The 72,089-nt window shown below is 42.6% G+C and overlaps 1 protein-coding gene and 1 long non-coding RNA gene across 2 annotated transcripts; both read left to right on the top strand.

Annotated features, from left to right (window-relative positions):
* The first annotated feature begins 16,194 nt into the window (after nucleotides 1–16,194).
* Nucleotides 16,195–71,612, top strand: MMP2 (matrix metallopeptidase 2). The gene is made up of 13 exons (XM_006273017.4): nucleotides 16,195–16,529; nucleotides 20,706–20,932; nucleotides 27,491–27,639; nucleotides 29,908–30,036; nucleotides 31,863–32,036; nucleotides 39,760–39,933; nucleotides 49,312–49,485; nucleotides 51,312–51,467; nucleotides 53,880–54,027; nucleotides 61,573–61,709; nucleotides 65,220–65,379; nucleotides 69,280–69,389; nucleotides 70,775–71,612. The coding sequence occupies exons 1-13, from the start codon at nucleotides 16,377–16,379 to the stop codon at nucleotides 70,876–70,878; spliced, it is 1,995 nt and encodes a 664-aa protein (XP_006273079.2). The 5' UTR covers nucleotides 16,195–16,376; the 3' UTR covers nucleotides 70,879–71,612.
* LOC132243590 (uncharacterized) lies at nucleotides 39,940–47,572 on the top strand. Its single transcript, XR_009455248.1, has 2 exons — nucleotides 39,940–44,729; nucleotides 44,876–47,572. It is a non-coding gene; the product is annotated as an uncharacterized LOC132243590 (long non-coding RNA).
* Nucleotides 71,613–72,089: the final 477 nt, after the last annotated feature.

The raw sequence follows: 72,089 nt of genomic DNA, 5'->3' as shown, positions 1-72,089 counted from the left end.
CTGAAGTGCAGTAATTACCATGTTTCAGAAGACTCAATTAAGTCTCCCTGCACATGTATAGGCTCCCATAAAACATAAAATTTCAGACCTGATGCATATTGTTGAATGTGCTGAAAGGAAACTGTAAACTAATTTTCCCTTATAGAAGTCTGAGACTTTAAAGAACACAAGAAGCCCTTCTTGTTGCTCATTGGTGCAACTGGCTAGTCACAGAATGAATTCTGTGGGGCAACATATTTCTGGTTTGTGGGAAAGGTATTTTTTTTCAGTATGGTTACCATCTGGATGAGACCAAAACTGTTTTTAAAAAATTTCCCACCAACTGGACATTCAATAAAATACCTTATTTCTGAAACACTGACACATTTTCTGGTACTAAATATCATCCCAGGCCCTACAGCTCTTCAATGAAATTGAAGCAGTAAAACTGCCAGGAATTAGTTACACTGAGCAGCTCCTTGCGATTGGAAGGTCCCTAACAGCCATAGTTCTCAATGCTCTGTCCACAGCAGAAAACCAAAGTGCTCTGGCATGGCTCTCTGTCCTGATGCACAGGATCCTCTAAACCCTTAGAAGCTTAGCCCATCTGTCTGACAGATCTGTTCCAGCAAAATATGGGACCCTGGGAAGGCTGGGCTCTGGGCCCTGAGGCAGCTCTCCAAGAATCCAAGCAGAGCCCTTTTAGAAATCTGGATTGGCTCCAGTGAAAGTTTCTTGCCCCAAGAAGTTTTAAATGAATTCTATCAGACTCAATACATTTCCAACCAGTTCTACTCTACATTTGTGCAGAGCCACACTGAGTCAATGAGACTGAGGCATGAGGCAATCTCCATTGATCAGATTGCTAAACTGGGGACAAAGATTAACAGAAAGCTCATGGTTTAGTCCCTAGAAGTGGCAATAGATAAAGGGTGGGAAGAAGTGGATGGACAAGAAAGGGTGATAACTCTTCTCTCAGATACAGCCATCCTGCCGCATCCTGTTACAGTCAGATTTCCTTTTGCTGCATGGATATTTTCTATGAGCAAAGCCTTAGCTGCTTATCATGTATTTATTTATTTACTCACATCTCATCCATTTTTTTTTTTTTTTTATGAGAAGCCTTACACAATTGTAAATGATCCCATTCACCATTGAACAAACTCAGCCACTTAACACCAGGCTTCATGCATTTCTCTGCTAAAACTAACAAAACATCAGGCAGTTAAAATAATTTCAGTACCTATGGGCATTTGCAGATGACACAAGGGTTTAATTCTCCCTAAATTGAAGCTGTGTATTTTTTAAAACACGGCTTTTCAATTTAGGGTGAAGTAAACCCCCATGCTGTGTACACCTGTGTCAAAGCCTGATCCTTACCTGCCTCACCAGAGTAAGGGAGGGGACAGCGAGCTGCTGGCAGGCAGAGTGGCCCCTAAGCTGCAAGGGGGGGCTGATGCTTCCCTCCGTGGCAGCAGTGTCCCCCCCCCAGCAGCACCTCCCTGCAGGCACCCGGCATGGGCAGTCCCAGGGGGTACCACAGCCATGGAGGGAAGCACTGGGCCGCCACACAGCTCAACCAGGCAGGCAAGCAGGCTCCGGGGAGGAAAAAAAAGATCAGGCTCATGATCATGGCTTTTTTTCCCCCATCTGTGGATCCTGCCTTCCTGGGCTGCTGCCGGGCTGCCTGCACAGCCCCTGAGCTGCACAGAGCCTGATGCTTCCCTCCATGGCTGTAGGGTAGGAAACTAAAACTCCTTAGAGATGTTTTACTTTGCAGTGCCCCAAAGTCATCTGCTGCATTCCAAAGTTATTTAAGGCACCACTAAATGTGCTACAGCAGCTGTAATGAATGTGCAATATGCCACCAAATGTGCAAACAGCAATGCCATTAAAGTGGTGCAAAGGCATTTAACCTGCTTTAAACCCACTAAAAAGTGTCGTCTACAAACAGCCTATGGTAGGAAGACAGGCATGAATTGCTCTGATGAGGATTAATTTGTCACCAAATTAGGCAGCAAAACACCTTCCAAAATGAGCAGAAAGTAACATTTGGGAACTTCTCCTTGTATCTCTGCTGCCTAGTTCCAAGATCAGAGGAAATTGGAAGTCTATAGGTAAATCACTGAAAATAGGAAATGCTTTGTTAAAAATACCATGTTATTACAAACTCATGTGGCACCCCTGCCACAGTTTATATAGACCATGGTTCAATAATAAAAGAAGATAAAAATGACAATTTCTTTAGGAAATGATTGATTAGCAATCTACAGCCCGCAGGCCAGATCCAACCCAACGAGCTATTGGATCCAGCCTGTGGAGCTGCATTTGTCATCAGGAAGCCTTAGCAACATTCAGTGTGGGGGGAGGGCTTCATCCCATGCTGCACCACAGGTGGGTGGCAAACAGATGCAGCCATGAGGAGAGGTGGGCAGTCCTGGTGTTGACCTACCCGAGCTGGGCCATATAGCCCGCCCCCAGAAAACATGGTTGACTGCTGCAATGTGTTCCCAAGAGAGGTATTTCTCAGCTTAGAACGTTGGGATTTAGCCATAAAACTCCTATTAACACATGAAAGCACTTCAATATAGTGAAAATCATGGTATATTAAGCATCTGTAGCAGGACACTAAGGTGCCTGCTACTCAGAGCAGAGGTAGGAACCCAGGTGCTGGTTGCTGGGACAACCGGTTAAGGAGGGAATTGGCCATGCCTGCACCTGGTCAGTTGACCAGAAGGGGCAGGACCTGGCTCCCACATAAGTCCCAGGCCTAAGGCCATGAGGGTAGTACTCTGCCAGCAGCCAAGGGGAAAGGAGCTCACCCAGAGCAAGCAAAGGGGAGAAGCCTGACTGCAGGTACAGCCTCTGACACTGGTGAGGGGTGGAACACCCCTGGGGTGGCTTGAATGATGTTGTTATAGCCAGGCAGCTCAAGTTTATGTTTTAGCCCAGGGGCTTGTGTTTTGTGCTTGCTGTTTAAGACTGGTGGTTTGGGTGATGCTATTAGGGGATGGAGGAGGCCTCATTTTTGGGACCCACTGTGGAGTGGGGACCCCGGCACCAGTGAGGGCGTAGTCTTGGGGGGCACAGACCCTGGCACCAGAGGGGCTGCAGCATTTTGGGGTGCACCAACCCTGGTGCCAGTGAGGGCGCAGTACAAGACAGGGCTGCGGAGAGCCCAAGCACCAGTGAGGGCACAGTATGAAACAGGGCTGTGGAAAGCCCGAGCACCACTGAGGGCGCAGTGTGAGACAGGGCTGCAGAGAACCTGGGCATCAGTGAGGGCATGGTGCAAGACAGGGCTGTGGAAAGTCCAGAGAGGACAAAGGGGGACCAAATTACAATAAGGCCCAGATCAAAACCACATCAGTATCATCTGCGAGGCTTGGGCTGCAGTGTACGGGAGGAAAAGGAGCCACAGATAGCGCCCCCTGGCATCAGGGCAATAAATTGGCAGCTTCCCGCTAATTACTATCTACAAAATAAGTTAACAACAAGGCATGGCAAGAGAGAAGGCAGGTGGTTGGCCCATAAGAGGAGGGCGGGGTCACCGATAGACGGACCCCACAAGAGGCACACCTGTTACAATGGTGCATTAGCCAAGAAAGTTTTATACGGCAGTATGCATCATAGGACGCTGGTTTGCCCGTATGAGGCAAGGAACCCTTGGGTCCATGGAGAGAGAGAAATGAGAACAGATGCTAATCCCGGACTCAGAGTCATGGCAGCAAGTTTTGGATCAGCTACATCAAACAGTACAAGGCCTACAGGATCAAGCCGCAAGACAACAGGCACCCTTAGCCAACGTGATCAGAAGCATCCACCCCCAACCAACAATCTGGGTAGGAATGTGTGGCCATGGAGCCAGAGTTGACTCTGAGGTGGGAGGCGAGCCACCCGCATCTTTGGTGAAAGTGACAATGGAGGAAAAAAGGGTATTGGCTATGCTGGACTCGAGCTCATTGCAGACTATGGTGCGGAGCAACATGTTACCAGCAAAAGAGAGGGAAATAGCGGATCGCGTGATGGTGCACTGTTTGTGCGGGGGCTCCCTTGAAATTGACAGGGTGAGGGTCACCCTACAAGCAGGCAATAAGACCTGTCAAATGCTAGTTGGGGTCGTGGAGCATTTACCATACCCAGTAGTACTGGGCTGTGACTGGCCCAAGTTGTTGAAAGAGATAGCCAGTGTGGGGAAGAGGAGACAGCTGAGGGATTCACGGGTGAAACCGAACAATCTCCTCCCAAAGAAGAGGTTGAACAAAGGGTGGATGTCGCACATTTGTGGGAAGACAAACATTTCCAGTTGGAGCAGAGTTGGGAGGCAGATTTTCAGTATGTGCTGCAGGAACATTTGGCCCAACAAAGCGGCGAGGTATTATGACTGGAGCTGATGAAGACAACCCCAAGATTCAAGGTAAGAAATGACCTCCTATACGAAATCAAGCAAGGGAAGCCTGAAGGAGGGAAGGTTGTACAGTTGCTGGTACCTCGGCAATATCGATGGGCCTTGTTGAAGGTGGCTCATGAACTCCCTATGGGTGGACATTTGGGCCAGGACAAAACTGAAGCCCTCATTCGGGCAAGGTTTTTTTGGCCAGGACGGTTGCAGGAAGTGGTGAGGTATTGCGCTTCATGTCCCATGTGCCAAAAAGTTAACCCAAGGCACGCCCCCAAAGGCTTCTTTAATTCTTAAGCCTCTGGTAGAGGTTCCCTTTGAGAGGGTGGCGGTGGACATCGTGGGGCCACTTCCCCGAAGTAGCACTGGAAACCAGTATATACTAGATTATGCAACCAGGTACGCGGAGGCTGTACCAATGCAGACAGTGTCCACGCCAAAGGTGACGAACGAACTTTTGAAGATATTCTCCCGAGTAGGACTCCCTAGAGAACTATGACCAATCAGGGAATGAATTTTACATCATGCATGTTTGAAGGAGTGAATAAAGCTTTGGGGATTAAACACCTGAAGACAGCCGTGTATCATCCCCAAATGGACGGGCTCATAGAACGTTTTAATCAGACACTGAAACAGATGCTAAAGAAGTTTGTGGTCGAGAGTCCTCAGAATTGGGATAAAATGGTACCACCTTTGTTTGCTGTCATAGAGCACCCCAGGCCTCAACTGGGTTTTCACTCTTTGAATTATTATATGGCTGGCAACCAAGGGGAATCCTGGATCTGATTAAAGAGAGTGGGGAAGAACAGCATAATAAAGATCAGAACGTGATCCAATACATGATCCAACTGCAGGAACACCTTGAAGCAGCTCAGAACGAGGTTTTGGGAAATCTCAGAGAGGCCCAGCAATGACAAGTGAGACATTATAACAGAGGCACCCAGGAAAGGAAGTTTGACATGGGGGACCGTGTGTTGGTTCCCTTGCCGGACAGTGAGAGTAAGTTACTTGCCTGGTGGCAGGGACCCTATGAAGTCACACGCCAAGCAGGGCCCATAGACTACGAGGTGTATCAGACAGGTAAGCAGAAAAAGAAGCAGGTATATCATGTTAATATGTTTAAGTGGGAAGACCGGGAGTATTTGTACTTAGCCCCTCATCCCGAGGAATTAGAATTTGGACCCTCTTTGCCAAAGGGAAGTGGACCGGGTGATGTAGAACTGGTCCCGTGACTGTTGGAAGAGCAGAGAAGACAGGCTGCCGAGCTAGTCAGGGAGTATAGAGATGTGTTCCAGGGAACTCCTGGGGAAGCTCGGGGTGTGGTACACTGGATAAAGACTCCTCCAGGCCAGGTGATCTGTGAGAACTGGAGACGGATTCCCCAGTGGCTTCAAAGCCAGATAAAAACAGAGATTGCAATGATGTTGAAGAAAGGTATTATATGTGAGTCCCACAGCGACTGGTGGAGCCCCATCATAGCAGTACCTAAGCCCAATGGAAAAATTCGTCTCTGTATCGATTTCCGGAAGGTGAACGCAGTAGCTAAGTTTGATGCCTATCCGATGCCGAGAGTGGATGAACTGGTGGAAAAAGCTGGGCAAGCTCGCTACATTTCCACTTTAGACCCGACAAAAGGTTACTGGCAAGTCCCAGTAGTGCCCGAAGATCAAGAAAAGACAGCATTCGCCACCCTGTGGGGTCTATTCCAGTTCCGACGCATGCTGTTCGGGTTACGTTTCAGTGTTTAATGGACGGAGTTTTGGCTCCCCATGGGGGTTATAACACCATGGGGTGTTCATAGACGATATTATTATATACACTGAGAACTGAGCTGAACACCTCACCACACTGAGAGCAGTAGTGCAAGACTTGAGAAGGGCTGGGCTGACAGCCAATCTGAAGAAATGTACAATAGGAAAAAGCCTGACTGCAGGTACAGCCTCTGACACTGGTGAGTAATGGAACACCCCTGGGGTGGCTTGAATGATGTTGTTATAGCCGGGCGGCTTGAATTTATGTTATAGCCCAGGGGCTTGTGTTTTGTGTTTGCTGTTTAAGACCAGTGGTTTGGGTGAGGCTATTAGGGGACGGAGGAGGCCTCATTTTTGGGACCCACTATGGAGTGGGGACCCTGGCACCAGTGAGGGCGCAGTCTTGTGGGGCACAGACCCCGGCACCAGAGGAGGCGCAACATTTTGGGGTGCACCAACCCTGGTGCCAGTGAGGGCACAGTGCAAGACAGGGCTGTGGAGAGCCCGAGCGCCAGTGAGGGCGCAGTGTGAAGCAGGGCTGTGGAAAGCCCAAGGAGGACAAGCGGGGGGGGGGGGGGGGGGAATATAACAAGGCCCAAATCAAACCACATCAGTATCATCTGTGAGGCTTGGGCTGCGGTGTAGCGGAGGAAAAGGAGCCACAGATAGCGCCCCCTGGCATCGGGGCAATAAATGCGCAGCTTCGTGCTAATTACCATCTACACATTAATTTAACAACAAGGCATGGCAGATGAGAAGGCAGGCAGTTGGCCCATAACAGGAGAGCGGGGTCACTGATAGATGGACCCCAGAAGAGGCACACCTGTTACAGCATCACTCTAAGAATTCAAAGAGCCGAGGTATGGTCCAGGTGTAAGCATTGGAAAACCAAGTTATGGTGAAGCAGATTTGATCAAGATCACTAGGAATCAATACCCCTGTTTCCTGACTTTGCTGTGGAATCTTAAAAATATTCTACAGGTATTAATTTACATCAAGGCAGGATAAAATCACTTTGACTATTATTGTGTCCACTTTCCACAAGTAGCAACTACTTAAATAGCATGGTCCCATGGATTGAATCCTAAACCAGACAAAAGAGATTTGGGTTCTAATTTCAATTCTGTCACAAAATTGCTGCATGAACTTTAACAAGTCAGTTCCTTTTCCATTTTTTCATTGTTGAGTACGGCAGAACATCCAAATAAAGCTGTAACGCTTTATTTGCACTCAGATGTTGGTTGCCTGAAACAACCAATCAGAGTGCTCTAAGAGCATTCCAGACAGGAGGCAGTAGAGGTGCAGCAGAACACTGCCATGATGGTGGGGACGGAGTGGCTGGAGCCAGTCCTGCTCCATGCAGGTGGCAGTGGCATAGGGTGCTCGCCAAGGGGGACAGAGGGGACGGTAGTGTGAGGTTCCCCTCTTCCCCTCCCTCCACTCCTGGGAGATGGTGGCAGTGTGGGGTGGTGGGTGGCAGCACTCCATCCCCACTCACCCCTGTCCCCCATCATTCCTGATGGGCAATTGGCTAGTGTTTATATAATGATGATCCTTGTCTAAGTAATCCTAGAGAAATGTTTAGTTAAGCTATACTTAAAAACTTCCATTGACAAATTCCTCAACCTCTCTAGGAAATCTGTTTCAGTGCTTAATTTCTGTCATAAGTAGGCATCTCTTCCTAATCTCTTAACCTAAAATCATTCTTGTTTCCTAGGCCTTCAGTCATTTTCTGTTGTTCCCCTCTAGACTCTTTCCAGTTTTCCCAAACTTCCTTGAAAGGTGGTATCTCAATCTAGAAACAATGCTCCAGATCTGATCCCACCAGTGCAGAATCAAGTGAAAGAATCATTTCCACCACTATACAACACTCCTTTGAAGTGAACTGAGGAAAATGTATGGCAGAATTTAATAGTAAAAAATGGTAGGAGTTGTTGTGGGCCAGTAGGGGGTGCTCCTGCACTGAAAAACCCACCTTATTGTGCCTGACCAACTACCCAATTCCAAGTGCCTCCCCAAAGCACCTCACATCTGGCAGACCCCCTTCCTGGAGCACACCTGCGAGCTTGGGGGTACTGCTGCCACCACCCAGGGGATCTGGTCTGTCTTCAGCCATGTGTCCCCTGGAGTACACACACCTAGTAGACGTAGAGGGGGCTTAACCCTCTGTGAAAACTTGGGCTCCTTCCTTTAGCCTGAAGCACCAAAAAGTAGCCTCACTTAGTCAGCTGAACCAAGGGGGCACCAAGGCATAACTCAGTCCCCCTCCCAGCTGGTCCACCATGCTATGAACAGTGGAGAACTTTATTGGTTAAAGAGAGAAGGCTTGGAGAAGGGTACAGGTTAGAGAAAAATTAAAGAACAACCACAGAGCAAACAGTGTGGCTAAGTAGCCATTAAGCACTCATCTGTATCACATTAAACTATATATCTAGGTAAGTTTCAAGTATCATCCAGAGGCTGATTGGGCTTTCCTCTGGAGGCAGGCAGTTCATGGAGCCAGTGAGTTTCCAGAGAGATCCCCATCTCTCTGCCTGGTTAGTTACTCACATGTTCCACAAAAATGGCTCCTTCCCTCCTCCAGGATGAAGGTGCTCTTAAATAAACTTTCCTGACCACACCCTCCAGGTCCAATCAGGGCCGGTGTTGTTTAAGGCTAACCAACCAATTTAAAAAGCATCACTGGTCTACTCAGAGATTGACATCTCTGGCGCCACTACATTTCTGCCATGAGGCCAGGTCATGTAGGCAGAGCTGGTTGCTTAGCAACTGGAGTGATAGACAGGTAATAAGCCTGGTAGCAGAGTTTGGGGAGATACTGTGATGGCATTATGTCACAAGAGTAAGGGTATAGCAGGGTGATAGAGGGAAAAGGAGAAGTAATCCCACTCACACCCTTTTCCCCTTTACTTTAACTGTGTCACAGCCCCTGGTGAGTGTTAGGGCTGTGAGAAGCTTTGGGTGGTGATTTGATTCAGAGGAGATTCGGCCTGATTCAGTGGCCAAATCTGCAAATCTGAATCAAATCAGAGGACCAATTAAAAGGTCCGAATCAATTCAAAGCTCTCCAAATCTCCAGAAAAGATTCGGAGAGCTTTGATGATTTGGGCAGTCCCCAGTGGCTGCAGCAGGGAGCTGCAGCCAGACTTGGAGTTGGTAAGTAAGGGGGCAGGAGGCCTGGGGGAGGAAGGAGGAGACCATGGAGGGACCCCTGCCAAGCCCCATCCCCTCCCTGCTCCCCCAGCCCCCCCCCCCCATAGCTGCTCCATCCACCCCAGCTCCCGGCCCTTTCAAGAAAAGCCCCAGTGCTCACTGGGTGCTGCTGGGTGGGAGATGATCCCTGCTCCCCCCCCCCCACTGCCCCATGCTGCATAGGGGGTTCTGCTCAAGCCCCCTGACACCTCCCACACCGCCAGCCCCCCCACGGCAGCTCTACCCGCTGCAGCTCTGGCCCTTTAAGAAAAAAAAGAAGAAAAGCCTCAGGACTCTCTGCTTCTGAAGTGGCCTCAGGGCTTCAGAAGGTTCATGCAGAGCCCCACATGTGGCATGGGGCATCAGGGGGCAGCGGGGATTGGCCCCCGCCAGCAGGAATGGTGAGTCAGGGCTTTTTTTTTAAAAAAGGGCCGGGAGCTGGGGCAGTCAAGGCAGCTATTGCCGGGCTGGGGGGGATGGGCCTGGCTGATTCAGAGATTCAGCAGCAACTGAATCTCCTAATCAGATTTGGCCCAATTGATTTGGGACAGTGATTCAAATCACCAAATTGAATCTCTGTCCCCCAAATTGGCCAAATCCGAATCTGAAGCAAATACTAGCTGCTTCTCACAGGCATGGGAAGTGTTCCAGAGACCACTGTCAGCCTCCCAGAGAAGCGGGAACCCTGAACTCCTGCAACACTGGGAGTTTACATGCCACAATCAAATAAGACTCACCAAAATGAGGCAAAGCCATCACATGCATCATTGGAGCCACTGCCTATTGGCTAAGGTCCCAAAAAACTGAAACAAAAAGGAAAAGGAATTAAGAGGATGAGCGACAATGGTGGTCAGTCACCTCAGCAGCGAGAAGCTGATGCTGAGGAGTGGTAAGTGGGCAGAAATCCTGCCTTGATTTTCTTTCTGCATTACTTTAGTTTCTACCTTTTCGTTTCATGAATTTTCTGAGGGAGGACTGTGCGGTAAGCCCAGAACCCTGTAATTTTGTGAGGACACTTTACAGCATTAATTTAAGTGAATTGTGTCCAGAGTGGCTTCTTGAGAGGAATCTCTTGGAGTTTTTTATGTTATGAGCACAGAATTAGAATCTCAAACTGGAGGTTAGTGGTGGGGGTGTAGTGGTGGAGAAGCTCCCAACAGACCATGCTCACCCAGAGATTGGGGTCAGTGGAGGGTCCAGTGCTACAAAACAATACTCTCAGAATCAAGACAGAGCTGCCAAAGAGCCCTAGGTTTTGACTCATGGAATATCAAGATAATTGATAATAAAAGGATGGCCAATCTTTTGGACAGGGCTTTAAACTAAGATTTCTGGAGGACAGGGATATAGAAATTCAGGGACCAACATATGAATAAGCCCAGTAGATAGGGACACTGGGAGAACTGCTCTTGTGGGAGCTGAGGGAATAGTTCTCCATCAGCAGGACAGGAAGACAAGGGTCTCGGTAGGAGGACTCAGGTGCCTATTACTAATGCCAGGAGCATGGGGAACAAGCAGGAGGAACTAGCCCTCCTACTCTCCACTGTGCATTATGATCTAGTAGGGATTAAGGGGAGCTTGTGGGACTCCTCACACGACTGGAGTGTAGCTATAGAGGACTACACCCTGCATAGAAGGGACCAGGTAGGGAAAAAAGGTAGAGGCATTGCTTTCTATGTGAAAGAGCAGTACACCTCCTTGGAGGCTGACATTGGCTCAAAAAATGGACAGCTTGAAACCCTCTGAGTCAAGTTGCGAGGGGAGGGGCATGTGGCGAAAGAGACCTAACTGTAGGTGTATACTACAGCCCACCAAACCAGGGGAAGGAACTCTATCATGGGTGATTTTAATTATCCAGACATCTCCTGGGAGGAACACTCAACCAAGTTGTAACAGTTGCAATCCTTCCTGACCTGTGTTGAGGAGTTCTTCTTGACTCAGGAGGTGTATGGGCCAACCAGAAGTAACACTTTGCTAGATATGGTCCTGGCCAAAAGAGACAACCTGGTGACTGATTTAAATACAGAGGGATGTCTGGGTGACAGTGACCATGAAACCATCGTGTTCACTGTCCGACATAAGACAGACAAATCAGACAGCAGGATTGAAGTATTGGACTTCAAAAATGCTAATTTCAACAAGCTTAGGTCACTAGTAGGGCAAGTGCTGCAGGACCAGGGACTGAAGGCAAAAGGTGTGCATTAAGAGTCATTGTTCCTTAAGGACACAGTCCTTGAAGCACAAAGGAAGTCCATTCCCATGTGGAGAGAAAGTAACAGAATGACTGGGAAGCACTCTTGGCTAAACAGAGAAATCACAGTCTTCTTAAGAAAGAGGCTTATAAACAATGGAAGCTTAGAGTGGGCCCCAAAGAGGACTATTCCACAAGGGCCCACATTTACAGGCCAGGATAAGAAAGGCTAAAGCAGCAACAAACTTAGATTAGCAAACAGGAATCAAGGACAACAAGAAGTCCTTCTTTAGGTACATAGGGAACAGCGGAAAAACAAATGGGCAAGTGAGGCCATTGCTCAATAACTCAGAAGAGCTGGTTACCGGTAACGAGGAGAAAGATGAGCTCCTGACTGACTACTGTGCCTTGGTCTTTCACCAGACCAAGAGGAAAACCAGACCAGGTAGAGTACAGGAAGAACACAGTAGGAATAATCACCTTCCTACTATTGCCATAGAATTGGCGTATGACCAATTAATAAAATTAGACGTATACAAGACAGCAGAACTGGATGATCTTCAAATGAGAGTACTGAAGGAGCTGGCCGAAGTCATTGCAAAACCCCTGGCGAAACTCTTCCACAACTCATGGTGCTCTGCAGAAGTCCCTGAGGACTGGAAGAGGTCCGATGTTGTGCCCAGCCATAAGAAGGGCAGGAAGGAGGACCTGGGTAACTATAGGCCAATCAGCCTAACTTCCATCCTAGGGAAAATCCTAGAAAAGTTCAACAAGGAGTCTATCTGCGATAAGCTTGTAGAAGGTAAGATTCTGAATGACAGCCAGCATGGCTTCATCATGGGCAGGTCTTAGCTTACCAACCTCATCTCCTTCTATGACCAAGTAACTTGCCACCTGGACTTGAGCAAGCAGGTTGACATTGTATACCTTGACTTCCAAAAGGCCTTTGATCTAGTATCCTACAATGTCCTCATGAGAAAACTGGAGGATTGTGGGCTTAACTCTGAGACAGTCAGGTAGGTGAGAAACTGGCTGCAGGATAGGACCCAGAGAGTCGTAGTGAATGGAGCTGTGTCATCCTGGCGAGAAGTGGGTAGAGGTGTCCTGCAGGGATCGGTGCTTGGTCCAGTACTTTTCAACATCTTTATTAACGATTTGGATGTGGGGGTAAAGAGCTCACTGACCAAGTTTGCGGACAACACCAAATTATGGGGGAGCACGGTCATGCTTTAAGATAGGTCTGCCTGTAACTGTAGCCTAGACAGGCTAGCAAGCTTGGTGGATTGGAACCTGATAAGTTCAATGTTGAGAAATGTAAAGTGTTCCAACTTGGGATGAGCAACCCCCAACACACCTACAGGCTTGGTGGCACCAAACTGACTAGCACAACGAATGAAAGGGACCTGGGGGTAATAATAGGCCACAGTATGAATATGAGCCGGCAGTGCGATGCTATAGCCAGTACGAAAAATAGTACTTTGGCATGCATCAATCGATGCATCTCTAGCAAAGCCAAGGAGGTGATTCTTCCACTCTACTTAGCACTGGTGAGACCGCAGCTAGAGTACTGTGTCCAGTTCTGGGCACCATACTTTAACAAGGTTGTGGACAAGCTAGAGAGAGTCCAAAGAAGAGCCACCCATATGATCAGAGCCTTAAAAGGTAAGCCATATGAGGAAAGGCTGAGGAATCTGGGACTCTTCAGCCTGAGGAAAAGAAGGCTTAGAGGGCACCTGGTAGCAGCTTTCCTCCTTACTAGGGGAGTACATCAAGGGCTCAGTGAGCAACTGCTCACCAGGGCCCAGGAGTAATGGCCACCAACTCCTGGAAGATCAATCCAGGCTCAACTTCAGGAAAAACTTCACAGTCAGGGTGTCTAGACTGTGGAATAAGCTCCTCCCTCCAGAGGTGATGCAATCACCTACCTTGGAAATCTTTAAGAGGAGACTGGACAGTCACCTTGCTGCAGTTACCTGACCCCCAGTTATCTTTCCTGCTTGGTGCAGGGGCTTGGACCCAATGATATTCTGAGGTCCCTTCTGGCCTTATGAATCTATGAAGATAGACTCAGCTGATTGAAAAGAGAGCCTTCATATTTTGACCAAGTGGATACTGTGAACAATAATATAGAAAGAGACAATCTGGTCAAGGCAGTAGACCCCTTTTGAGGTCTACTATATAACAAAAATCTACTATATAACAACAAGTCATGGTGGGTGAAGCTTAAAGAGGGGAAAACTCCCTGTCCAATAAGGGCAATGGGCGAGCCAGTATATCAAAAGAACCCACACCCATTACAGAGGGATAATCAGATCCTATGCAAATTGAAAGGGAATCTACCCTTTTCAAAAACTGTTATAGGATTTTCAATAAAAAAGGCTTGTCTTATTTTAGAGACAATACTTCCTTTAGCATAGCAGAGCCTTTAATGCCATTCTGGATCATTAGTCATTTCATACTAATCTAGAAGGAAAGGAAAGCCGTTTGCTGAATTATCAGTACAACATTCATGTATCTGATGATCTTTTATTATTATAATACTTAATTCTCCCTTTTTATTATTATAGTACTTCATTCAGGGCTTTTACGTATGAACTTCATACGTGATAAGTGCAGAAGGGACTGTCATTCAAGAATTAGGTTGTATAGCCACACTCACATATGATTAATGATGTGATGCCTCACTCAGAGCAAATTTATTGTCTCACACACAGATGCCTGTACATAATTCAGTCTAAGCAGCTAAACAACTTATTGGCTGAAGTAATGGCATTTACCTGCTCAACTGAGATCAACTGTTTTAGAGTAAGTCTGTGACATTACTAGTGCCATGTTAATTTGTGGAAAGATTGATTATATAAAGAAATCATTTCAAGGCAAACAATAGCTAACCCTCATTGCTGATGCTGGGAAGTCGAAAATGCAGGAATTGTGAATCTGCAAGGATCTGGAAAAACTCTCTCAAGTTTTCTCATCCATTTCTAATGCTGTTTATTAAACCACACTGAGAAAGCTGGAGTATTCATTATATGTCATAAAGGGCTATGAGTGAAAAAATGTGCCAGGACACATTCAGTTTTAAATGAGTGGCACTGAAGTGCCCTAAATAAAGAAATGTAAGGTAATGTTAAGGTTCTCATGAAAGCATGATATTTCATATGCATAAAAGACTAATATAAACCCTCAGCTCCAATACAGCTACATTAAGCCTCTTTAATTAAATAGGAACAATGGAAATAATAGGGAAATTCAACATTGGTTTTATTTCTTGGCTCTTATTCTTTAATAATTGAATTTGGCTGGATACTAACAGAAGCTGTCATGACAGAATAAGAATGCTGTTCTCCCCTTTTTGGTGTTGTGGAAATACTGGGTCATATTTCCATTGTTCATGTTTATATAAGGTACAGAGACATAGTCTGCATAAACATGAAGTGTTTTCAAAGGAATAGTTAAAGTAGAAGGTGCAATTCCTTACTAGATCTTGGGGGAAGCCATTCATTGTAACATCCAGGTAGCAGTAACTAGTTACTCTAGTTACTTATTTTCAATAAAAAACTGCAATTTCAGCTAAACATGTCATTCCAGGCAGTGGTGCTTTAAGAAAATAATGAAATATCATGCCTTGAGATAACATCACGAGACCTGGCAATACTATGCATGAGGTAATAAAGAGTGCCCGTGATTTGGCCATGTCTATAATAGAAGTTTGCACTGAGACAGCTACACAAAAGAGTAAAATCCCCAGTGTACACAAGACCTGAATTTCTTATGACTGTTAGGAGTTTTAGAAAGCAACTTATTTTTGTGAAATTGGCCTCATTCTCTACCATGCAATGTACAGAGTCAGGCAAGTACGTATCTGTCTGTCTTGCAAGACAACAGAATTATGCCAAGTGAGACAGCTCATTAAAGGTAATCCTTGCTTGAAAGATAAAGCGAAGCTGGAGTGACATCTCCAGGGTGCAAAATCCTGGCAGTGTATACAGAGACACTGAGTTGTCCATACACCAGTATCCCTCTCTCAGCCTAATGTACACAGAGGAGACAACTCTGTGTACTGCTGAATGGTGACAAAACCCCACGTGAGTTAAATAGGTAATCTCAAATGATTGTTGATAGTAGTTTTATAACAAGACTCATAATATATTCTGTGTGTCAGGGAGGGGAGAAAATGAATATGCATTTCCAATTAATCCTGCATTTATGTATCAGTGGTCTGAGTAGCCCAAGCAAAAATATAAAGGAGCATGCTTTGTCTTGTGGACTGGTACGTAGACTACTGCAAAATGTAGCCCCAAATGCTCATTAAAATGCAGTGTAGTATAATGGGATCATGTATGACCAAACAGGTTTTCAAAATTGTGGCACCCCCTCCCCCCCCCAACCTAAAAAATCCCTTAATGCAAATACCTAACCCATAGAAAAATCTGTACATTTGTTTGTTTTTATTTCACTTAATGTACATATAAGATCTTGTCATTAATCTTAGGTGACATTTTGCCCTGAGCCACACTTGTGAAAACAATCTAGAGTTTCCATGCATGAAAAGCAGACAGAATTTGGCCTCTTCCCTATTTCAGCTGCAGTGAATATCTATCTGTGGCTACCTTAAAATCACAGCAAGTAACATCTGGTAACTGCCCTTTTTCTCATGTTTCCACTGGTTTTCAGACCTCCTGGTAGCTGAGACTGCGCATCTGGATGTTTTAAACATACAAAGGAATTGCTAGAGCAGGCAAAAGAGAAAACGGTGCAGAGAGTTAAGATGTGCAGATAAGTAACTGGTGGACTGTGCAGCTAAAATAACTGGCAACCAGTGAGGGAAAAACTTTTTAAAGAGGGTAGTGCAAGCTAAGGCAGAATGAAGACTCATGTTATCTTTACCCCTTTTGGCTTCATTTTTAAAGTACTCTTGATCCAACAGCATATTTTTTACCAAACTTTAGCTGCACCGTCACCAATCATTAAGTTTCCTGGAGACAGCCCTCCTAAAACAGACAAAGAACTAGCAGTGGTAAGTGTTGGTTTTGTCTTTGCTTCAGATTTATATTGTTGTTCACCATAAGCAGATGTTTCTTTCTTGTTTCAGCTGAGGCTAGGAAATGACTGTAGTTTTCTCTCTCTAGAGTCTCTGGAAGGGAGAGCTAGCTAGCAAGGGTATCAGTTTTCAGATATAAAAGCTAGAGCCAAATAATGTTTCCCCTTTTAAAAAAATTTAAGCCAGCATGGAGAGGGCTTTTCTTTTCTCTTTGAACATACAAGAAAAGAATAATTTCATTAAACAGTTCTGACTTTTGTTGAAAGGTTTTAGTAGTAGTATTTAAAGCAAATAAAATGGAATAGAAAAATATGGAAAACACACAATTCTGAGATTCTTTTATAGTCTAAGCTCACACCACTTTTCAAAATGTTGTTTTCCGTGTTGTTTACCATGCATTGCATAAGCACGGCTTTGAGGGACAATTATATCTTAAAGCTGGATAGAGTTTCAGGAAACATAATGACTGGTTCTAACTTTGAAAGACCTTATCAAAGGTTTGATGAAAGATATTTTTCCTAACCCACATTCATTCTGGAACAAAAAAGTGACATTAGCAACTTATGGATGTATAGGATTTTATTCTAACCTTACTTTAGCCCTGTGTACGTTCATAAAAATGACATAATGAGAAAGTCGATTTTAGGGAAGATTGAGATGGATTATTCTTATTTTAGCATGCAAATTATAGACATTTCTCTTCTTCATCACTAACTCCATTTTAAGGAAGATTGAGATAAATTATCCTTGTTTTAACATGTAAATGATCAAAAAAATGGTCACTTCTTTTTTAGGAGATAGTATGCACACCAGGAAAATTTGCTAGGTTTAAGGGAGGGGTGGAGAGTTTCCAAAAGGAGGTGGAGATGTTGGCAAATGCAGGCAAACTGACCCAAAGGAGCAATTTCCACTTTCAAACCTTACCAAACAAACCACCAAAGGTTTTACTGACCTTGGCAACATGACAAGGGGGTCATATATTTCTAACGGTAGTTCAACTGTTCTTAAAATAATCTCTCCATTTTGTTAGATACACAATGAAGTTTTTATTCAATAACGGTAAACCACATCTACTCTTCTCATCTATATTTCATTCAATGAGCCTATTCATTGTTGTGTATATTCCAATGGAAAATCATGTACTACTTCAACATTTCAGTTCTTTGTCTCTCTTGTACTACTCCTGAGTAATGCTAGACTGCTCAGTCTCTTATGCACCCTGGGCCTGAGCAATGCCAAGGTTTAGAAGCAGAACTTAGACCAGCATTTTGCTGCTGGACTCCTTTCAGTCACAGGCTACATCAAAATTGCAGCTTCCCACAATTTTCCACAGAATCTGACAGATCTTTCAGAGCTTGGACCAAGATGTTGTTTGGAGAGATACAAAAACTCTCCTTCAGAACTCTGAAGATATAATAACTGTGTTCATCTCTGTTCTTCACAATGTGTCTCTATTTTAGAAAGTTTCAGATGCATTATTTTGATTTTATATTTTAGCAAATAAATATCTTACTGTGCCTCAGTTCTTATCCCTCAGCTGTGCACCATAGTCCCAAGACTGGAATACATGGCAGCAGATATAACCTGCCAGTTTAGATTTCAAGTAAGCTTTTACTTCCATACAACTCTAGTTATTAAGCCATGACACATATCTGGGAGATAAGGACAGAGGCAAAATTAAGATAGTCATATGTCAAAGGAAAAATCAGGATGATAATGTATTCTGGGCATTGGTATGCATAGAACATATTCTGAGACCATTTCACATAAAGCCAACAGCTCATAACCTGTCACTGATACAATGAACCTTACAGCAGGAAAGTAATATGAAGTTGCCGGGTAAAATAAATACAGTGATCTCTGCCGCCAAAAGCTACCTCAAACCAGGTTGATATTAAACTTCAGAAACTAAACAAAATTTAGTCTTGATAAGGGGAACATCTTCCAGGACTCCAAGATCTTGTTCAAAATCGTGCTTCAGAGGTGTGTATCTGCTTTGCTTCTATGATAGTTCTAAATCAGTTTCCCGGTGGTGGAACTGAGTACTGCATTTCATAACCATTTGCAGTCATTAATAATTCCTTGTTACTTTTTTGTAGTGAGAAGTTAACCAAAGTATCTTGGGTAAACTTGAGTTGTTATATTCTAACTACATGGACATTTCTGTTGCATTTTCAGTTGGTTAACAAGTTCATTACTTGTACCTACATTCAGTTGCACAGCTGCATTCAGGTCAGGGCCTTCAGTTTGAAGTTAATTTAGCAAGATCTTTGGAATCATTAAATGAATGTGATCATCTAATTATCACTTAGTATTATTACTTTTAGATATAACTAATTTCTTCAACATGGATCATTCATTCCAGCTTTGATTGGGATCTTTACCTGGGACTTAATCCATATATCATAGTTTCTTTTATTTCTGTTATAAGCCAAAGCAAACCAACAAGTAGAGGTATGAGGATCAGCCAAGTGGTGTGATATTTAGTTTTGAATTGAAATATTGAAGTGGAGGTCTTTTTTTAATTAAGTTTTAAGCTAACAGACTCTCACATGTCCATTTATGTTTGCTGTGTATCTGATAACAGTATACAATGTCAGTTTTCAAATCAGTTTCAGTCCTATGAAAATGTAGGAAAAGACTGAATAAAATACACTTGAGTAATTAGTCAAATCACAAAAGTCAGACCCATTTCTTTTCAAACAGAACATTTGGTGCTCTCTGTAAATTACTTTGAGTAATTTAGAAGTGTGAAGTGGTGCTTCACATTTTTTGTTGCTGTTCACTTCTTGTTTTTTTTAACTGTAACTGGACAAATATATGAGTCATTCTCACCAAATAGAAATATTTCTTTAGATTGTTGTAGAGGAGACTGAAAGAGGAAGAACAATGATTTTGTGCCAACTTTGTGTGTTCCTTTTTGAGGCATAACATGAGTACTGTTCCTTAAAGGAACTCTGTTTTGTGGACTGCTTTATCATCTTAAGCTATGTATTTTTATCATCTTATGCCTTTTTAAAAAAAGGGACATCCACATTTCTGGGATGTCCCAGGAAACTACTAGCTGCCTTGAGGAAAAAGAACAGTTGTAGCCACAAGACTTAACACTGTGAGACAATGTAAACCTGCCCTGACCCAGGAAGGTTTTGCCTCAGCTCCAAGCTAATAGAGATGTTTTTGTATACAGTTGCTCCAGGGCAGTTACCATATTGTCACATTTTATCTCAAAGTTCCCTTACTTCGGGCAATACCACTCATGTAAACACCGCTTCACGTATGCCTTAAAAAGTTCAAGATTATTTCTTCCATGGTCTGAGAATGTCTTAGTTTCAGATATATAAATTATACTTTTCTTAGATTTGATTGGACAGGATGGTAATGTGACTGCAACTTTCTTCCCCCTATAACCCATGTGTTTGAGTTAACAATTAATAAAAAAAATCTAACATACAAAGACATCTACATTGTTCACAGATTCACAGAAGTTTAGGGCTGGAAGAAACCTTGTGAGATCATTGGGTTCAACTCCCCCAGCCCAGCTCTGGGCAGGAAAGACTGCTGGAATAGAACTAAATCAGAATAAAAATAGGTTAGTGCAATCTATGTGCAAAAGGCTGTGTTCTCTCACCATAATCAAAAGCTAAGAAGTCTGTATAAAAAATAACTTATTCTATTATTACAGTGGTTTCCTTTTCATGGTTTCTTTGATACCATAAAGTTCTTTAATAGTCTATACAGCCTTTCAGGAAGAGCAGGGGGATAAGCAAAAGTTGAAATTCTAAGCAGGTTTATGCAGTATCCAAAAACAAAAAAAAAACACAAAACCATTTCTTCTTTTGTAGTTTGACTATGAGGCTCCATGTTCTACTAATTAATAAAGCAATTAATTAAACATGCCTGATAATAATGTATCCCTATATATTACTAATAATGAACATAATTACTTAATTAGCAACTCTGTGTAATCAAGGATGCTCTGTGTCCATTAAAAAGATTCTGCCATTTTCTTTTGGTTGCTAATAATATTTATTTAAAAAGAAAACTTGGAAATGATCATATATGAAAGGCAATTACTGTATTTGTTGTAATGATAAGTCTCTCCTTTTAGTATTCTGAAGCCTTTGTTCTGTATGCTTTTTCTCTTTTTTAAAGCAATACCTGAATACATTCTATGGGTGTCCAAAAGACAATTGCAATTTATTTGTGCTGAAAGATACTTTGAAGAAAATGCAGAAATTCTTTGGGCTGCCTGAAACAGGAGATTTGGATCAAAACACTATTGAAACAATGAAGAAACCCCGCTGTGGTAATCCAGATGTGGCCAATTATAACTTCTTTCCAAGAAAACCAAAATGGGAGAAAAATCTTGTAACATACAGGTACTGACTTTTAGTATAATTTCTTTCACTTCTATAGAATGCCCTTAAAAAATGGAGTGTTGCAATGAGGCTTTTAAATTTTATTTTATTTTTTTATCCCATGGTCTAATCTCTAGACAAGAATCACCAAATTATATACTCTACATATTTGGACAACTACTGAAGCATCTGTGAATCTCCAAAATTTAAAGTTTAATGAATAAATACCCAAAACCTATGCTACAAGTTCAAAGATTGGAACTCAGGAGATGTGGCTTATATTACTTGCTTTGCTGCAAACTTCCTGTGATATCTTGTTCGATTTCCTTAATGTTAGTGTGTCTTTCTTATCCATCAGTGCATTGCACATAATATAGATTCCTGACTGCACAGGGCTGTTATGGGGATTAACTCTGCCATAATTTCTGAATACTGCTCTTAATGCCACAAAGTAGCTCCTAAAATAAATAAAAGCCTGACAAATATTCACCACTGATCAACTGATCATACATCAGTTGTTGTTCTTAACTCTCCAGTCTTATGCATTTAATCCAATCAGGGACCAGATGGAATGTGCTTTAAGTAAGCGGTCATAAATAAATAACGAGGCACCAGTGGTAAATGTAAACAAGCTGTAGGCTGAAAATTCACAACAAATATTTCCAATATCAACATTGGTTTATAAAAAACATCTTTAATAATGGCTGTTGACCATTCCCTCTAGGAAACCAGGCAAATACCTCTATCAGCATGTTTTTATTAATTGTCAATACCACAAAGAACTCAGGAATGATTCCATTCCTGTTGAAATTAATGGAAAACTCCCACTGACTCTTAAAAGCATTAAATTGGTCCTAACTACTTCATTGATTGTGTTCCCTCTTCTTTGTTCAGGGGGCACAACATCTTTCATACTCTGAGTAGTCTAGTGAACCCTGAAAAATATTGTGGTAGATTTCCAGGCCTTCTTTTGCAGATATGCTCCAGATGATATCATTGTCTTGCAATACTTCCACATACAAAGCAGTTCCAGTAACTACAAGCAGCAGCACAATGTTGGAAGTTTTTCATTAGCAGGAAGTTCATTGTCTGCTGAGCAAGGCATTAATAAGTCCTGGTCAGCGTAAATCAAAATGAAGAAAGCAGTTAACTTATGAACTGTGTTTCCTCTACCTAATCTCTGTGGTTTTAGTCCATGTGCTTTCATTCCCCTCTAGATGTCTTGCATCCTCTGTTTGTAAGCTTCCTGAATGCTCTGGTAAGGAACTGACTGTCACTCAGCCCAAAAGAAAATATGATGGAGAACTAAAATGGTACTTTGCTTTTTAAAAGTCAAAGGGCACATCTACACAAGATGCTACATCACCATAATGACGAGTTACGGCAATGCACCTCATCACTATGGCAACGTAGCATTGGTGGGCACAAACTGTGACACTGATGTTACTGCGCAGTAGCTTCAGAAATAACCCATGAAGTGGGTACTTGCTTAAGCAAGTACTAAATAACTGTGCAGCAACAACTGTGCAGTCCTGCACACATATAGACATGCTCAAAGTATCTCTCTTGACTATACAGAATTCTGCTGACAGTTACGATATTTTATGATGAATCAGTGAGTGAACTTGCTTACACATGCCTAACAAAATGATCTGGAAAGGTCTTAGGCCTTATTAAAAGCATATAAAAATGTGTATCTCAGTGCCTCAGGTCTTATTTAAAATATATTTATTCAGCATGACACATTTGTTAGGTCACATTGGGTGTGTCTATGTGTGCATTTGATGCGCCACCAGTTTACTTACGAGTAAATTACTTGCGAGTCCCCAGGCACATATCTACACATGTAGGGAAGTTGGAGCATATTTGATATACCAATCTGCTCCTGCTTCCCAGGGCCCTGCAATGGGTCCATGCCACCACCAGGAGAGAGCTCCAGGAGAGAGCTGCAGTTGCCAACAGCTGTCAGCCCTTTTCAAAAGCCAGCCTCGTTCACTGCTCTCTGGCCAGCCACTTCCCTGGCCAGGAGCAGCATGTGCAGTACAGGGACAGCAAGCAGCAGCATTCTCCTTGACGTCTTTGCCCACCCCATCCCCATGCCATGGCTGCTTCAGCCCCTGCCCCTGGCAACAATGAACAGCACCTCATGCTCATGCATGAGCCCAGAGGCCAGCACCTCTATGCTGGCCCTGCTGGTCCTGCTGGCTCATGATGCCAACCACTGCCTGGTCCATGGCTGTCTTGACCCTATTGGTTCCCCTACATGTAGCAACTGCCTGCTTGCCTACCATGTGCAATCCCAGGCTGCTGCTGCACACCTGCCACCTTCACTCCATCTGCCTGGATGAACCCTGTCAGGGACACCAACAATGGGCTTCAGGATGCCACTGCCAGGGCTGCCGTCACTCTCCTGGGCCTCCAGCCCTGCCTCCTCTGGATCTATTGGGCCAGCCAGGACTAGTGGCTGCACATCATCCAGCAAACCTGGGTCAATGAGCAGTGGCTGGAGACATTCTTCATGATCCGGGCCACATTTTGGGATCTGCTGGAGCAACTCCTGTCATACCTGTAGCAGGTGGCCCTTGCCCTGCTTAAGCTGACCATGCCCACCAGCCTGTGGTACACCTGTTTGGCATGGGGGGGATACCGTGCTCTGCATGCATGACTCCCTAGTAGTGGTGCTGGGGTTCCATGCCCTCAGATACCCTCAGTGCATCGGGGCCCTAGATGGGACCCACCTCCCCATTACCTACCCATCCCACAGAAACTGCCCCTATTACAGCCAGAGGGGCTTTCACTCCATGGTGCTCCAGGCCATCATGGACCATCACGGGGTCATCACACATGACTTCCAACTGGGCAGGCAGTGCCAACAACACCTGTATCTCTGGGAACATCAGTCTGCCAGGCCTGGCAGAGAGTGCACAGTTTGAGCCAGGGATGCTGGACCTGCAGCTGGACACCATGGTGGTCCTGACTGTCCTCATTGGGGACCCCACCTACCTGCTCCTGTCCTGGCCATGCAGCCCTACACCATCCAGCTGAACCCCCACCAGGCCCACTTTAACTGATGTCTGTGCCAGACCCATGGCATGGTGGAGTATGCTTTCAGCCGCCTTAAGGGATGCTGGTATACCCTCACTGCACACCTTGAGTTCGCTGAGGAACACCTCCCCTGAGTTGTTGTCATAGCTTGCATGCTGCATAACATCTATGAGGAAAGAGCTGTGCCATGAGGCCTGAGTAGAGGAGGTGCAGTGGGTGGAGGACACCTGGCAGAGGGAGCACAACCCACAGTGGCAGCAACAGGGCACTGGGTGTGGGAGGCCCTGGCTAACCACCTCCTCCAGCAATACCCACTGTAGCCCACCTGCACCACTACCCACAGATTTCCCCAAGCCCCCTGCCCCCTCCCAGTAACACACTCATTGAAGACATGTTTCACAAGAACAAGTTTTTATTCCCCTCATGTCAGACAGAGCCCCTGCTCCACCCTTCCTTCCCAACAAACAGAGTCTCCTCCCCCTCCCTCCATAATGAACAGAGCCCCTCCAGCACCCACTAAACCCATCAACAATAAAACGTCTTCTTCCCCATGAAAACTCAGGCATTATATGAGGCGTCCTTCCAAGAAAAGCCTTCAGTAAAGTAACAGGAGAACTACTGAAAATGTCATTGCCCTGCAAGTAGGCTGAGACTAGGAGTGGTTGCTGTGGGAGAGGGTTGGGCTCATGTACAGACATCAGGGCACTGAATAGGAGCCAACTTTCCAGGGATTCACTACAGAGAAAATCTAAACTAATTTGCTTTCTTCCTAAGTAGCCCAGGTAACTGTTACACTATGCAAATGAAAAGGAATATACAGGAAATTAAATTTAATATTAAAATGTGAATATTCCAAAGTGTAACTGACTAAAACAGCCTGCACAAGTAAACATGTGGCTTCACTTTTGAAGTGTTAGGGTAAATTCAGGCATTACATTTATATCAGTATAACTAGGGTTAGGTTGATCTAAATGCCCATCTGTGCAGATGTTCAGGGGGCTAAAATGGGATTAAAATGGTACAATATGTAAAAAGGTACAATATCCTGTCTGTGCCATCCGGGGGTAGGGGGAGGAGGCATAGGGTGGAGGTGCTTAGGGGGCAAGTAGCTAGACCCCCAGCCTCTGCCTATTTCCCTGTTGCTGCCAGGGGTTAGGCATGGTTAGGGTCAGGAGCTGGGCAGTGGGTGGCAGGAAGGCAACTGCCAGAACCAGAACAGTTTCCAGCACCCAGTGGTTATCATCTATGGCCTGCACTGCCCTGGCCAGGACTGTGCTCTGCTTCTGTAGGGCCTCCACCTGCTTGTACTCCAGGGCTAGGAGCTGTACTTGGAACTCCTGGTCTGCCTGGTCCCACACCTCCTCACAGCCCATGTCCTCCAGCTGTCACCTGTCCTGGCAAGCCATGTCTTCCACCCACCACCTCTCCTGGTGGGCACAAGTGTCCCCCAGGTGGTCCTCTGATGCCATAACCAGGCGGTCTAGGAGGAGGGTCCTTTTCAATGGTCCTCCTTTGGCAGAGCCAGCATATCCACAGGGCCCTGGCTGTGGGTAGTGGCGACCCTGATGTCGCATCCTGGCTGCCAAGTACATTTTCTCCCCCAAATGCAGTTGCAGGCCTTGTACAGCCATGAGAAAGAAGCTGTTTGTGTGAGTTTGCAACATTTCAAAGATAAGATGCTCTGTACTAGGGGCTGTGTGCTGCCCAGCCTCGGATTGGGGGTTGGGTATGCATGAGTGCCCAAGGACCATGGTAAGCCAGCTGGGCAAGTCCAGGCCCAGACCCAGGCTTAGGATGCTGCTGGCCAAGTCCCCTATGCTGACTCACTCCCCTATGGCTAGCAAGCCACTGGGTACTGGACACAGGAAGCCTGCCTGCTCCACCAAATTCCCAGGGTGGAACAGGGCCAGGCTTCTGGTAGCACCTTTTTCCACAGCTCCAGACCCTGCTGTTCCCCATTCTCCTCCTGCTGGCCAACCACTGTGCTGTGCTGCCACCCATCCTATTGCAGCCAGGCTCAGTGGGGTGCGGGGCTCCCAGACAACTGGGATGAGGAGCTGCCTATGCCCCCACCTTCCGTTCAAGGGCCTTCTCTGGGGAAGTGGCCTGGGCCCAGCCTCCCCTCCCCGCATACTGCCTGTGCATGCTGACCATGACTGTGCTGCACACGTCCTGAGCACTGCATGAGGAGTTGTTCATGTGGACTGAGTGGTGCCCAACCCACTACGCCCTGCTACTGCTGATAGCCATGATGCCATGGGTGAACCTGCACACCTTGCATGGGATTCTCTGCCCAGCCAGGGCTCACTATTAGCTGCCCCAGCAACAGATTGGAGCAGGGAGCTGGTACCTGCCCCTCCCCTGCAGCTCTTTCCAAGCACCGCACCTGGATCTCCTGATCAGGGCACAGAGCTGGTACCTGCCTCTGACTGGGACAGTTCCCAGCAGCCACTCCATGATCACAGGGTGGGGGGCTGGGAAACTTCTACCCTGCTCAGCTCTGCAATCATGGAGCTGGGTGGGAAACGGGCTGGAGAGCTTGTGCCCTGTTCAGCTTCACTATTGTGCAGCTGAGTGGGGAACAGGCTCCCCAGCCCGAGCCACCAGGGATCTCCCAGCACCAGCCTTGTGACCATGGATCTGGGAGATAAGGATCTCCCAGCCCTCACTCCCTGATCGTGATCTTAGAATGTGGGGCTTGGAGGTCCCTGCTTCTGGGGCAGGGGGACATAGTCCCCATCCAGGTTTCAGTGGCAGAGCTGGCCCTGGCAGCTGCCAGATCCTGGAGGCAGGGAGCATTTCTGCCCCCTGGTGGCTGGCTGACCAGGAGAAGATTTGCTCCCAGTCAGGTATCTACACAAGTGCTACTGCACAGTTAGTAATCAGAAGTAAATTTGCTACTTGCATTTGTAGGTAGCAAATTTACTCACGATTAGTGAGGTTTACTGGGAAGTAAGCGTGTGTACATGTAGACGCACTGCTTACTGCTTAGTAAACTATGCTACTTCACAGTAAAGCATCTTGTGTAGACGCACCCACAGACTCTGGCCAAATAGCAAATTGTATTACAGACTGCTATGTGCAGGGCACATCTACACAAGAAATTTACTGTGCAATAGATTAATTAGCTGCACAGTAAAAGTCACGCATCTACACATGCACCCTTATTAGTCTGGAGTAAACTAACAGGATACAAGTACTATCCTGCCTGCTGGCTAGCCCTGCCCTGAAAAACCCTGATGCCCCAGTCAGCCTGTCCACAGCACACTGAGCCAGGGGGAGTAGCCCTGGGCTAGCAGTCTGAACCCCCAGGACCCTTGCCAGTTGGGGTTGCTCCTACCCAGCTCAACGTGTTGCAGTCCTGGGCACATGTGAAAATGTGTTTCCAGGAGCAGTACGCTCTGGAGTTTATTGCAGTGCATTAATATGCATGTGTAGACACACCCTCAGCATTCTAATTCTAAAAGAAAGGACTGATAAAGTAGTATCTTGTTTAATTTATTTGGAATTTGCTCTTTTTCTTTTATCGTGAAGGATTTTAGGCTACACACCAGACTTGGACCCTGAAACAGTTGATGATGCCTTTGGTCGAGCCTTTAAAGTCTGGAGTGATGTGACACCATTGAAATTTTCCCGAATTAATGATGGAGAAGCGGACATTATGATAAATTTTGGACGATGGGGTATATCTTTCTGTTTTTACATTTGCTCTTGGTTTTGTTCCTTTCATTAATCCTCAGTACTGGAATGACCTTGCGCTCCCCATGAGCTTTTCTGGCAAACTGTATCCCAGTTTGCACTTGGCTTATCCAGGCTATATCTGATTTCATAAAAGGTTTCTCTCCCCTTGTCCCTCTTCTCATTACATATATGAGATAGAGAGAAAAGTCTATAATATCCTTATCCTATATTTATCTTTCCAAAAGAGAACTGCTAGGGGCAACATTTTATTTTTAAATTTAACAATCAGAGATAGAGCTTGGAAATATTGGGACAGATCCTTAGCTGATGTGAATTGGCATAGCTCTAATGAAGAGGATGGAATGTTTATTTATAAATCTCTGCTGGGTTTTTTAATGTTATTTGTGGAGATACACACTAATGCACACAAGTTTTAAAGGTGAATTTGTACATATCATCTGAACCTGGTATTTGGTTTCTATTTTTATTATGGGATCAGTTCTGATCCTAAACTTGAACATCCCTACACATTTGAAAGTTTGAAAAACTGGATCTAAAACTGAGTTTTGGTTTAAATCCAGCCAATATATTTGACATGTTTTAGCTTAAATACCTCATCTTGTTAATGTTGGTTTATATTAAAAGAACATTTTAACTAACCACCCAGAGAGAAGCATATTTTTTACTAACCAGCTAGAGAGTAGTATAGAGAAATATATTTTCATGACCAATCAAAATGTATCTTTAGTGGAAAGGGTTTTGGAATTGAAATGAACAGAATAGCTGAGCACTGTTGGAATCAGACATTTCAAACTAGTGTTTTTTTACTTAATTGAATGATGGGTCAACCTTGAAAGGTTCAAAGATTATATACAGAACCCAAAATTCAGATTTTTACCCAGGCTTGATCAGTCCACAAAAATGCCATCTTATAAAAGCAGAAGTGTTCATGCTGGTTTTAGTATTTCCTGATTAGTTGCCCCAGAAGTAGCAAGAAAACAGTCTTTCCCACAGTATTTTATATCTAAGTAAACAAAATGTATGTTCTTCTATTCACTGCAAATCACTGTTCATACACTTGTGCATGATATTCAAATTAGTAAGGACTCTGAATGTTGTTGGTTAGTTCATTTCCAAGCTTTATTAAACTACATTTTACTAAGGAATAAATGTAAAGACCAGATTTTTGAGAGAAAGGTTTTTAGGAACCTGACTCTCATTAACTTCCCTAAATACTTTTTTTTTTTAATCGCCTTTATTGCCCTATACATAGGCATACTGAAATGGAGATACTGCATTAACTTAAGTAGGCATAATCAAGTAAAGAGTCAGGCCTATGTACTCAGTGCTTCTGTCAAATGGCAGCATATCAGACCAAACAGCATAGAATGATGTAACTGGAGATTCTGGCAGCTTTGATGGTCAGGTCACTGCGGTGAGAGAGCTGTGAATAACTGGGTTATGCCCTTGCCAGCCTACTTTACCCACATGAGGTGTCCTTCCAAGAAAAGCCTTCAGGGCAGAAACAGGAGAACTACTGAAAATGCCATTGCCCTGCAAGTAGGATGAGACTAGGAGTGGTTGCTGTGGAGGAGGGTTGGGCTCATGTACAGACATCAGGGCACTGAATAGGAGCCAGCTTTCCAGGGATTCACTACAGAGAAAATCTAAGCTAATTTGCTTTCCTCCTAAGCAGCCTGGGTAACTGTTACTCTATACAAATGAAAAGGAATATACAGGAAATTAAATTTAATATTAAAATGTGACTATTCCAAGGTGTAACTGACTAAAGCAGCCTGCACAAACAAACATGTGGCTTCACTTTTGAAGTGTTAGAGTAAATTCAGGCATTACAGTATAACTAGAGTTAGGTTGATCTAAATGCACATCTGTGCAGATGTTCAGAGGGTTAAATTGGGGTAAAAATGATAGGCCTAATCTAAATGAGTTCACCTGAGGAGATAAATCAACACTGATTGGGCATGTGATTAGATGGAAAGGTGCCAACTGAGACCTTTGAGTCCTTTCCAAATATCCCTAATATTTATATGCACTATAATCTCCACCTAGTCTTTCATCTCAGAATGAAAATTCCTCTCTTAAATGGCAGAAATATTTACCCATGCCAATAAACTTTCTCACTTGAGTGTTCTCATTCACTCCTTCAATGGAAATATACGTGCCTATCTTTTATTATGACTATAAGTGCTTTCAGAGTTGGGCCATGATGACTTGTAAGTGCTCCTGCACTGCATTCTTTTTTTTGGTAGAGCATGGTGATGGATACCCATTTGATGGCAAGGATGGTCTCTTGGCTCATGCTTTTGCACCTGGGCCAGGAATTGGAGGGGATTCCCATTTTGATGATGATGAACTGTGGACTCTGGGCGAAGGTCAAGGTACCAAAGCTTTTAATGTTTTGAAGTATTTATACTACAATATTAAACTATTACCTACTTTGTATTAACAGTGTCTAGAGATTGCACTTAATTCTTATATTTAAATGATTTAAGTGAAGAGGAAGTGCTAGAGGAAAAGTATGTTTATGACCTCAGAGAGTTATATCTAATAATTAATATTAGTAATACTAATTCTAATGATTAATTGCTATGAAGTTTAATCATTTAAAATTGTGTTTGTGTAGAATTTTTATTTTTGGAAGTTTCATGGGATTTCTTCTTTTTTTCTCCAGCAAATAATTAATTATATACTACTAAATAGAGGCTTGATCTTGCAAATCATTACTCATGCAAGTGACATAAGAATTGAGATCTGAATAATTATTTCAGTGCCCAAACTGAGACGCTGGAAAGGGGTTTGATTTTAATAGGATAGAGGCTCAGCGCTTTCTTAAAACTGTGCCCCTTTTAAGAATCCAAAAGTAGGCATCTAAAAATTGGCAGTCTTTTTTTTTTTTTAAATATTGTCCCATTGTCTTCAGTGGAGACATTCACAGGAAAGACAACTGGCAGAGCTCATGGAGTTTCGCTAAAGCACAAACCTTGAATTTCAATTGAAATATATAGTAATGATGAAGAAAAAAACAGGCTTAAGGATAGCCATAAGTTTGCCTTTAGGAGACTTAATATTCATTATGTAGACTCCAGCCATCCATGCTTTTTGCTATGTGAATTAAAAAAAAAGGTGGGGGGATCAATAAAATACATACCTGTGTATGGTAAGGTTAAGCCATTGGTTTCACCTTTCAGAAGTGAATAGTGATGAAAATGGCTGACAGACTTTTCTTTTTAGTTTAATATTTTCAAGATTATAATTCTTTGTTGCATAAATTGACAAAAACTGAAGATCAAAGTAGCAGAAGTAACAGTATACATCTTTTTATTTCACATCAAATTCAAGGTTTCTGAATTTATTTTTATTGGGAAAATAATGGAATCATTATAGCATGGTTAAGCTTCATCCACTCCACAAAATAATACACTTGGGGTTGTCATCATTGAACTGAATGTCTGCTTAAGAGTAACAATGAACAGGAAACTGGTTTTTGTATTTGTGGATTTATTCTACAAAAGACCAATTAGTTCTCACACTTCAGCAATTGCTGAGCACAACTGGATGTACTACATATTAAAATAACTGACCATACCAGTGTAATTTTCCTAAAGAAAGTTTTACATATGACAGTCTCCTGAAATAAAAACCAGGATCAGGGTATGTGTACATTATTAACATACCACTAGCACAGCAGTAAATCAGATTTGTGTTGGACTGAAAAAGCCAAACTGCTTTGAGGTAGGTTAAGATCCTGTTCAGACTACTCCATGAAACCTTTAAAATGATACTGAACATTATAGAATATACTTTAAAATATACTATTAAAGAAGCTAAATTACTAAATGGATTAGCACACTCAGAAGCATGCTTTGCCATGGCAGCTACTATATATAGAAATATATTTTTCTGGTCTGCTAATGAAGGACTTTCATTTTAACACTCATCATGAGTAATACCCTTGCAATTCTTTCAGAATTACTAGTTACCATGTTATTATTTAAGCTGTAATCATTTTGCCAATTGTGAGATGAACTACACATATTATTTCAAAGTGGAATTCAGCTCAGATTTCTATAGGAGTGCCCCTTATAACTAAATGTCATTCCAAAAAAACCCAAAAAACAAAAAAAGCAAAGTGTATTCAGATATTGAAATCTAGGTGAAAACAATCACTGATGGGATGCACTGTTGCATTTTTTTCCTCTTACAGTTGTTAGGGTGAAATATGGAAATGCGGATGGAGAATACTGTAAATTTCCCTTCTTATTCAATGATAAGGAATATAACAGCTGTACAAATGAAGGGCGCAGTGATGGATTCCTTTGGTGTTCAACCACTTCCAACTTTGATGCTGATGGCAAATATGGATTCTGTCCTCATGAATGTAAGTAGAATACCATTTCCAAAGGCTTAATTTGTATGGGGAGGGGGAAGGGAGGAGTGATTCATGATGGATTTTAGTCAAGGTGTGCCAGCTCTCATTATCCTGCCTTTTTGGTTCTCACCAACTCATAGTTATTTTTCAAGTCCTTAGTTTAGATTCTGTCCTAGAACAGGCCTCTTTGTACCACTCCATAAACTAGCAAGATTTCTCTAACTAAGGGGGCTCCCTTAGCTCAGAGGAGTCATCATCTGGTTATGCTCCCACACTATGTCAATCACTGTGCCCTGATGGAGAGGACATGTTGGGGACATATAAGGAATACTGAGGAACTCCGGTAACCATGAAAGACTGTTGTGTATATTGAAATTGATATATGGCCAGTTTCAGGATCAAGAAACAGTATGTGCACCCTTTGTGACCTCTTTATACTCAAAAGAGAAGAGCATTTAGGCTTCCATCTTCAGCTCCAAGGACCTAATCCCAGAACTGGGTCCTAAGAAACTGCAAGAAAAAACAGAAAGACTATCCCCTTCATTCATTAACCTGAGCCTGAATTTCCTCAGGAAAACCAAGATGGTGAGGAGTTCTGTTTAGCTAGTGTTTTCTGTTGATGCTTTCCACATATTTTTTCTTTTATCTGGTGATAAATCTTTTTAGTCATGCCACTTAGTTACTAATTGATGTGTTAGCAAGAAATTCTCTCAGCATATACAGTTCAGGAGCTTTCAACAGACTTATCACATATACATTGAAATAAGTGAGAAGTGATTTACCAATACCAGTATTGCCAGACCAGAGCCAGACTGAACCTGGTCCCCCTTAACAAGGGAGATATCAAGAAGAGTCTTGGTTTCTCAACACCCATCAGCCTTATATTGTTGTAGTCCCTTTGCAGCTCATACAGGAATTTGACTTCTTCTAACAAGTGAGACTGTTATGTATGAAATTCTTGGCATAAAGACAGAAGCTTAGTGGACCAGAGCCTCTATTGCCAAATTCATAGGAACACAATCAGATTTCTCCAGCTGAGAACCTGATCTATTATCCTCTGTTGGGATCCATAAAGCCCTTTTCTGCAGCATGACATACTCTGGTATTCTATCACACTGAAATACCGTAGTGTTTCTATACAAAATTAAAGTGACAGGATTTCAAGCACAAATAAAGGAAATAAATGTTGGTATGACGTTATTTATATATTGGTACAGTGCACATTGTTAGTCAGGAGAGTGTTCACATTTTTAGAATTAGGTTTTTATTTTTAACACATGCTTTAGGACTCTTTTACATATTAGGCAGTTTCAGTTGCCCAGTTTACACAGAGGAATGACACACTATTTTAGAGACTGTATCTTAGAATCAATATTGTTGGGAAAAATGTTAGTGGGGTTTGATATTTAATTTTTAGCTTTGCAAATTGTAAAATGAATTCTAGATTTCACAGGCAATTTGTCTTATATTTGGAGTGATCTTTTAGGAGAAGGGCATTTACCAAAAAGACTGTGATAATTTCATGTGTCAGCAATTTTTGTAAATATTTATGCAATATGATTTTACTTAAAGCAAAAATGATATTGTAAACAGTTTTATCTTTTAATATTCTTAAAATTTATTTGTATTCTTTAAAATCTCTATGCTGAGTTTGTAAAGTATTAGATTGCAGATAGTTAATGTGTGTAATTGCTGGATATCAAACAGCAAGAAATATTTTAGCAAGGTAATAGACTACAGTTGAAAGACACTGGCCTGTAACTGAAGATAAGCAGGTTCTTTTCCCAACCCTGCAACTGATATATTTTATGATCTAAGTAAAATCTTTTCACTTCCCTTTGCCTCTGCTTCTGCCACTCCTTCTCATTTTCTCTCTTGTCTATTTAGATCAGCAATTCACAATCAGGGTTCCATGAAATTCATTCAAGGGTGCCATGGGATGCAAGAAAATGTTAGTGGTGCTAGATGTGAAAACATGACTTACAAGATAATTACAGAGATTCATATAGAAATCTATAGTGTTAAAACATTCTGATCTACTGTGATCTTTCTGAGTTTTTTTGCAACAGAAGAATTGCTCTATTATTTTTCTGTAGTGTAAAAAAAAAAAAGTAAAAACTAAGAGCCAGCATTTTCTGAGGGATGTTTTGAGTCTAACAAATCTGAGAACAAGATTTAGATTTTAAACCCTTGGAAGCAGGGATTGTTACACTGTGTTTTGTAGCACACTCAGCCCAACAATCTTAAAAGCCACATTGAAACCAGAAGACGATACTCCAATATAATAACTGATAATTATAGTCACAAATGAAATAATCAAATAAACTAAAAAAAAAGATGTTGGAAATCACTCTTTTCCTGCTTAGAACAGCTGCAGTCCACCTATTTGCAAGATTATGCCTAGAATATCTCCAATCTCTATGTTGTCCTGGGAAAGGAAATACAAGATAATTAATGTCATAGGCAATCCTTGAAAAAAAGCCAATAATCTATTCAGTGTGTTACAGGACCCACCCCAGATAGGGAATGTAAACAGTCTCTTCAGATGTCAAGGGGGATTATGATTCCTTAGGTCCCTATTTCTGGCAATGTTGAAGTAAAGGTTCTGAAATTGCATCAATGGATTTTCAGCCCTTTGTTTGTAACAAATTGTGTTGCAAGATCTGTGAATAGCTGTATGCAGATGTTTCTTGTTAACTACATTGTGGCATTATTCATTTATTATTCCAAGACACCATTTTCCTAGTAATAAACTCAGGGCAGGACAAGGGAGTTACATCGTAGAGTCTATTGTGTTGGTAAGAGTATTAATGGTCAGCAGGATCTTTTTTGTTCTTTGGGAAATTCTTTACTTTTCTTATAAAATGACATAACCATGGCCAAATAACCACAGCCACATGAAACACCTGAAAAAATCTTTAAGAGGAGAGTCCACACTTCAGGCCTAAGCCTTCTTTTTCTTTAGGAAGTAAAGAAAATTTAAATTTGATACTCAAAGGAGCTATTTTTTAACAAATGGCTCTTATAGGAATATGACCTTGTTCTTATCCACATCAAAGTCATTTTAAACCATTCCAGCAGTGTAATAGGTCAGAGGGCATAACAGTAGTAATCAACCCTTTAAACTACCCTTGATAGTCCCAAGGGCCTTACACTCAGATCCACAAAGGTGATTAGGCACCTAACAGTCATGGAAGCTAGGTATTTAAGCAACTTTGTGGATTAACAAACAAGAATAAGGCCCAATGGTTTATAATGTGCAGTGGTGATATAAAGAACATTCACTCCACCCTATATGGCCAATGTGAAGACCAGGCTAGATTGCAGATCTGCTCTGGGAAAATGAGACTGCTGTCAACTGTTATACCAGGGTACACATAGCTATGCTCAGTCCCACACATGACAGCCAGCTGAGTAGTGTTCATGGCTGAATGGCTCTAGTGAAAGGGTACACCTTACATATTAGACATTTGATTAAAGACTGGATATATTAGATTCAATTCTGCTTTCCCATCATTGTAAGTTCACTGGCTTTAATGGTATTATTCCTGATTTGTTGGACTGTGTCATTATATCAGAATGTGATTCTTTTTGCCTTGATGATAAATAATTTAGCCCTTAGTTCAGCCTTCTGATTTAGAATCTCTTTCTTTTACAGTAAAACAAAGATTAAGATTAAAATAAAAAAACCCTGTACCACTATATGTCATTACTCCTGGGCAAAACAAATAACCTTATTTTGACTGCAACTCAAAAATTATTCCCTGTAAAGTGGTATTGTATGGACTTTCCATATGATTTTGCAATTTACCCATGTTTAAACCAATAAAAACTGCTATTAAAATATAGAGGTTGCTAGATCTGCAGTTGGAAGCAGCTTATGTGGCAAGTGAGTCATCTAAACAACTCCATTTCAGTTTCTTTTCCAATTGTATCATTCCTTTAAAAGCTTTTCCCCCAATCAGTACAATCACTGCCCTATTTAATAGTCATCTCCTAACAAGAAATCTGGAGACAAATACTGAGTCAGACATGGACATATAGGTCGGCATTAGGACAGAGCTCAGTCTGTCCACAGGTCTGATTTGGCCGGTAGGCCCAATCTGGCATGCAGCCCAGCCCTAATTGTGCCTGACAAGGGACGGGAGCATGCCCTGGCCCTATCTAACTACCCAGAGGGGGAAGGGGACATGGCCCAGCCCTGGTCGAGTCCTGTAGGTCTTGGGAATTTGGTAGTAGGTAGTGCCTGCAGTCTTACTTGCTGCTACTTCCCCTCTGCCAAATTTCCCAACCCATGGAGAACCCCACAGGCCAGGTGCCAAGGCTCCACAGGCTCTATTTGGCCTACAGGCTGCAGGTTAAGCAACCTTGTGCTAGATCTTTGCCAGTGTCAAGCTCCAGTGATTTCTACTGAGTTCATTTGTTGCCTAGGGGGTAGGTCTCTGACATGGGTGCTTCTAGGATAAGGAAAGCATAAAGTGTTCTTAGTGAAGCCAGTTTGGCTATATAGAGAACAGTTTGGTCAGACAAGATCTCTTTAATCAATAAAAACATGTTAATTCTCACTAATTTATGTCCAGCAAGATGCACAGCACCCTCCCTGCAATAGGACAAAAAAATTCTGTGTAACTTGCAAGCACAAGTCTGTAATGCAATAATCAAACAGTGACTTAACTAGGAAAGAAATGTTTCCAGCAGTGATTCCACTCTACTCAGCCTATTGATAGCAAAGCCAGAACTTTGTCTGGTTTTCATTCTGAAAGCAAAACAAACAAATAAGCATCTCTCTCCCAAAACATACCATACTAAGCAAAAGGAAAAACTCATCCCCTAAAATCCAAAGTTTCTCCAATAACTTTTAAAAAATCAAAAGTAATGGAAATATCAACAATCAGAAGTAACTAAAAATGCAGCGTTCTGCAGTCATAAGCTCTTTCTTATTGCCCTCCCAAAAGTCTCTTGATAAAAGAACAAGGGGAACCCAATGACTTATGAGCTAGCTCATTTAAAATAAACCACAGAATCATAGAAAATTAGGGTTGTAAGGGACCTCAGGAGGGCATCTAGTCCGACACCATGATCAAAGCAGGACCATCCCCAACTATATCATCCCAGCCAAGGCTCTGTCTAGCTGGATGTTAAAAACCTCCAAGGATGGAGATTCCACAACCTCCCTGGGTAACCTGCCGTAGTGTTTTATTACCCTCCTAGTGAGAAAGATTTTCCTAATATGTAAACTAAACTACCCTTGCTGCAACTTCAGACCATTTCTCCTTGTTCTGCCATCTGCCACCACAAAAAACAGTCTTGCTCCATCCTCTTTGCACCCCCCCTTCAGGTAGTTGAAGGCTATAATTAAATCTTCTCTTCTCTAAACTAAGTAAGCCCAGCTCCCTCAGCCTCTCCTCATAAGTCATGTGTCCTAGCCCCCTAACCATTTATGTTGTCCTCCACTGGACTCTTTCCAATTTGTCTACATCCTTTCTGTAGTGGGGGGCCCAAAACAGAACACAGTACTCCAGATGTGGCTTCACCAGTGCTGAATAGAGGGGAAGAATCACTTCCCTTGATCTGCTAGAAACACTCTGACTGACACAGCCAAGTATCCTATTAGCTTTCTTTATAACAAGGGCACACTGGTGGCTCATATTCAGCCTATTGTCCACTGTGACCAACAAGGCTTTTTCTGCAGAGCTTCTGCTTAGCCAGTCAGCCCCAGCCTGTACTGGTACATGGAATTTTTCCATCCTAAGTGCAGGACTGTGCACTTGTCCTTTCTGAACCTCATGATTTCTTTTGGTCCAATCTTCCAATTTCTTTAGGTCTCTCTTTCTTTAAACCTACCCTCCAATGTACCTGCTACTCCCCCTAGCTTGGTGTCATCTGGAAAATTGTTGCTCCATCCAATCTTCCAGATTGTTGATGAAGATATTGAACAAAAACAGTCCCAAGACCAACCCCTGGGTCACTCCACTGCATAGATTTCATAGATTTCATAGATATTAGGGCTGAAAGGGACCTTGAAGATCATCAAGTCCAGCCCCCTGCCTATAAAAGAAGTCAGAGGCCGCTATACATGTGAGAAAACCAGTTAATGAAAATGCAAATTGAGATACCCAATGGGTGAAAGACAGGTGGGGGACTGGGGTGGGGGTGAGTGGGGGAGAAGGTGAATGTAGATTGCTAAAGTCAAGGTATATCATGTCTGCTGCTCTCGCTGCATCCAAAGAGCCATACATTTTCACAGAGTGCATAATCAATTTATGGAACTCCTTGGCAAAGGATGTTGTGGAGGCCAATACCATAACTGGGTTCAGTAGACAAATTTATGTGGGATTGATCTAGCAGAGGCTATTAAATACAACAGTCATGGATGTAACTTCAGGCTCAGGGCATCCCTAAAACTATGACTAATGGTCTGGCAAGGAGTATCTCATTTTACACAAGCTCTGTCTTATCCTGTTAAACTTCTTCTCTTTCCAATTGGAAACAGAATGCGGGACTAGACGGAGCTTTGGTCTTATATGTTCTTATATTCTACCATTTGGTCTTGTATGTTCCTATATTCTGCCATACAGCTTCAGAGTAGAAAACATACAGGATTCATCAGGAGTTAATGTTGCGATGCTACCTTTATACTGATATCAAGTCACTTGAACACACGCATATCCCATTTTTATACATTTTTGAAAACTAGTTCCAGGGAGTCTAGCTGCGCTACCTTAAAACCCTCAGGAAGCCTGTGGCAGACCTAAAGGCAGAACCCACATCTGACTTACAACTTGTTCTGAGCCTAATTACAAAGCCCTCCTGCCTCCCATAGGTAATAGAGGAAGGTCTGATTCTCAGCTAGTGTAGACATTCTGTCAGTGGTTTACTAGTGATCATGGGGTTTATTAGATGGCACATGTGTAAAAGGATAGGACAGGAATCTGAATTTCTGGAAGAGTGGCATGCCATCTCCAAAAATTGTTAATTATGTACAAAGCAAGAAACATTTCCATCTATCCCTGTGCCAGAGGAGTGATATTCCTTTTATCATGTCTTAGTTATTATAGAGCATCAATCATTGCACTGTCTAAACACTCAGAAAAGAAGCAGACCTACTGAGAAAAGCAGGATAGGAAAATCTAGGGTATTATCTTTTTTCCTTTTAGTCTGCAAACTAGATGAATAAAGGAAGTTTTCATAAGAAAGCGTCATCATCTAAAACAATAAGTGCAGACTCTGAACCTGTAACAATGTTTACGATCCTATTTTAGTAACATCTTCAGGACTGTGCAAATTAATTAGCAGAACACTGAGGGAAGTAGATGGCTCTTGGAATATTTTTAGAGCATTGTGTAAAGAAATATGAGCTTCAGTAGTCAATAATATATCATGAGACAGAGTATAAAAGGATATAATTTCATAAGCTCAAATAACTGAGTGGACTTTTCTTCAGTCAAACCACATTAATTACGTTGAACAAGTTCCTTCTTCTATACGTAAGTTCCCCATCTGTAATGAGGATGTTGCTTCTTTTCTCTCACCCCTGTCTGTCTTGTCTGGTTAGATGATGAACATTTGGTGTAGGTTTGTTTCTTGCTAAGTGTATATACAATCTCTAGTACACAGCCTAAAATCAGTTCTGCTATGGGAAAAATAATCCAATTTCTAAAATAATTTATATAACAACTTACTGACATTAATATTCACACATTCTAAAATTTCTGTTTTATTTTTACTGTAGCACTTTTCACAATGGGTGGAAATGGAGAAGGGCAGCCATGTAAGTTCCCCTTCAAATTTCAAGGCGTATCCTATGACCAATGTACAACAGAAGGAAGGACAGACGGATATCGGTGGTGTGGAACTACTGAAGATTATGACAGAGATAAGAAATATGGATTCTGCCCAGAAACTGGTAAACAGAATTTGATTTTGATACTACAATCCAGTTTGTCACTATTCCATACACAACACATGTAATCTTCCAATTGAGCAGTTAAAAGTAGTTAAGTCAGAGCCATCTTATGTGGTTCTATTCGAATTTCTATTTCCAAGTGATCGAAAATGTTCCTATTGTGGCACCTAGGCATACATACAAAATCACTTATACAATTACATACAAACATGTTAATATCTTAGTATTAAACTTTAGCACAAGCAGTGCTGCATTGCATTCCCTCCAAGAAATACAAAAATCCTAACACCCTTTCATGATATCAGAAAAAAATCTGGAGAAACAGAATGCCATGTCTGCAAGGTTAAGTTTTAAGCACATGTCGATGAACAAATCCAAAACCTTTCTGCCCAGGTCTGGAAGAGATGTAGACTATAAAATACAGATCAGAACTCACCCAGTGAATTATACCCAAAAATAAATCAAGGCCAAGTCATGTATTTGTGCCTTCACCACACAGTTTACCTGACTGAATCTGAATATGCTTGTTCAGACAGTCAGAACCACACACAGAGCATTGGACAAAACCTCAACACTGAACCTTTCCTGAGTTTTGAAGTGGACAGTAATTTTCCAGAGAGCATAGAGGTAACCATAGTAACAGTGAAATGGCTGAGGTGCATGATGTATCCCAACCAAAGGGTAATCCACATTTAACTGGGAATAAGCACAGGCACATGTATATCTAAGCACATGTGTCTTTAATTTATAGGTCTAAGTGTCTACCACTATATGGTAATTTATATGGTAAATTATGACTTTTTAATGTCTCTGAAACATGAGCGCCAAATGAGGTACAAAAACATGAAGGAAATTTAAGACTTAAGCAGTCAATGAGTAATGTTTAACATTTCATTCTTTCTTGATCCTCCTGTTTAGTACAGTCAAAAATAATTTAATAAATATACCCTTGTGGAGTTACAAGATAACAGTGAGTAAATGATATCTCCAGGAAAATTATCTTTCTGCTCTCTTTACAATTTTTAATGCTTGTTAACTTATTTCTTTACTATACAATATGTCACAGGAACAAAATGCATTTAGAGGATTGTATAATTTGGAAAGATTAAGATGTAGACTAGAGGCAACGGTATTCATTAAGACCTCATAAATCGGCTACAGTGGTTCAACAGTCTTGGCACTTAACAGAGCCAAGGTGAAGCTACCAAACATAATAAAATAAACTGTAGACCATAAATTTAAACCTAATTCTGGAACAACGGCTGGCTGAGGAACAAACCAATTGAATATATTTTTAAAGCTTTTTTAAAATGTTGTAGCCACAGGTACCAAGAGTATTTTTGCTTGGTTGCCTGTTATTTCTGACCTTGTAGTGTATCACTACATTTTACCCTTAAAAGCAAAACAAAAAATATGAAAGTATCAAATTCAATGTATGGTGATGTACACAGCAAAAACTAAGTGATTGATTGTTAAATGAGAAGGAAAACAGTCAAACTTTTAACCAAAATGTTATCTATAACTGGAGCCAGTTAACACACATGGTAACACACATACCTTATTGCCTGTATTTCAAAATAGTTTCTCCTCTTCTAATGAAGTTCACTAGGCCAATCTGGTCAGAGATGAAATGGAGCCCCTATCCACATTGTACAGTGGGAAAATAACCATGTAGACTAACCATGGTACAGAAGGAAAGATTTTTTTTTAACTTCATGAAAAGAAATGTTCTGCAAGACAGGGTACAGGGTTTTCCTTGAAGTGTTGTTAGTTCCATATAGAAAAGACCAAACACCAGTGAAAGGTCCAACTCCTGAAACCAACAGAAAGCAAAAGCTTTGACAATAGAAGAAGAGGGATTGAAAGAAGAAACTTTCCCCACCATACAACAACATACTTAGGTTGACACCCACTATTACTTCAACCCATGGGCCATAATAGCAGAAACAACCCATTGACATCAGCTGAGAATTTTGACGGTCCAGTGGATCAGTATTAGTTTGGGGTCCACCACCTAGCTCTCTGGCCTTTTCCCATCAGAGTGCATTGTAGAAGTCCTCTCCACAAAAGAACATAGAGAGTCTCTTTGTATGAAATCTGTCTTGTTTGCAGTCTAAGTATGGGTGACTGGTGCCTCCTGAGACTGGGGCGGCAGTTTGCGGGTGGCAGTGGCAGTGGCGGGGTGGTGAGTGGTGACCATCCGCAGAAGCTGGAGGCAGTGGCATGGTGAGCAGCGAGCTCCCACAGAAGCCAGTGGCGGCAGCATGGCAAGCAGCAACCACCCACAGAAGCCGGCGGCAGAAGTGGCAGCGGAGGTGTGGGGAGGTGGTGAGCGGTGACTGCCTGCAAAAGCTGGTGGCAATAGTGGCAGTGGCAGTGAGAGTGGCATGGCAAGCGGCAACTGCCTGCAAAAGCCGCCGGCTGTGGCAGTCAATTTCAGGGAGGGCATGTGCCCCCCCTACCAGTCACCTATGGGTCTAAGTACCTCTGTCACCCACTTAAATTATGGCCTCGTGTTAGTCACCTAATACAATAGGTGACTTTAGGACCTTATGGTTGCATCCACATGTACAGACATATGTAGTTTGTAGCACTGCAAACCTCTTTGTAGCCAACATACCACATGACACATCACCTGAACAAAGAAGAAGAGGTTAATATCATATATTTGGACTTTAAAAAAGCTTTTGACCTAGTTTCCCATGATGTCCTCATGGCAAAATTGGGAAACTGCAGCCTCGACAGCCCTACAGTCTGATGGCAGGGGAACTGGCTCTGAGGTCGGACCCAGAGAGTGGCAGTTGATGGAACCAAAGCAACATGGCATATAGTGACCACTGATGTCCCCCAAGACTCCGTTCTTGGACCTGTACTCTTTAATGTATTTATAAATTATCTGGACTCTGGTGTCAGAAGTAGACTTGCTAAGTTGGCTGATGACACCAAACCATGGGGAAGAGTGGCCACACCTGAGGATAGGCTGGTGATCCAGGCTGACCTCAGCAGGTTCGCAAGGTAGGCAGATGAAAACCTGATAGAGAGAAAAAACTCGCATCAATATGGAGAGAAAAAACCCACATCAAACTTAGACGCTCAGCAGTGCTACACTCACTAGCACCACAACTGAAAGAGACTTGGGGGTCATGATTGAACACAAGATGAACGTGAGTCACCAGTGCGATACCACAATCGGCAAAGCAAACAAAACTATGGCTTGCATCTACCGATGCATCTCAAGCAAGACCCAGGAAGTCACTGTCCCACTGTACTCAGCCTTGGTGAGGCCACAGCTAGAGTACTGTGTCCAATTCTGGGCTCCTCAATTCATAACGGATGTAGAGAAGCTTAAAATAGTCCAGAGGAGAGCCACACACATGATCAGAGGGCAAGAGGGCATGCTTTATGAAGAGAGGCTGAGAGCCATGGTGCAGCATAGGCTCAGGGGTGACTTGGTGGCAGCCTATAAGTACATAAGAGCTGTGTATCAGGAACTGGGAGAGCATCTGTTCTCCAGGGCACCAGGGACTGTTGGAAGACAAGGTCTAACCCTCACAAACTCCTGGAAAACCTTTTTAGGCTGGACATAAGGAAAAACTTCTTTACAACCTGAGTCCCCAAGACCTGGAATAGCCTCCCCCAGAGGTGGTGTAAGCACCTACTGCGGACACCTTCAAGAAACATTTGGATGCCTATCTTGCTTGCATCCTTTGACCCTTGCTGACTTCCTGCCCCTGGGGTAGGGGGCTGGACCTGATGATCTTTTGAGGTCCCTTCCAGTCCTAATGCCTATGAAATCTATGCCTGGAATGTTAAAACATGCCCTGCACTTCAAATTTGCAGCATGGGGGTAAATTTTGCTACCAGGAAATGCTGGTAGCAAAAATAAATGGTGTGAAAAAAAGATATGGCACATACAAGAGGAGTGTGTACTGGCAGACAGAGAGGCTTGGTCCTCTTGGGAGATGCTCTGACTGCTGGCCAGAGCTCTCCACTCCTTTAGTTGTCCCCCGGCTCCTCCAGCATGCCAAGAGCCATGAGCAAGGAGAAGGCAGTTTCCCTGAGGCAGGGCAATTTGCCCCACACCAAAGTGCATGTTCAGAGGCATGCACTGCACCAGAAAGTACTGGCACGAATTTGTGCCACTACTGTTTTGAGGCTGCAAGTGCACCCCTGCATGCGAGGATGTGCCCTAGGACTTTATTTCATTTGCCAAGGTGTCTCATATTGCATTAGACTCTACTCAGGACCCATTATTGCTTCAACAAATAACATAAACCAAAGCTGGTATAGGTTTCAGTTAGCATTAGGGCTACATTTTGAAGTACTCTTGAGGCACATTTACACAAGACATGTTAATGTGCCTGAGCACAAATTACTGCAGAGTAAGGGCTCGTGTCTACATGTGCATGCCCTTCCTGCACAGTAAAAATGGTTAATCATGACTAAATTTGATACCTGCAAATGCAGGTATCAAATTTAGGCACTATTTGTTAAAGCACAATAATGCACATATAGACATGACCGGGCACTAACTTTAGTGCCAGGTCTGCCTAGACACTAGGGGACCACCCTGAACCCAACCTCAGGGCTCCTGGCTGACTGCTTCTCCTTCCCCAGGGCTGGGATGCTCTGTGGAAGCCCCTAGCTACAGGCTATAAACGCCTGTGCCCATTTTGTGCCCTGGGGCACATACACCAGGACCTTGGAGCACTTCAGGCCCTGTGTGCCCACCTGGACAGAATCCAGGCTGCCTCTGCTAGTCCTGTCCCCTAGCCAGAGATGCTTCTTGGCCACAGGTGAGTGTTGCAAAGGGCTGCAGCCTGGTGAACCCCCTGCCCAGCCCTGATATCCCTGCAGAGCAGGTGCCTGGCTGTCTCTGACAGCAGGGCCAGCACTGCTCCCTGTTGCTGCTCACCGCCAACAGTGTCTCCTTTCTTTGCAGGTGCTGTGTCCCATTTGCTTCTGCCATGTGGCTCCCGGTCACTGGCCATGCCCCTCTGATGAGCACTCCTGTGCAGTATCCAGGGACAGCCACCAGGGATAGCCACACAGGGACCCAGAAAGCCGGTGTAGGATGCACCACCATGTCCTCCCCATCTTCCCTATTGAGGACCAGCCTTACTTGTGTGCGCATGCCTGAGCCTTCCACCCGAGGCCCCACGTGGAGCCAGGAGGATATTAGCAACCTTGTGACCTTCTAGGTTAAGAGGTTAAGAGGCAGTTCACACAGGATGGGCACTCAAACACCCATATTTATGATGCCCTGTCAGGTGGCATGCGAAAGCAAAGGTACTCCTGGACTGTGTGGTAGTGCTGTATAAAGATCAAGACCTTGTGGGCACAGTGGGTGTCCCTGACTGACAACAATTGTCCAGAGTCATGCCCACAAGACCATGCCCTTTATGCAGCAGCTAACCAATATTTTGGCAACCCAGGGCCTAGGACACAACCCTGCAGTTTTCACCAGTAGGGGGGGCCTGCCTAAGCCCCCACCCCATCCTGACCCCTCCGGTGGTGACACCTCCCTAGAGGAGTGGCCCTTGGGTGTTCAGTGCCTTGTCCCACCCACCTCCCCATCTGCTGTACCCACCAGCAGCTCAGGGAGCCCTGGACAGTGGCTGCCTTGCCAGCTCCACACTCCCAGACCCCACCATGAGAAGCAGCTGGCCATGACACCGCTAGTTGCCAGAAGTGCCAGCTCCTCTCCATGGGGGTGGGGGGTCCTGCCCGGACACCAGCCTGCTACATACCACAGGCTGCAGACACTGGGTGCAGCTGGATGCCATCACTGACAGGGAGGCCCACGCCAAGCTAGCAGCCTCACCTGCCCTGGACACATGGTAAGTCTTGCACTGGGGAGAGGGCCCTCCCAGTTCCCACCCCTTTCCCTGCTCCTGACCCTGGCCTTTGCCTCCCCACCCAGACTGCCTGCGCTCCCCTGGCCATGGGTTCCCCCCCACCAGCACACAGAGAGGTGAGACACAGTTCAAAACTTCATTCAGCAGTCCATATCCCCACAGCTGGGTAGGCACTGGCCTCTCTCACCCTGAGGAATGTGTTGATGTTGGCAGCTATATCCTCCTCAGCAGTTGGGGGCAGGAATGTGTAGTACTGCCCAGGTAGCTCTTCTGGCAGTGGCAGATGTTATGGGACAGCCTAGGCATGCCCCCATGCCATCATAGTACAGATTTGCCTGGGGCATCAGGAGGATCATCAGCAACAGGGCATAGTGCTTCAGGTACCCCTCAGCCTGCACAGACAGTTCACTGGGCACTGCCCAGCGCACACACAGTGGGGGCACACTTGGTGCACAGCAGCAGCATGGCAGGGGGCCAGCCACAGAGTGCCTCTCTAGAGAGGCCTCCAGTAGGGAGGGTGGTGGTGCATCCAGCCTCTCACCCCACTTGTCCAGGAGCCCTATATGCACTGAACCCAAGTGCCATAGGCCGGGGGGGGGTGGGAGGGGGCAGGAGAAAGAGGGAGCATGAGGTCTGGAGCCACAGCAGGAGGTGCTGCTAGCAGCCTGGCCTGTCCTACCCTGGTAAAGGGGCATGGGATGCAGGCTGCCTGCAGCCAGTACGCAGTGGGCCACCAGCCCCAGGGGAGCAAGTGTGGATGGGGAGGCTTGACCAGTAGATACTTGGGCCCAGGCCTGCCCAGTTGAATTACCATGGTCCCTGGGCACCTGTGCACAGACAGGCCCACGTTTGAGGCTGGGCAGCGCACGGCCTCTGGTACAGAGCATCTTATCTCTGAAATGTTTTAAACTCTCAAAAAAGGCTTCTGTCTCTTGCCTCTGCAGGGCCAACTTCTGGAAGTGGGGGAGAGCCTACCAGCCACAGCAGAGATGGCGGCTCCAAGTCGCTGGTATCCAGCACTGGAGCCACCTGGTTCTGCCAGTGGCTCACCATGGACCAGACTGTCCTACTCTAGCAGCTGGTGGTGGTGGCAGAGGAGTGGGAGGGGTGGGAGTGGGAAGTGCAGGAGCAGGCCGGCAGGTGGAGGATGTCACCCAGGAAGAGGTGGATTCTTGGGTTCAGTGGGAGCACTGGGCGCAGATGGAGGCCCTGGAGCAGGAGTGCATTGAGGCACTAGGCCCAGGCAGTGAAGGCAGCAGACACTGACCGCTGGACCCTGGACACCCTCCTGGGCCTGGAGGTCATGTCCCCCACTGCCCAGTTCCCGTCTATGGCCCTGCAGGGCCCCTGGGTCCCACCCACTGTCCCACATCAGGCCCCCGCCTGGCCCTGGGAGGTGGTCCTTCAGCGTCTCCTGCCCATTGGGAAGGGCGGTCTATGTGTTTAGGTGGGAGGGATGAGAGTAAGGGTTTTGAAGGTAATAAAGCTTATATGTTTCAACCATGTTCATGTCCTGAGAATGGTGCTGGGGATGGGCAGGTGGGTAGAGGGTGTGTAGGCAGTGGGGTAGGTGGGTTGGAGTGAGAGTGCAGGTAGACACCTGCCAAAAATCACTTACTGTGTATTAGATTAATGCACAATGAATTTAGTCATGCTCAAATGGACATGTAGACATGCCCTTACTGTACTACATTATTAACTGCTTTGTTAAAAACTTTGCTGGAGCTCCCCAATTTCTACAACTAAATATGCTCTAGAAATAAATAATTATATATTTAAAAGTGAAGTGGTAAACTCTTGTTTGAAATCCTATAAAGTAAATGGCTTTTCAACAGCTAGCTATTAATTTTTATGTTTTAAAATGACAAATAATTTGTGTATAGGGTTATTTTGGTTTATGTCTTTTTTATACCTACTTTAGAGAATTATTTTAAATTCTGTTACACAGATATTGTCTGCATTATACTCAAAACATGTTAGCATACATGTTTTAATTGATATGTGCTTAGATAGGAATATTTTATGTCTATGTGTGAAGAGATAAGTTAGTGGGAAAACAAGAACAAAACAGTCTATGTGTTAGTACCAAAAGTTCTGTAAATCTGTGGAAAGAACATTACATTTACCTCATGTCCTTTCTATTAGAGTTTCTTTACACACAACTCATTTTAAACCAACAAACCAACTTTCTCAATATACACGTCCTAAATTCTTGACATCTCTCCAGGATATTTTCTTCTCAAATCTGTATTTAATTACTGAGTTATTTACCAATCAGCTGCTTTATTATGAGGTTATAATATTTGTCAACAAATCAGATTGTGACAGTTCAGGTACATACAAACATTACATTTAAATCAACCTAACCAAGTTTAGGATGTTCTAAATGCTCAAGCATGCAAGCGTTCATGGGGATTAAGTTGCCCTAAAAACAGTGCACCTGATCTAATGTTAGTTTTTATCCGATAAGAACCAGCTTTAGATCAGCATTGGTTGACCTGACCTAAAAGGGGTGATCCAACCTAATGAATGCTTGCATGTGTCTTCAGTGCAGCCCCAGAGCTGGGAAAGCCCAGCCACTCTGCACAGCTCTGGAACTGTGCTTTTTTTTTATACCCCACCCCCTAACCAGTGAACCCCTAGACCAGGTAGCCCCACCCCAGACCAACCAGTGCCCCAACCTCCAGACCCACCCTCACCTCCCCAGACGTATCCCTGTGACTTATTTGGCTCCAGCTACTCATGCACCTCCTTCTCACAAGCACCATTTCTGCCTGCAGAAATTCCGACTTAGGTTTAGGTAATTTAAACTAAGTTGCCTAAACCTGAACTGGATAACCTGAACACTTATTCACACTCTCTGGCTGCATCTACATGAGATGCTGACTGTGCGGTAGCCAAAAAATACTGCGCAGTAGCACATCACAGCACAGAAAATGTCAATATGCTACTGTGCAGTAGTATTAGGCAACTGTGCAGCAGTGCCACCTAAAAGACATTTGCTGATGCTACTGCACAGTAACTCCAGTTACTGTGCATTTATTTAGTACTTGCTAGTACAAATACTAAATAAATGCACAGTAATGTCTGCACAGTAGCGTCTTGAGTAAACATGCCTTCTGGGGGGCAAAATAGAAAGCATCACCTGAAAAGGCTCTATCAGTATTGCCAACACACAGACATTTGTTAAACATTTGCTGCTCTGTAACGGGTACAATCAATGCTTCCTTCCAGTACTTGCAAATCCTGTTTTGAGGCCTGTTCTTGCTCTTATTGAAAATAGTGACAAAAAATCATTTCAATGGGAAGGACAGGATCTTTTTCCCTGCTTTTTTCTTCTGTTGCAGCCAGTCTTCTCAAGCTGTTATTTTCAGGTCTCACTAAAAGCATTTGATAAAGAAGTTCATATTTTTTAATTATATTCAGTACTTATGCATAATTTGGGGGGAAAGGGTTGTCAGTGTTTCATCACAGAAACTAAATGACTCTGTTTATTACACTTGAATATTGTTCTCCACAGCAATGTCAACGGTTGGTGGAAATTCTGAGGGAGCCCCTTGTGTATTCCCTTTCACTTTCCTTGGAAATAAATATGAGTCCTGTACAAGTGCTGGTCGCAATGATGGGAAGATGTGGTGTGCTTCCACAAGTAATTATGATGATGACCGCAAATGGGGTTTCTGCCCTGATCAAGGTAAACGTTTTTCAGCAGATATTTCAAACCCTTTAAAAAGATGCACCACTTCTGTCTGTTTCCATATAAACAACTAGTCAATTGCCCATCAAGAATGATGGTGGGGGAAGCTTGCAGGGATGTAGCCCTGGGTCCCACTCCGTCCAGGCCCGCTGTCCCTTCCCTCCTGCTACTTGGGGTCTGGGCCTACCCCCCCTCCCCACTGCAGCGGTGGGGGGAAGGGAGGAGCGGGCCCAGGCCCAATGTAAGGGAGGACCGGGCCCAAGGGTGGGAGAAGCCAGGCCGCTGCGTCAGGGATGTGGGGGGGAGCATCAGGTCCACAACGACTTGGTGGTGGCTGGTGGGATGGGGCCAGTAGGCTCAGGGTCAATGCAGGAGAGTGGGGGTGGAGGAGTAGGCCCAGGCCCAATGGGGGGAAGAGGCTTGCTCCTCCCTTCCCTCTGCAGCTACTGTGGTGAGCAAGGCCGGGCCTGCTGACCCCCTCCCACTGCTGCAGTAGGCAAGCTTTCCCCCGGCTTGGGCTTGTTTCCCTACCCCCTGCATCAGGCCTGGGTCCCACCCCTCCCCTGGCCCCACCGTCATTGCCAATGCCACGGTGCACTCGGTCTTCCCCCACCCCCCCACCCCCCTGCATCAGGCCCACTTGGGGATTGGAGGAGCAGGCTCGGGGCCAACCTGGAAGAGGGGGGTGGGGGGAGGAATGGGTCTAGGCTTGAGTGGGGAGAAGGCCCACTCCTTCCCTACCCCAGCTGCTGCTGTGGCCGCATTGGACTGATCCCACTTTTCCTACCACCGCTCCACCACGGCAAACTGGCTTTTTCCCCACTCAGGCCCACTTTCCCCCCCCCACCCCCCGCGTTACCTGCAGGGAGCAGCAGGGGGTGGTGAGGCCAGAATTTAGGTTTCATAAGAAGCTTTTCAAAGTGACAATAGGAGAAAGAAAGACTCTAGAAAAAATAAAGTCCTTCCATTTTTAAATATCTTAAGCATTAGTCATACCTAAGAAATGTGAGGCTTTTTTTTAAAGGTAGTGTTTGTAACCTTTACAAACAATTTTAAGACTGAGGCATCCAGACACATATACATTTCTATTTTTTCTAGGACAGAAAATAACTGCTGAAATTTCAGACATTGCTTATAATTGTTGGTAAAATGCTTTCTTTTCATACTATGGATACTCTTTCACCTGTCAATGCTATTCATTTGTGCTCATCTATGTCACTGTCACTTCATTTTCATATGGATTATGTGGTGACTAGGTGTTGACAGGTCTGAAAGAACAGTACAAACATCCTAGTAACCTCAAGCAGGTTTTGAATACAGGATTCTTGAAATAAAGTCTATTGCACTCATCCAGAAACTCTTCCTTTCTCATCTTGCCTAAGTGATGTTTAACCAAGGCAAATAATGAGTAGATCTGTATATGTTTGCTAGGTTTTTAATGGTTGCAGGCAAGATTTCCGGTCCAGACTGTGATTAAATTCTTCTTTCCTAAATAAATTAAGCATTTTTCTTGAACCGTCTCCTTCATTCACAGGAACATTAAGTCAATGGCTAAAGTTACTATGCCTAGGAAATAGTGAAAATACATGCACAAGTCAATTATACAAGATGATATAGAAGACATCCTTATGTCTAATGAAAAGTCCTTAAGAGTTGGCAACAGCTATAGCTGGAGACTGTTTGTCTTACTTACATGAAATATTACATCAAAAATATTTATTGGGGAATCTTTCTGGTGGGTAAAGGGGAAAAGGATAGGTCATGTTTTGGAGCTGGAATAAAACCTATCTTCATTCATGTACATGACTTGTTGTGTTGTTCAGGTTACAGCCTTTTCTTGGTTGCTGCTCATGAATTCGGCCATGCCATGGGATTAGAGCACTCTGAGGACCCTGGAGCTCTTATGGCCCCAATCTACACATATACCAAGAACTTTAGACTATCTCAAGATGACATTCAAGGAATCCAGGAACTTTATGGTAATATGTTAATCACCAATCAAGCATTCATATGTTACATACAGGCTGACCTATGGGTTTCAGAGGCTGTAGTATATGTATTTTTACTGATCAGAGATGTAACAGGAAATTTGCTGTTTTCTAGCCTACCTCCTCCTGGATATTACTACCCATGTTCCAACTTAAAAACATCTCAACCCAGTAGCAAGCAGCCACTACAGTTACTGAGCTATGCAAGTCTCAAAGCCACTTTTATTATTTCAACATCTTTAGATGGAAATTCTAGAAGTCTATGAAATGCCTGGGCTATGTTCTTTCTAACATGAAGTTCTTAATTCGGGGTTTTTCATGGTGGCTTCATAACCATATTGCATGGGATTACTATCACCTACAGATGCATGTTACCTCCATCCTAACACTGTTGTTTTTTTTAAATTCTGCTTTGGAATTTGAACAGTGCTACCTTCTTCACTGAGAAGAAATTTCCTGGACTCAGAGACTGCTAATCAATTGTGGTGGTTAGATTAAAATGAATTGTATTAAAGGAACAAGTTGTTTTTCAAGAGTCTCTTGTTTCTGCTCTGGTCAATTTAAGGAATTACTATCTGCATAGCAGATTTTTACAGGCCCAGTAATACATCAGGTAATTGTAGCCTAGGTTCTCATATACTGAGTCCTAAGAAAGCTAGACTGGTTAACAGTTCATATAGTCCCTGATATATTTCAAAATCGTGTGTGAGAAATCAAACTTGTCACCTAATTCATGTATTGATAATGGGGTACAATGGGTTCATATTGTGTTGCATCTTTCCTCTCTTGCCAGGTCATTATCATACAATCTGCTTATACAATGCAACTAAGAGACAATTTTAATACTTCCAATTATTAGAAGTTGGCCAGTTTTCAACAACTGATAGAAAGCAGAATGTATAATCAATTGGAGAACCAAACAAAGTTTAAATAGTTACTACACTTTAAAAAAATGCAGGGAGCGTATGCAAAAAAAGGAGAGAGAGAGAGTAAAGAAAAGCAGGAGCTAGTTCAACAGGTCCACCTTATTCTGTTATTCATTTTTTTACTAATGACCATTGCTGGATGGTCCATCAGACAACATTAAAGAAAGAAATGCAACTAGAGTAGCAATACAACATACGCAGATAGAGTTAAACTGGTTGTCCACTGAGTCAGGATAAATTAGGGCTCCCTGCCACAATTCAGGCTGATCAATAAAATGAATAACTTTTGCATAGGATATGGTACTTGTATATACCAGATGTCTTCTGCAATCTCTGTGAGGAAAAAGAAAGTATCAGCAAGTTGAATCCTAGCATATTTTTAATATTTATCATATTTCTCTAGGGCATTATTACATGGTGATTGTTAGTTGACTTAAAGCTGTTGTTTTTAAATTATAAGTTTGATAAATATTTTATGGTCTAAAGAGACAAGACAAAGTGTTTTGGAAGTGGATGCAACATACAGGCAAAAAGTTTGGAAACTTAAGCACAGCAAACTTAAGTGACTTCTATAAGATCACACTGAAAATCTATGGCAGAGAGTAAAATTTAACCACATTCTCTTTAATTCCAGTTGTGAGCCTGAATTACAGAACCACAGCCCCTTTAACTGAAATAATACTAGGTATTTTGTTATGGTATTTTTTAAGTTATGCAAACTTGCATTTTGCTTTTGAGACTGTTATAGGTTCCCATTTTCTAGCATTACTCAAGGTTAGACTGAATCAGCGGGAACACCACTTCGTTTAATGATGCTAAATGACCTGACTGCTAAGAAGCATCCAGGAAGGCAACACAGCAGCAGACAAACAAGAAAACAAAATAAAATATGCCAGATGGCAAAGTGTATGTTTTGAAGAGCACATTTTGACTCTTAATGAGAGGGAAAAGACTACAAATGGCTCAAAATGTGTATTTATAGCTTACAAACTGTTAGCCGGCTGGACAAATCATAGCACAAAAAGCTGGGATGTACAGTCTTAGTTTAGAATTATCTGCTCATCAGTTCAGATGTCAAAGGAAAAAACAAACCTAAAAAACTTTAGCTCATTATATTTTAAATTACCCCATCTCTGGAAAAGAAAAAAAAAAGCTATACATAAAAATTGGCACTAAAAACTGCATCTCAAGAAGAACTTGCATGGAGAGGCAACAGAAAGACATAGAAGTAATGTGTCTGGACTGCAGTTATATGGCAGGTTTTTAAAGAGCCAAGAACAGAACTAAGGCCTTCTGAGTTGTGATCCTGTATCCTGTCTTCCAAAACATTTCTTACAGTTCTACAACAAAATCTTCAAATTGCTGTGATGATTTCTTCCCTGACACAATTTATTCATTTAGTGGTTTGGGGTCTTCATGTTATCAAAGTAACAGTACACTTGGATTTTACTTAATATATCTCTTTTCTCTATTATAGGAGGATCAACTGATGTGGGCCCAGGTCCAGGGCCAGGTCCAGGTCCAAGTCCAACCCTTGGGCCAGTCACTCCAGAGATATGCAAAAATGATATTATATTTGATGGAGTTGCCCAAATTAGAGGAGAAACATTTTTCTTTAAGGACAGGTAAGAGAAGCTAATGTCACTGGGAGGGGAAGGAAAATTTCTGCTATGCTGCCAAAACAATTCTACAAAACCTAAAAAGTTGTCATTAAGCGTTCTGCTCTTTCTTCCATGTGCTCAAACATGGAAAAGTGTCCTCATGGACTCCTGTGAGAAGGAAGATAACCATCTACCTGCCTGGATCATAGAAAAGCAAATTTATAATTAGGGACAGGCTGGCAGGTTTATATATATGAGAATTATCCCCCAAATTAATCTTTTCTTCAAACTAAGTTCAAACTTTTCTAGGAGGTTCATGTATAGTGATTATTTTAGGTGTATTTTGTGCGGGAGGGTTGGTTCATTTCCAGTTTTAAGACTACACTTGCCAAAATGCTATGACAACCACTGGGATGGTTGTAGTGCTTGCCAGAATTAAGAAATGCCAGAAACCTCATGAAAGAGCCTTTTCTCATAACATTTCCACCCCAAATCTACAAACTGAAGAGCCAAAATTATTCTTGATGTCACTCTGCTGGCTTCTGTGGAGTCACATAAGGGATGAATTCAGCCCCCAAAAGGTCAAATAGTTCAGAGAAGAATCCAAACTTTTGAATGATTATTCAAACCAGACCGAAACTCTAGTCCTGTAGAGATTCGCCCATCTGTCTTGTTAATCAGAAAATTAGCAATGGATTAATGCATTAGTTAATCCACTCTCTTCCAGAACAGGATTTATTCCCTATAAACGTTTCCAGAAACCTTGCATTGCATTAATATAAGAACTGTAACTCCAGCTATGGAAATTCCTCCACTTCCTGTTGAAGAGAGCTCCCTATATATTGTACTTCATGATTTTAGCATAAATGGTTTTCACTTATTTGATATGTTGTTAGAATTTTTAGATCAAGTTACAGGGAAAATGGAAAAAAATATTAGCAACTTGCATATATCTAAGCACATACACAAGCAACATATTTTCAGGTTAATTTCAATGGCCTTGTATATACATTTTACCATGGAGGTAATTTTACCTTGGAGGTTTTATTCATAAATTTCAATGCTAAATTATAGTACAGATGGCAGTAGCACCATCCATGGATGCTGTTAATTTCAAGAGTTCATTAAAAAGTAACAGAGTTCTCTGAATAAACTCCCATACAAGAAAGATTCAATATAGGTAGAGTCCAGCATCAACAAATAATAGCATTGTGTGAACTGAAGTTGCTATAATGACACATCAAGGCCATGAGTGGCTGGAATAAACCTAGCTAAGCCTTCTGTATGTTCTGGCCTCTGCTGGGTCCTAAGGGTTGAGGCAGTGGCACAACTAAGGAGGGGTAGAGGGATCACAGAGGCAATTGCCTTCGGCACCACCTTGCCTCTTCCTCTTTGTCCAGGGAGTTTCACACACCACACAGTGTGGTCCAGTCCTCCCCTGCATCAGGCCCAGGCCTGCTTCTCCCTTTCCCCTGCCGCTGCAGCAGCACGGAGGGGAGCAGACCCAGACCCCAAGCAGCAGGAGAGAAGGGAGAGCAAGCCCGGATGGGGGAGCAGGATTCCATCCCCATCTGCTTCCCCCCCCCCGCATCATTCTTGACAGGCAATTGGCTAGTAATAGTATAATCTTTTTTTTTTTTTTTAAAGCAGAATACCTAGTTTAAAGCTGCTTATATAGTGGTTCAATGCATGGAATTGGTGCTAATCAAAATGTCATCTCTTCTGTTGTTATTTTGTTGTCCCAAACAAATGTGTGTGAAACCCTTTTGTTAGATTTGTTCCAAGAGCACCAGCTGAAACATGAGAGGCTTGTATACTTTGACTAGAACAAGGTGTGGTCCCCCAAAAATATACAGCAGTTTCCCAAAATTGGGCAATTTAGTATTCATTTGTGTCTGATTGTGTTATGCATCCAGAGGTCTTTTCCATATTTAATTTTCAGCTGGAATGGTTTTTTTATTTCTTGTAAAATAACATTTCTCAAATCCATATTCTTCTATTATATTTAAATTATCCTTTTAAAGAAAATAGATGGGGTAAACTAGATGGGCAGGCTCAGTGAGCCTACTGTCTTAACTCTACCAACGTCAGTTCACTCTTGACTCATATCAGTGCGAGATTAAAATGAAGTGTCATGGGCTGAAAGGCTACTGCTACTAGATTTGCATGCCAGCAGTAGAGAAGCTGAAGTGAAAAATGTAGGCATGGGAGAAAAACTTAGTAAAGAGATTAGGACCAACTCTGCAGTAAACTGTACTGCTCTAGGCAGGGGCCACTAAAGCAAAGCAATGTAGCCACAGAGGCTGTGTCACACATGATGTGGACATTTGGTTCCCCAAGGACAACTAGCAGCAATGCACCTTGTGCCTCTGCTAGTTGTCCCCAGGGAACACCCATGCCATGCACACTCTGGCGTGTGGCAAATTACCCTAGGTGGGGTAGGGGAGGCTGAGGACAACACTGGGGTGGTCCCAGCCTTCTTACCTGGGGTCTTGGGAGCCTTCCAGGGCTGCAGCCATGTCACTTCTGCCACATGGAGCCTGGCTGGCAGCGGAGCATGGTTAAAGCCAGCCAGTCTTCGGCTTTGGGCAGCACACGCTGCCACTGCATGCACCATTCCACTTCTTTTCTCCACAGGTTTTTTTTGATTCCTGGATATCCAGGGATCAAAAAAACCCTCTGCGTTGCTCCCTAGCAGTGTGGAGAGCAATTGAATATGAGGTATATGGCATCTACAGTGCCACAAACCACACGGCTGCACTTGTCTGGATGTGGCCAGACAGGCTAAATTTGCTATGTAGGTATGTCCTGTGAAGACATAGTTAGATCCTGATCCCTGCTGAAGGGGCTTAGTGCTTCTATATTTTAATGGGCCTCCAGGAATTTCCTGTTCGAGCATCCTCTGATGGGATTGGGGTGACTTAGAAGTGCCTATGCTGTGGTCCATCAATCCCCAGAGTAGGAGGCATTCCTGAGGTGCCTTAGCTTAGCAGTTCACAACTTCAGTGATGTTCCCTTGTGGTCTGTGGGCCATTGCACCAACAGAGTAGCAGTGCAGAAAGCCACCTTGGGTGCATCTACACATGCAATTAATTTGAAGCAATAAACTCTGAAGCAGTTCAAGCCAAAATAAACTGCTCCTGGGTGCAGCATCTACACGTATGTCCAGGACAACTGCAATTCGAGCCAGGGTGGAGCAGGCTTCTAGCTAGCTGGGCTGTCAGGGCACAATTTACACTTCCAGTCACCATCTACACATTTTCAGCACAGTTAATTATTCCTCTGTAAGATAGTACTGTCTCAGATAGTACTATTCTTTGGCGGAATTAATTAGTTTACTGTGCCCTAATATTGGTGCACATGTAGACAGTGATACTTTATTGAAGAGCTAATTAGTAGGCCTGTGCGAAGTGGCTAGTATTCACTTCAGATTCAGATTTGGCCGACTCAGGGGACAGCAATTTGATTCAGAAGCTTTTCTGAAGATTCGGAGAGCTTTGAATCGATTCAGACCTTTTAACTGGTCCCCTGATTTGATTCAGATTCAGAGATTCGGCCACCGAATTGGGCCAAATTTCCTCCAAATCGAATCACCACTGGAAGCTTTGCACAGCCTTACTAATTAGTCTACTCCATAGTAAAGTGCACATGTGGATGCACCTTTTAAGAGCTAAGCGGCACAGACCTGGACTCCAAGATTTGGCCCACTCACTATTTACTATAGTAGGACAAGCACTAGCAATCTAGATTATTTTGCTTGAGCTTCTATTTAGCTAAATGCAGTCTTTAAATAAAATCCATTTACTTTAAAAGAAAAAAAAAGGAGATTTTAGTGACAGATCAAAAATGTATCATCAAATCAAATTTGCTGGGTAAACACTGCAAAACTTTCAAAAGCAGCTTGATAATTTTGTATAACCTATTTGAATAGCAGGCAGCTCACAAAATTGCCATCCTGTGGATATACTGTAATATGACCAGGTCATATCAATCATTTTTAGGATTTGATTTTCCATCAGGCTGCAATCTTGCTTCTGTTTTTATAAATGGAATATTGCTGCTATATATGGGTGTTCACTTAGGTTTTAATTCCAGAAAGTACCTAGGCACTGGATTTAATTATTCTGATTTCAGTAAATCACTTACACATATATTTAATTCTAAGTAAACATTAATACATAATATTAATATTGCATTTTATAATCCACTGCTAAAATGCTAAAACATAAAAATGCAGCCATCATTATTTTTAGGCAGAAGTGGAATCCATAAGCAGAGGCCATTTCTGAAAACCCAAACCTCATAAGGAAACTTCCATTCATTGTACTGGGGAAGAGAGAGAGAAATGGATGCATAAATCTATGGAATCTGTACTGAGCCCAGAAACTAGATTGTTACACATTAGTTCCATTGGCAGTTCTTCACTATAATGCAGATCATAACTTCAGTGTAATCAATTATATTTTCTTCATAAATCTCTCAGAATTAACACTAAAATTCAAACATTATGAATGTGTATTTACAAGGCATTTTGAACTGAATATGCAGAATGAGAACAAACTGTGACTTTCAAAATATAGGCAGTATAGCAGTTGGTACAAGACTAATGAAAAAGATTTTATATGTCGTTTATATTGACATGTTTTTTATTTAACATACAGCAAAGATAGAGTGTGAATATTTATTTTGTTTGGAATTCATTTGCCTGCTGGTCTTGTAGCTTTCCCAAGTTTAGGAGTGGAGGGTGAATACAAACTTGTGACCATTCTGGAATTAAAAAAATAAGTTGTAATCATGGGTCTTGTGACTTTTGTGACTCATCTGCCTTAATGAAACCTGCCACAGTATCCAATTGCTAAGTCATACAGAAGTAAGACAGGGTGTACAATGAGGAGAAAGACCAGATTAATTCTTCAAAGGAAACTTTTGTTCATACTAATGTGACTAGAGCCAAGAAATGAAGAAAGAAAAATGTAGTGAATGCGTACTATACCATACATAATTGGACTGTTCCCATAAAGGCCCATTACTCCATACCACAAAGACATATTCAAACAGTCTTTTTCATTTAAAAAAATCTAGCACTCACACATCTGTTTTCATTTCAAACTGGAGCAAAAAAATCCAAAGTTTTGAAACTTACTATGAAACTACAGGTTTCCCTTGCTTTATGCAGTACATGAGTTCCTGGAAAACACTGTATAACTTAAATTTACATAAAGGGAACCCAGTTTACAATGTAACAAATAGGAATACATTCCAAGACCTTGACTGTACTGACCTCCAGACCCATTTCCACCACTTTTACAAGACAATTTTGGTATTTACCAACAGCAGACACTTAGAGATAAGCTAGCGGGATGCTTAGAAGCCATAATGGGGATGGCAACTATAGAAACATGAGTTGCAGACAATGAGCAACAAGCATAGATCCACACAGGAGACTGTTTTGGTGCATGTCACTCCCACAATGCACCACACAAAGCATCTGGCTGTGGGCTTCCACCACACCGATTGTATAAGAGTGAATTTACCTTGCATATAACAAATTTGTGGTATACAAAGAGTCATCACATAAGAGTGAATTCACACATACAGAACCCGCATAAAGCAAGGGAAACCTGTAATGCTCGGGGTGGGGGGAGGGAATCTAATACAGTAAAAGCTCCGTTATCCGGCATCCCCACGGAATGGGGGATGCCAGATAACAAAATTTGCTGGTTAACTGAGCTGCCCGAACAGGCGTCCTTGCCTGTTTGGGCCACTGCTTCTCCCGCCCCTCCCATGGCGTTGCCATCCCTCCCGTGACATCGCCGCCCCTCCCACGGGCCCTGTGGGACAGGGAGGCAGGCCCCATGCAGTCTGTTATGCCCCCGAGCCGTGAGGGCTCGGCAGAGCTTTCACTTTACCTTACAAGCTGGCATGCCAGGTAATAGAGCACGCCGGCTTGTAAGATGCTGGTTAACGGAACTTCCACTGAAGTTTGAAATTGCTAAATAATGTTACTATGATCATGTTGAAGTGCTTTGATGATACAGGGTATGTCTACACGGTATGCTTCATCGCTATGTCATAGTAACACGCTACAGCGGCATAGCATTTGTGGGCAAAAATTGTGATGCCACTGCTACATTGCCATAGCAATGCACTTCCTCAGTTTAGCGCATTTCTATGATGACGTTGTGGCTAAAAATAATTGTGCACCACCAGCATAGCACAGTATGGGCTGTTACTTCCAAGAGGAAGTACTACATGATGGTGCAGTAACAACAGCACCATAGGGGCATGTGTAGATGCACCCACTAAAGTAGACTGTAAAAAAAATGGATTTTAGACACAAAAATTTATACCCACACAACTATTTTTATATAATATGTGCTGAAACATCCAGATATTATCAAAAAGAAGTAAGAAAAATTCAAATGGCTCCTTTCAAGTTTTCAACATCAAACTTCATTTGAATCAAAGTTTGATACAGCTGCATTTTCAGCTGTTCCACTGAACATATTCATCCAGTTCTAGTCATTAGAAACAAGCCTGAACAAATTCCCTCTTGTCAAACCCATCTGGGCACTGGGAGTTCCCATTAGAATAAAGATTTCAGGTAAGGATGAGGAAGTGACATTTTTTCACTCCAGGGAACTAAGATAATACTGGTGAAAGCACTGTTTGACCCGGAAATTAGTTTAGTATCTGCCAGCTAAAGCATGTTGCAACTGAGTTTTCCACTAGCTTGTTGATTTTTCATTTTGGAAAATTGGCAAACTGAAGGAAGGCTTTTGTTCTGTTGGAAAAAAAGGCTCTTCGTTCCATCAAGGAGGGGAAACAGTTGTTCCTTTGTTAATATCAATGCATTCTGCACAAGGCACTGCCATTTAAAGATAATTACAGCTTTTTAAAGCTTAAATCAAATGATGATACTGCTTATACATAAAATAGCCAATAAATTACCCTTTGCATTTCTCTAATGAACATTTTTAATGCCCGTGATCTCTTTTAGCACCAAGCCCACTTCCAAGCTATGTGATATACTGTTATTAGATCTGAACTTTTAGTAAATGTAAGAGCAATTCATAGAATACAAATCTCTGCTTTTGTCAAATGCTTCTCCATCTGCTCCATATGCAACAGCAGCAGGATATCTGTAATAATTTAAATGCCTTGTAAATGGGTTTATTTGTATAATTCAAGCAGAGCCTACATTTTACTATGGTAGGAGAGGCAATGTGAACCCTTAAGCAATCAATTTTATGCAATTGCAGTGGTGATCCAGCATGTAGTATATTATATGCAACTGTTTTATTAGCATGCTGCGAAACAAATCATACTTTCTCCGTTCAATGTTCTAAGTCAACAGCCAAGTAATTAGAAGTTTGGGCTGCTATTAATTGACTGGGTATGCATGTGTCAGAGAGGGGGAGAGAGAGCAAGCGTGTGTGTGTGTGTGTGTGTGTGCGCGCGCGCGCGCATGTGTAGGAACATATTGTACCTTTGCCAGAAATTATGAAAAACAGATGTGCTGATGAATCAGTTCATTGTAAATCCTCTGCAATTTTCTCTTCTGCTCAGATTCATGTGGAGGACTGTAAACCCCCGAAATAAACCCACAGGTCCACTTCTTGTTGCTACATTTTGGCCCGATCTGCCAGACAAAATTGACGCCGTCTATGAGGCCCCTCAAGAAGAGAAGACTATATTTTTTTCAGGTACTGACTTAAAGTTGTAAGTGCAAGATGTCACTTATGTAAGTGCTGCATTCAAATGTGGCTTCTTGTAGGTCTAGATAGTTCAACTCTGAGGGTTGCTATATCAGAAGGGTCGTGAATGTTAGATTTTAATTCTTGTCTGTTGGCTTGGGAATTGAAACTGCAAGTTACTGAATACCCTCACCCCCCATTAAATTAAGAACAGCTGAAAGACAAGCACAGCAGCAGACAGGATGAAACAATAATTCATTATTGAAAAATAATAATAATAGTGCATGCTCTGACATGTTCTTCACAATCAGATGCTGAATTTTCTTAGGCAACTCCTCCCTCCCCCCCCCCCCAGCTTATATGATCAATACACTTAATTTCTCTTTGAGTTTTTGTTACATTTTCCCCAAGTTCTTCTGCTTCAGCTTCACTGCCTGCCAAAGACAAATCCTTGCTCTGCTTTCCAAGAAGTGAATTTGGTTTCTCATCAAGTAGAAAGGATGCAGGTAGGAATGCTAGCTAGTTTGGTGGGGGATGATGAGAAGGACAGATAGGAGTTAGTATGCTGTCCATTGTAAGTCACATATGTGGTCCAGCTGTATTGGCCAAACAAGTTAAGCTGGGAGATTGTTTTCATTATTTGAAAAATTGAGCCAGCAAAAATTGTGCTCTGGTATCTACTGAAACATGACTAAACATCCCTAACCACCTAGCCACCATACGGTAATGCTGCTGTGCGTTTTCTGAAAAGGAAGAGGGTGGGGGGAGGGAGAAGAGGGGAAGGGGATAATGATAATTTATTCTGCAGGCTTGAATGATTGTTGGATTCATAGGTTAATAGATGTAGGGTCAGAGGGGACCTGAGCAGATCATCAAGTCCGACCCCCTGCCATGGGCAGGAATGAATACTGGGCTCATATGACCCCTGGTAAGTTTAAGCTCATATGACCCCAGCTAGGTAGTTATCAAGCCTCCTTTGGTAGGAGCCAGCACCACTTCCCTTGGAAGCTTGTTCCAGATCCTGGCCGCCCTGACTGTGAAGTAGGGCCTCCTGATGTCTAGCCTGAACCTACTCTCAATCGACTTGTGGCAGTTATTCCTTGTTACTCCGGGAGGTGCTCGGGGGAACAGGGTCTCACCCAATCCCCTCTGGTCCCCCCTGGTAAGTTTATAGATGGCCACTAGATCCCCTCTCAGCCTTCTCTTGTGAAGGCTGAACAAGTTCAGGTCTCATAGCCTCTCTTCGTAGGGCCTGCCCTGCTGCCCCCTGATCATGTGAGTGGCCCTCCTGTGGACCCTCTCAATGCTGGCCACTTCCCTCCTGAAGTGCAACGCCCAGAACTGGATGCACTACTCCAACTATGGCCTGACCAGTGTCGCAGAGAGGGGGAGGATCACCTTCTTAGACCTGCCCATGATGCATCTGTGGATGCATGACAAGGTGCAATTAGATTTGCTGACCATGTCCTCACATTGGCGGCCCATGTTCATTTTAGAATCAATGATGACTCCAAGATCTCTTTCTGACACTGTGCTTTTGAGAAGGGAGTTCCCCAGCCTATAGGTATGCTGCTGGTTCTTACTGCCCAAGTGCAGCACCCTGCACTTGTCAGTACTGAATCCCATCCTATTCTCATTTGCCCACCCCTGTAACTTGTCCAGGTCCAGTTGCATCCTGTCCCTCCCTTCTAACATGCCCACCTTGACCCAAATCTTGGTATTGTCAGTGAATTTGAACAGGGTGCTTTTTACCCCCTTGTCCAAGTCGCTAATGAAGAAATTGAACAGTACGGGCCCAAGGACCGAGCCCTGGGGGACTCCACTGCTCACCTCCAGGTTGAATATGACCCATCTACCACCATTCTCTGGGTGTGGCTCCCTAGCCAATTTGCAACCCATCTGGCTGTGTAGGCATCAATGCCACAGTCACCTAGCTTTTTAATGAGAATGAGGTGGGAGACAGTGTCAAAGGCCTTTCTGAAGCCCAGAAAGACTATATCTACTGCGACACCTGCGTCCAATGATTTTGTGACCTGATCATAGAAGGCTATCAGGTTGGTCTAACAGGACCTGCCCTTAATGAACCCATGCTAGTTGCCCTTGAGCATCCTCACCGCTGCTGGACCCTCACAGATGTGTGCCTGGATAATTTTCTCAAAAAGCTTCCTCAAGACCGAAGTAAGACTAATGGGCCTATAGTTGCCTGGGTCTTATATCATCCTGGATTGGGATGATATAATTAAAAAAAATAAAGAATCTGTACAGCCAAATCAAAGTACTTAGAATATCCCCACTTGTTTTATAGAGTTCTATTGATATCCACCCATTTGGATGTGCATTGTAAAAGGTAATACAGCTAATCTACCATAGGGAAACAAATTAAACAGGAAAGACTACCAAACAATAAAAGATCACTAGGAAACTGTCTATAAGCCAGTTACCATAAAACCTTAGTACTAGCACAGCTACGACCATTTTGGAAACTTGCCAGCACTTAGATGCTGCACCTTATAGCTTTTTTAGCTTAATCCCTGCCTGGTCCAACTTTCAAATTAAGTCAGTGGAAAGATTTCTGGCATTCATAATTATTATAATATAAGTCCCATAAAATGCATTTTTCTGGAGTGAGTTTTCCATGACTCTCAGTGGGTAACTGACATAAACAGGAATATTTGCAAAATATGTACATATCCACTTCATATATATGTTGCAGAATCAGGGCCCTAAAATATTTACCAAAATGGAAAGTTTTGCATGTTCAAAGACCACAAAATAAGAACATTTTAAAATGTTGATATGAACAGCCACCTTATATTCATTATATTTGTACTTAATTTAATAAATTAATAAAAAATGCAGAAACAAACAAACTGTCCATGGGAGGGCAGGGTCAGAATATGTAAATTATTTGCATTATTGCCATACTAATTGAAACTCAGGTCTCACTGTGATAGGAACTGTCCATAAATATAGAAGAGACAGTTTTCACCCTGGGGAGTTTATCATTAAAGTTTGAGAGAGGCAAGTGTAGGAAAAATCGGACACTCAGAGAAATCACTTGCTCAAAGTCAAGGAACAGTACCAGAACCAGGAATCCCTGAGTCCTGGTCCAGCAATCTTAATGTACACAGCATCATGTACTAACAGTACAAACAGGGCGCATCTACACGAGATACTACTGCGCATGTGCAATACTGCACATTTATTTAGTACTTGTATTAGCAAGTACTAAATAAATGCACAGTAACTGGAGTTACTGCACAGTAGCGTCAACAAACATCTTTTAAGTTATGCTACTATGCAGTAGCCTAATACTACTGTGCAGTAGCATATTACCACTGTACATGCTGTGATGTGCTACTGTGAAGTATTTTCTGGCTACTGCACAGTCATCATCTCATGTAGATGTGGCCACATATTCATAAAAGATCTCAATAGAAAGATCTCAAAACTTTTCCTGTTAAGTTGCTTGGTAACCAAGTGAATTGTCATATAACCACGTGTTTCTTTCTCATTTAGGAAATGAATACTGGGTTTACTCAGCCAGTAATTTGGAGCGAGGATATCCAAAGAAACTCACCAATCTGGGGCTACCACCTGATGTTCAACGGGTTAATGCAGCTTTTAACTGGGGCAGAAACAAGAAGACATACATTTTTGCAGGCGAAAAATTTTGGAAGTAAGATACATTACAGTTAAGGTGGCCTACAATCAGATAATCTCAGAGCTGGAACGGTGAACACTGAGTGCATCTACATGAGCTGCTAACTGCACAGTAGCCTAATAACATTGTGCAGTAGAGTGCTGGGCAAAACCAGTGCTAATACACTATTGCACAATAGTATTAAGCTACTGAGCAGTTAGCATCTGTAAAAACCCATGCACTATCACTACTGTGCACTAGCACCAGTTACTGCATATTAATTTAGTCCTTGGTTATGCAAGTACTAAACTTAATGCATAGTAACTACGGTGCATTAATGAACATAGATGCACCCACTGATTCTCAGTGAACTTGAACATAGGTAGTAAAATATTCTTAACTAGAAAAGAGCCAAAGAAGTATTATATCCCGTTGGTATTACCAAAACAATGTGGTCAGGTCATAATGCCTAGAGCAAAACCTCAAGGAGATTTTCAAAGGAACAAATAGCAGTTAGGTGAACAGCATTGGGAGCTAAATACCTGATATGCCATTTTTGCCTTTGAAAAATCTCACCATGAGCCATTGTGCTTGAAAGCCACTGGAAAGAAAAGTGGGGAAATAATATATTTAAATGACTATCAAAATTTGTTGGGGAATGATGTGATAGGTTTCCTGACAGCAACCTAAGTACCATTTGCTTTACTTATGCAGTTGATGTTGAGAAGAGCTAGGCAAATTTTGCAGAAATATATCTGTTAATGGTTTGAAAAAACTTAGCTTGAATTCATGTTTACAGCATCCCAAACCATTTTGAAATGTTTTCCATGAATGTGTGTATGCAAGGAAGTCCAGAAATAGCTACAAATACTAGTGTGAATATTTATGTGTGGAATGCCTGTCAGAGGATTAACACACGATACAACTTAGGTGACTGAACATACATTTCAAAATGCCATATCATTTGTATTATTCTTAAAATGCTTTTCAGTATTGCAATGGTGATTAGAGGCCAAACCAAGGTTGGTTCCATTTGTGTTAGGTGTAGCATATATTTATATTAAGTAAAAAGCTGCAACAATGATCTTACATTTTAAGTATAAAAGCATACAAAAAATACCCACAAAGAGCAATAAAGTATCCCTATTTTAGAGAAAATAGAATTAAAACAAGATAACTGATTTAATTAAGGTTATAATGGGCCTACATGATATCCTTTACTAGAGATTAGAACTAATTAGAGCTAACTACTGTGCACCATCTACACGTGCAAATGCTTACTGCGCACTAATTAGCTCTAATCATGAGTGAATATGCTACCCAAAAATTCAAATAGCAGCTTTACTCTTCATTACTTACTGCACAGTATGGCATATATAGATGGCTGATTGGGAGTAAATGTGCTCCTAGTCAGCCGGGCAGCAGAGGGCAGAAGATTGCTCCCTGCCCCTGGGAGCTGCCTGCTGCTGGGGTGGGCTCTGGCACTGGAGCCCAGGTGGAGACAATATCCCTCTGCCCTGGCAGCAGGGAGCTCCTGGTCCCTGCCTCCCGATAGCAAACAGGAAACAGGAGCTGGGAGACACTTATTTCCCAGCCCAAGCCCTGTGATCATGATCACAGAACAGGGGCTAGGGGCTCCCCACTGCCCAGGCATTCTCCATGCCTGGGCTCCAGTGGCAGAGCTGGCCCTGGCAGCAGGCAGCTCCTGGGCACAGGGAGCAATTTCCCATCCTCTGCCAGGAGACAGCTGTCTCCTGGCCTCCTGCTCCAGGCCAGCCCCTGAGCTAACATCCAGGGGGAGCCTAGAGCTCCCCCTGGCTGCTGCAGGGGCCTGGTGCAGGGCCACAGGGAACAGGAGAAGTCTGTTGCTAGGAGCAGCAAATCTGTTCCCACATCCCTACACATATAGACACATGCCCAGGACAGTTTACTCTAAAGTAATTTACTCTAGAGTAAACTGATCCCACATTATTTACATATGTAGATGCTCTCACAGAGAATCTATGCCCTTGCTGAGGATTGAACCTGGTTTCGGAAAAGCTATTCTTCCTGCCTAAATACTCAATGGAGTAATCAAATAATTGCATTGGAGGGTGCTTTGTTCAGCTTTTTGCTACACAGATGGGACAGCTTTACCCCACTTCTTACAACTGCTTGGAGCCTGTAAAACAAATTAGAACCCCGTGTTAGGAGAAAGTGTTTTAAACATTGGTCTGCTGGCATGGTTGAAAGACTCATATGAATTATCTTATGTTATCTCTGAAGAGCAGTGTTCCCTCTATGCTGCATGTGTGTGCAGCTGCGCACAATAAAAATCATGCCATGCAACAGTGTGGGACCCATGCACACCTACCTGCCGGCCACAGTGCCAGGGGGAACCAATTGTGGGGCAGACTGAAGTGGCACATGCCAAAATTGGGAGTCAGGACCAATTTGGGAGCAGACCAAAGGGGTGCACTCATGGACTGAAGTGGTGTGCTCACAGACTGCTACACCTTAGAGGGAACATTGTTGAAGAGTTTGCACAAATGAAGTTCCTAAAACATAGGAATCAGTTTGAATATTTTGCTTAACTGAGGAGACCTGTCCAAATAATACTTATTAAGTGACAAGTTCAGAATTGAATCCAAAAGGTCCTAATTTCTAGTCTTTGACTTATTAGACACCAGACAGAGCTTCCTTGCAGATAGAATTAGGGCAGGCTTCAGTTTGAGGAACATGCTTCAAATTCTAGGTTAAAATAAGAACCAAGTTATGTAGAAGCAAGTTAAAAATCAGGCAGATCATATTATAAATGTAATATAGTTTCAAAGTTTTTAGTATTCTTTCAGGAGATATACACTACAGCATATATCGAGGTTGTATCCAATGTAATTGAATCCTTTTTATATGAACATTAATTTCATGTTATTACCAGAGTGGATGAAGTGTCTTTTTTATTGCCTAATGGCTAACAGTTCCTGTAAGTAAATAAAATACCTTTTCACAAAGCTTACCATTTGAATGAAAATTATGATCAGTTACCTTCAAGGACAGCACTCTTTTTCCCCATTATCTAAAAATATAGGAAATGATCTTAAAAGCAAATGATTGCTTGTCATTCATTTTTGACATGTTCACTATTCATTGATCATGTTTAATATTGCCAAACATTTATAAAATAATCATGTGCAGTACTTCAGATTTTTACTAAGATTTACAGGCCATGAGTTTGCAAAGCTGCTGGTTTCCCCCTTAATGCTCATTGTTTTGATTAACTGTACCCCAGGGCCCCCAAGAAATTTATCACTCTAATCATAGGCACTATTTCTATCAAGGCACCTTATCAGTTGCTGTCAATGTAGAATGTATAATTTATTGTTAAGAAAACAAATAGTTTACCTGATGTATATATGTTTAAAGAAGATAACCAGCAATCAGAAAACAGTTGAGAAAATCCAACTGTACTTAACATAGATATTATAACCTTTAAATGAGTGACTGTTTCATTGTGTGCAAGACAGAAACAAAATAGATACATTACAAAGTCTTTTCCATGTCATTATTATACTTTTTAACAATGCATTTTAATTCTGCACTGCTCCTTTATAACAGGTTTGTTAAGCAAAGGAGGGAGGTGTGAAGTGGTTCAAAAAACCAACATCTTCATTAGAATTAAAATTCTGAATTTTTCAATCTGATATTCTGTAAAAGCAAAAGCAGTTTGCTTGGAAAAGAATATCCCAGGATGAAATTGGCCACATTTGCATTCAACAACAATTACATTTTAAACTGGAAAGGCTGCAGAATTTTACAGGGTTTTCACAGAATTGGACCAGTTTAATGGAAGTGAAACAACTCCAGCTATTGAATTTCATATAGGGATATTTTGTACACCCACAGGTACTGCCTGAGGTCAAAGGTTAGTGTTAAACTAAGATATGTAATCTTCTGCAGGTACAATGAAGAAAAGAAAAAAATGGAGCCTGGATTTCCTAAATTCATTGCTGATTCTTGGAATGGCATTCCAGACAACTTAGATGCTGTACTAAGTCCCAGTGACAGTGGTGAGCTATATCCTAGTTAAAACATTTATAGAGCTCTTTAAAGTGTGTAATGTCCTTGTCTGCTTCTGCACTTCCTGGAAACAGTCATTTCTAGTGGTTAATGAACAGGCATGTTGCCAGCTAAAACAAAGTGTTTCAAGCTTGTTTTTCTTGTTTCCCCCATGTTTCTCCATTTAACTGTTTTGCTTTACCATTTTAAAAGAATATATTTAAGAAGTAAGAACTTTCCAGAACACCATAAATAAGAACAGTCACCACTACCCTCAGTTTTGTGCAACATGGATAGACAAGTTTCCTTGGGTGAATTTGATATCTTTTATTAGACCAACCCAAATGGTTGGAGAATAGTTATTAAGCAAGCTTTCGGGTTCAAAAACCCTTCCTCAAAAAAGGAAGGGTTTTTGAACCCGAAAGCTTGCTTAATAACTATTCTCCAACCATTTGGGTTGGTCTAATAAAAGATATCAAATTCACCCAAGGAACCTTGTCTGCCTATGTCCTTAGACCAACACGGCTACAACCCAAACCCGTGCAACATGGATAGCATTTTTCAAAACTGCACCAATGACGGAAAGCATTTACAGTTTTGTGATACCAAATCCCAATGAAAAGTCAAAAAGTTTAGAAACAGGATCTAATAGCAAGAGATCTTTGAGGCTTGGACCTGGTTGAGAGATTCATTTGTTCTGTTTTGCGTAATATGGTGTGGGGCACCATAGCTGCCCTCCTTATAGCATAAAATTGCATGTATTCAGCAAAATGGACCCCATCACTTGGTGTCTGACGTAGCAGGTGTCCCCAAAGGAAAGGGCATCATTGAGGCAACATAGCTTAGCAATTTTCCCTGCCATTGGGGAATTTGGGAAGGCTGCAAAGAGTTATAATATGTTTCAGCATTGCTTCAAATCTATTAGGGACTGAAGCAGACCATGGTCATATCTAAGATTAAAAAATGTGAAAAGGTTGCTTGGTGTAATCTTTGCTCCTTTCTTCTCTTCATATACCTCCACCTGTTGCTTAGGGTCGAACCTATTGTCTTAAAAACTATCCTGTATCACCTACCTCATCACACTTTCATTCGTATAGCTAGATATAGAAATGACGTAGTTTTTTACAGCAATTATTCATGCCCAGAAATTTTTTGCTCATGAAATGGGAGATTGGCTTAAGTTCTAGTCAAAATAGATCTCTCCTTAATATCCACTTTGAATTCTGGGTTTCATCTAATCTTAAAAACAAAAACAATTTTTAATAACATTGTCTTAGAAAAAGATTTGATTCCAATACTTGTATTTAAAATTACAAAAGAAAGCAACCACTTACGATCAGGAATTAATGTTCTACCTAATGCATAAACCATTTTTTCTTTTTTATTTCCATGACAGGGTACAGCTACTTTTTTAAGGAAAGGTATTATCTAAAGATGGAAGACACAAGTGTGAAGATTATTCAAATTGGCAACATAAAATCTGACTGGTTGGGTTGCTGAACTGTATAAAATATTAATAACCAAATATTTACTTTTTTTGTTATATGCCTTATCTGTAATTAGAGATAGATCTGAATGCTGATAATGGACCAGTCTGGTACTGGCACCAAAACATTAAGTACCAGTACTCTACACTTTCTTTCATCAGATAATTTAAAAGTGTGTGCCTCAAGTATACAAAAATGTTTACTTACATCTCCTGGTACAATTTATGCCAGATGGTGATATCAGTAACAGAATAACCCTTATATTTTACTGCCCTGGTGCTTATACTACAGTTCATTGAAGTCAATGGAAATGGACTTCAGTGAGTTTTGAATCAAGCTCCTGTGGTATACATGTCCTTTACAGGCCCAAATAAGATGTACCAACAGTGCACTTTGATTTTTTTTATACAACTCTGAAGATAGCTGGACTTGTCCTGGTGCTCATCACCCTCCTGCAGGTTTTGATCATCCTTTCCATTTATTTACATCGTAGTACAGTAAGACTGTCAAAGGCACAGGTTGCCTCAGGATTTGATTTGTGTTGATGCATGATGGAATCATGGCAAGAAACTGTATTAAAGTATTGTTTTAAAGTACTTTTTATTTTAATACCATTGTCAAATTTAGCAATTTGCTTCATGCACTTTGTTACTACTATAAACTTGTTTATATGGACAGAATGACTCTGATTTTTGCAGTCAATGCATTACTCATAAAAGCAAAGTATTAAAGGTTTGCCTTATTTTATTTTTTTGGTTCCTTATTCTATTGGGTGTTTGGTTTGGTTGCTTTGAGCAACAGAAACTTTTCATATTGCAAATTGATGGAATGTTTTTACTCATTAAAAAAAAGAAATTCCATACATGAAATACCAAGCATACAAATAAAATCAAATTACACTGTCAGCCTCTCTCGTGGACAGGCTTCTTTGAATTGTTTGAATTTGCAAGAGCTTGTCAGGAGCATGTTAAATTGAACGCTCCCCAAAAGAAAGACTACTAACAGGAATAGAAAGGTATATTGGATTTATTGAGAATTCAGATTTAAATTATTTGCTGGGGATTTAAGAGCTGCACCAGTTTACATCAAGTGGAACATACAGCCCATAATCACAAGAAAGCATGATGCTCCTAAATTTAACTTCTGTGCCTTTCCATTCAAGTAGTCTTTCATGAAAATGCCCATTTAGCCTTATGTACATAGGATTATAAGGCTGTGTAACAA

The sequence above is a fragment of the Alligator mississippiensis genome, chromosome 10 (assembly GCF_030867095.1).
Source record: "Alligator mississippiensis isolate rAllMis1 chromosome 10, rAllMis1, whole genome shotgun sequence".
Lineage (NCBI taxonomy): Eukaryota > Metazoa > Chordata > Crocodylia > Alligatoridae > Alligator > Alligator mississippiensis.
This window is presented reverse-complemented; position numbering and strand designations above follow the sequence as displayed.

Excerpts from the sequence above, each read along its gene's own strand:
- MMP2 (XM_006273017.4), top strand. The coding sequence starts at position 16,377 with ATGAAGACTCATGTTATCTTTACCCCTTTTGGCTTCATTTTTAAAGTA. Across the intron at positions 16,530-20,705 it reads CAGACAAAGAACTAGCAGTG|CAATACCTGAATACATTCTA; the intron begins GTAAGTGTTGGT and ends TCTTTTTTAAAG. Across the intron at positions 30,037-31,862 it reads GACTCTGGGCGAAGGTCAAG|TTGTTAGGGTGAAATATGGA; the intron begins GTACCAAAGCTT and ends TTCCTCTTACAG.